Source organism: Talpa europaea (assembly GCF_964194135.1).
Source record: "Talpa europaea genome assembly, chromosome: 10".
Lineage (NCBI taxonomy): Eukaryota > Metazoa > Chordata > Mammalia > Eulipotyphla > Talpidae > Talpa > Talpa europaea.
The window spans coordinates 117,312,976-117,379,225 of NC_140077.1; the positions used below are offsets into that span (position 1 = coordinate 117,312,976).

Below are 66,250 nucleotides of genomic sequence, written 5' to 3' on the forward strand. Positions count from 1 at the left end.
TGACCCTTTCGGCTTATCCACTGCGACTGACTTGGGGTGTGCAAATCCCCCTGGAGGGGAGAACATGTCCTGCTCCATATCCACCAGCTCACTTCTCCGGTGACTCCACCTCTTCGTGGATCCCTAGGGTCCCCGGAGCGCCCTGAGTAGGTCAGTGCCAAGGCAGTCAACCACCCCTTCTCCCGCCATCTCAGAGCGCCTTCCATGGCCACGCCAGTATCACCAGAAGTTCTATAGGACGGTCCAGCGACCTCATCAAGACACCCAGCCACCGAGAGCCCAAAGGACGTCCTCCACCTGGCCAGGACGCCTCCCAATATGGATTGTCTAGGAAGAAGTGAAACATGCAGATTAAATTATCTTCTTCTAAATCACAGCCCCAAGGTATCTGATCCACTCTGGGTAGAATCCAGAATCATTCACGTCCAACGGCAAACTCCCGCTCTCGTGAATGAGACTTCACTCTCAGGTCCTATCGCTGAGCCTAGCTCCCTGCCTGCCCCCACCCAGGCACCCGCAGGGAGCGCTGTGCAGAGGGCCACGTGTGCTGACGCCGAGAGCCAGCAGGATGCCAGCGGCACCCCCTCCGGCTCCGAGGAGCATCTGATGTGGGAAAGAAGTGTTTTTCCCAAAAATGGAGAAATAGGACAGGATTGCAAGAAACAGTCTCTCTTATTTAAGAAATATTTATTGAGTTCAAATGTCTGGCTAGGTCTGCTGGGAGATTCCTAAGTGAGTCACAGCTCGACCAACTGCTCGGAACCGCCAGTGTGCAGGCCGCACACCCAGGGTGGCACCGCGGTGGCTGCTTCTGGGCCAGGGGCCCTTCCAGTGTACAGACTAGGCAGCGCCGCCTGCTGCCAAGGCCCAGCCAGCTCAGTGGCCCAGAACAGGGCCGGGGCTCTGCCCACACAGGCGGGGCCGGCCCGCGCTGCTGCGTGGGATGCCACGAACGCCGTCTCTCTCCCCTGACCCCAGCAGGAGCCAGAGCGCTGGCTGGGGCTGCTCACACCCCAAGACGTTCCTGCCAGAGCTTAGCTTCTGCACATAGCAGAGCCTGCGCCATCGGGTCAGAGGTCGCTGGGGAAGCGGCCGCGAGGAGCCCCGTGGAAGCCCCGGCCATCTGGCAGGGCGTTGAACCTCCAACAACTTCAGCCCGGACAGGGGCGGCGAACTCCTGGGTGACCGGGCCCACAGGACAGGGAGCATGGGAAGGGACAGGTCCTTAGAGCCGCTGCCTCCAGCCCACGTCTCTGGCAGACGGAACCCAACGCCTCAGGCGCCTGAGACACGGAACCCCTGGTGCCAGACCCTGCCATGTTGTGGGGGAGGGGGGCTGGTGGTCTCCATGAGGAGGGCAGGGAGAGTCTGCAGGTGAAATGTCACGGCCTCGCAGGTGCAGCGGATGCCCAAGCCGGCCTCGGGCCTCAGGGGGCCGGCGGGGAGAGGGTGGAGAGGAGGCAGAAACGCCGCTGCAGAGGCAGGAGAAGCAGAGGACCCAAGGGAGAGCTTCAGGAACGTAATGTCAGGAAGAGCAGAAGAGGCCGGGCTGGCGGTCACAGCAAGGGAGGCACAGAATTCAAGGAAGGAGAGCAGCGAGCCCAGAGTGTGGGGACTGCGTGGCCCTGGGGAGCAGCGTGCAGGTCTTGGAGGGGGATGGACTGAGTGGGCAGGGTCGGGGCATCCCTGGGGCGGAGGCTGGTGTCAGGCGGGCAAGGGAGTTGGCCGCGGGCGCGCTGCAAGGCAGAGAAGCTGCTCATGATGGTGGAGGCCCTGAGCGCCGATGCCTCGTGGCCCCAAATACCCGTACACCACTGGACACCGGGACTCGGCGGCCGCTGACGGGTCTGGGCAGCAGAGGTGACAGCAGCAGGCAGGCCCTGGGCGACCCTTGCAGACCAGCTCGGGGCTTGGAAGGGCAGTGAGCTGCTCACGGGACTCACGAAAGAGGAAGGGCTTCCGGCGCAGTGGCCGCGATGGAGGGGACACTCCGAAGCCTCTCACCTCCTAGACAGCCCAAGGCCGGTCCCCGGGTGTGATCAGGGGCCCCAGCCAGCGGTGTGCGCACGGGTGGAGGGAAGGCAGGTGGGCCTGGGTGTGCCGCTGGCCCTGACAGAAGGGGCAAGACGTCAGTGTCCAGCCTGCCAGGGCCCTGCCGGAGGCCTAAACACCAGCAGGCCCCAGGCCCCGCTTCTAGCTGTGTCCCTGGGAAGCGCCCGGCCAGCAAGCCACCTGCCGCCGTGCGCCCCCTTCCTGCCAGGCCCTCCAGGCTGGGCAGAGGCAGCTGGGTCCTTGCTGCCCCCCAGACCCCGCTCCTCGGAGAGCAGGTGTTTCATACCTCCGGAGAGCAAAACATGGCTGTGATTTTAGATCCACAGGATGCCGCTTTCTGACACTGAAAAGTGTGTTAATTACATTTCTAGTTCCCATAAATAAAGTTTTACTGGGAACTCAGCGCAGCTTATGCCCTGGGGCGTGTGGCTGCTCTCCCGGGAGGGGCGGGGGTCCCGACGCCCCCGGCTTCGCCCAGGCCCACGGTGGGGGTGCAGGGGGTGCAGAGCCTGCGGCCGGCGCCAGCCCCGCCCTCGCCCTCCCCGCACAGACGCGCGGCCCGCGCCGGGATCCCGCGCCTCTGCGCCCCGCGCCTCTGCGCCCCGCTCTGCGCACGCCGGGCTCCGACGCCACTTGGTCCTCGCCGTCCCCGGGGCGCCTCTTGTTCCCAGACGCGGCTCCCCCCTCCGCCCAGGCGGAGCCCCAGCTCCCCAGCGGCCGCGGCTCACCCGCCCCTGCGCCCCCGACACTGGCCACCCGCTGCGCCCCCGCAGCTCACCCGCCGCACCCGCCCGCGCGCCCCGCCACACCTGCGGCCGGGCCCGCCCCCGCGCGGAGGCCGGGGCTGGGGGCGCGGGCGGGGTCCCCGGGCCGGGGCTGGGGAGGCGCGGGCGGGGTCCCCGGGCCGGGGCGGGGGGGTCGCGAGCGGGGTCCCCGGGCCGGGCGGGGGGGCGCGGGCGGGGTCCCCGGGCCGGGGCGGGGGGGGCGCGGGTGGGGTCCCCGGGCCGGGGCGGGGGGGTCGCGAGCGGGGTCCCCGGGCCGGGCGAGGGGGCGCGGGCGGGGTCCCCGGGCCGGGGCGGGGGGGGGCGTGGGTGGGGTCTCCGGGCCGAGGGGGGGGGCGCGAGCGGGGTCCCCGGGCCGGGGCGGGGGGTGGGCAGTGGCGGGGCGCGAGGCCGGGTGGGGCGATGGACCCCGAAAGCCGCGCTGCACAGCGGACAGCGCCGCGGCCCCGCGTCGGCGACGCGCCCCGGAGCCTCACCCCGGGGGCAGCCCCTGCCCGGAGCGGTGCCGCCGCCGCGCCCCCGGAGCCGGCCCGCGCACGCGCACAGGGGCCGAGGAGCCGAGGGGCGGGGCGGGCGCCGGGGGCGGGGCCGGCGAGGAGGGCGCGTGGCGCGCGGGCCCGCGCACGCGCCGCGGCCGCGCCCCGCCCCGCGTCCCGGCGCCGGCGCAGCGTCGGCTCCCAGGCCCGCCCCGCCCGCGGAGCAGGGAAGTGTGGGCCGCGCGGGACGTCACCCGCGCGCGCCGCCCGGCCACGGCCGGCGGGGCGGGGCGGGGCGGGCGCGGACCACGCGACCTCGCCGGCCGCCAATCCCGAGCCGCCGGGCCCCGCCCCGCCGCGCGCCATTGGCCGAGCGGCCGGGGGGGCGGGCCGGCGGCGCGGCGGGGCGGCGGCAGCGATGGCGGCGGGCGACGGGGCCGACGAGCCCGGCGCCCCGGGGAGCGGCGGCGGCGGCGGGGGCCCGGGCGGCGGCGCGGGCGCGTGGGCGGCGCTGCCGGCGGCGGGGGAGATGCTGCTGCACGCGGCGCTGGCCGCGCTGCTGCTGCTGGGCGCGCTGCGCCTGTGGCGGCGCTGGGGGCGGCGCGGCCGGGGCGCGGGGCCGGGCGCGGCCGAGGACGGGCCGGCCGCCGCGCTGCCGCGCATGAAGAAGCGGGACTTCAGCCTGGAGCAGCTGCGCCAGTACGACGGCGCGCGCACCCCGCGCATCCTGCTCGCCGTCAATGGCAAGGTCTTCGACGTGACCAAAGGCAGCAAGTTCTACGGCCCGGGTGAGCGCGGGGGCGGGGGCCGCGGGGGCGGCCGGCGGGGCGGGGGCGGGGGCCGGGGGCGGGGCGGGCGCTCCGACGCGCGATAACGACTTATCGGGTGCGGGCCCGGGGGGCGGCCGGGCGGGCGGGCGGGCGGGCGCGCCCCTGCGGCTCGCGGGGCTGGGCTCCGGGCGCGGCCCGGGGGGCGGCGGGGCCGGCCGGGGCCTCCGTCCCCGCGCGCGCGGGCCACGCGGTCGGGCCGCGCCGTAGGCCGGTGCCGGCCCCGCCTGCAGGAGCCGCGGCCGGTTGAGCAACGGCGTGCGTGCGGGGCGAGGGCTCGTCGGGCCGGGCGCCCGAAGGTGCGGGCGAGGAGAACAACAAAGGGGAGACCTGGGCCGACCTGCTCCTTGAAAGAGGCCGTCAGGCCCTCCAGGCCGGGGCGGGCGGGTGCAGACGCGGCTGCTTCCCTTGGGGGTGTAATTGGCGTTTACTGACACTTGCAGATGCGCCCCTTGGATTCAGAGCCCTGCCCGGAGCCTGCTCAGAAGGCGCTGCGGCCTGTTGCCAGCTGAGTGGGGCGAGAACCCGGGGGTTGCGGCTTAGCCTGCCCGGGGTGTGTCCACGCGCGTGGGTGCCCCGTCGGGGCCTTTCCGGTCAGCCCAGCCAGCGCTTGCTTCGGGGTGTCTAAAGGTAGAGCCAGACTTGCCCCCCACAGCGCCGAGACGGCTGGTCCTCTGCTGACTCCCTGCACACGGGACAAGGGGTGGGACCGAAATACTGTATTTAAGCAGGTGGAACAGATGAAATCGTTTCTTTTTCTTAGTCTCGGGTTTATGTAGTATTTTGTGCCTCGTTAGAGTTTGTTTCCGGCTGACATTAAGACACGGGGTGCAGGTCTCGCCTTGCCCTGCGTGGGGTCCGCCTCTGGCCCCCTCTGAGCTGCTGCTGGGCGCAGGCAGCCCCCTCACACGTGCCTCCCTACGCTCTGAAAATAGCTGGGAGAGACAGTCTCAGGCAGCTTGGCAGCCTCCAGCGGCAAGTGTTCTGCAGCAGAAATTAAAAATTCAGATAAGAGAGGTGTCGTGTTGGCCGCCTGAGCGCGGCCCCCCAGGTCACCCCACGCCAGACTCCTGCCCACACAGCCAGGCCCGCATTCCGCCACATGGTCCCAGGTGCTCGCTGGTCAGAGGCCTGGTGGGGAGCTTGGGATGTTTTAAGGCTGAAAGGACCCCTGACGCCGGCCAGTCGTCAGGTGGGCCTGGCGGGGTTGAGATTTCACATTAACAGACCGCAGAGCACTTTCCCGCAGTCTCAAAGCCAAGGTTCTGGCTATGGAGCAACACACATTCAGTTGGGTTTTGATTTTTACTGTGAGTCTCAAATTGGGTGCTTTTGCAGGATAATTCAGAAGCAGTAACCCTTATCTGAGCTCTCGGCAGTTGGGAAGAACGAGCTGGCGGTTTCTGTGCCGCCAGTAGCTGCCCCATGCCAGGGTAAGGGGCATGATGCCAGAGCTTGTGAGCTTCGGTTTTTTCAGATTGAGATCCTTTTCTTTTCAGTCAGGCAGCATTAAAGTCCAGGTCCTTAAAAAGCAGCATATTGACTGCTTAGTGGGGTAAACACACGCCGGCAGATGGCCGGCACCAGCCACATGCGTCGCTGTCACGGTCGTGACAGTCCAGGTGCTCAGCCAGCAGGTGAGCAGAGTGGAGGAGCTAGGAGAGCAGGTTCCGCAGCACCCACTGAGCAGGCCGCCTGCCTTGGCGGGGCTGGCACGTCTCATTGGCTGGGCCTTCTGGCCCAGGTGTAGCTGAGCGCCCAGCCTCGCTGCTGTCTAGGAGAAGCTTGCGGGGATCCTGCTGGGGCATCGAGAGCGTCTAAGTCACACGCCCTTAGCTTTATGTCCTGCTGCCTGGTGTGGTGGCACCGGCCACAAAATGCCACTTTGACCTTAAATAAAGTGACATGAAGGGCGACTGATGTGGAGTGGCTCCCTGAGGGCCTGGCGCGGAGGTGGGGCTGAAAGTGGATTTAACGCCCCTGGAGGGCCCACCAGAAGCGGGTCTGTGCTGGCAGAGGCGAGGCATGACCGTGCCCTTGCTGGCCTTTCGGCCTGTTCCTGACATCTGGGCCTGTGCCCCCCGCCCCGGGGCCGTGCTTGCTTCGGCTCCCTGTGACTCCCCAGGAAGGAGAGTACGGAGCAGCGCCTGACTCCCCGGTGTTCAGGAGTGGGGAGAGTCACAAGCCTGCCAAGTGGCTTCCTCCTCCTGCAGCTCCATCTGCGGTCGGGCTTATTCCGAGTCCGCAGAATCGCAGGTGCGGCCTGCCCGGCCCGGTCTGGCCAGACCCACGCGCGCCCTCCTGCCCCGAGGTGGGGGCAGCTCCGCTTCCTGGCCAACTGTGACCCTGCTCACACACATCCTGGTTGTCTCTGCGAGACCCCCTGGGGCCCGTCCTGTGCGTCACAGGGCAGCTGGGCACTGTCGAGGCCAGCCCTGAGTGGCCTAAGAGCGGCAGCGGGCGTTTTTGGGTGAGAGTGAACCGCCTCTTGAGGATACTTTGCTGCCCGCCTACTGGCGGCTCCATGTCTGGCCCTTGGGGTGTCCAGCCCCACTGCCCGCCCTGGGGGCGCAGCTGCCCCTGCACGCTGTCCCTTCGCTTCCTCCTGCGGGTGACGACAGGGGTGCTATGGTTTCCCGCGTGGTGCCCCAGTGTCTGAGGACACCCCTCCACCCCCAAGCTGGGCCTGCCCCACCCCCCACCTTTCCTGGCGTCTCCTTCCTTACTGGATTTTAGCCGCTTGCTCCAGCTCCTCACCAGCTCTGGGGTGCAGATCCCGTCTGTGCCTGGCCCCCCGGGCATCTGCAGCTCTCGCTGAGTTTTGTTCCAGGTTGTTCCACAAGCCTCAGTGGTGGTGGTTGTGGGGTGTTCCCTGTCTGGCCTCTCGGAGATGAGGCTCGGTGCCCACCCGAAGCCCTTCGGGGTCTGGGGGTGCCGCCTCAGTGCAGGAGGGCAGGGGCTCACTCGGGGTTCGTGGCTTGCCCCTCGAGATGCTGTGCCTCCTGGCCCTCCTTGGTGCCTGGGCCTCGCCTCCCTTTGGGGTACCCTCTCCTGGGTGACCTTGGGGCCCATGGATTCCGCCCCTGCAATACCCGCCGTGTCCTCTCCTGGGGTGTGACAGGCGTGACATTGGTCTTCTAGATGGCGGGTGTTCTTTAGAAAGAGAATCAGCGTTTGCTGCAAATATTTTTCCTAGTGTTTTCCTTTTGCCTTTCTGGTGGTGTTTTCTAAACCAAGGGGAAGTTTTGGTGTTTTTTGTAGTCAAATGTATCTTTTTTTTTGAGGCTGAGTTTCCTATGGCTGGGAGACTTCGCACTTAAAGATGATTGTTTAATCTGTGGATTAATCCTCCCATGGTTGGGTTGCCTTTGGGATTTATCATGCTCTGAGCTGTGGAAGGGGGGCCAGCGTGGGCTTGGTTCTTACGGAAGCTGGTCGTCCGCAGCCGCCTGTAGAACGACCCGCTGCTGCTCAAGCCGGCACCGCTGTGCAGCTGCTGCAGCCACGCCCTCTCTGCCCGGCCGGTGCCGGTGCCCAGGTGGCCCAGGCCTGGGCTTTCTGTCCTCAGAGTCCCACGCCCCACCCCGCCGGAGGCCTGCAGGCTGGATCCAGGCGCGGGAAGCGCCCGCTCCCTCTAGGCGAGTCCAGCGTTCCAGACCTTACCTAGGGTGGCTCTGGCTGGAGTCCGGAAAGTGCTTTCCCCCTTTGCTCCGGGCTTCCGGGGTCCTGGGCGTGGACCCTTGCCCGGGTCACGGGTGGGGCCTCTGGCCGCAGCACCCCGGGGCATCAGTGCCGCCCCTCCCCGGGGCAGGACCCCGGCGTGGAGGTCACTTCCTCAGCCCGCTGCCGTCTTCTGGGCAGATGCACACCGGCCGCGGGGGTCTCGAAACTGCCAGCCACGGCCTCTTACCCGGCGGACCAGAGAGCCGCGTGCTGTGCTGTCAGCGCTCCCGCGCTGCCTGGTCTCTGGGAGTCATTTTTCACACCGGGGGAGTAACCAGCATCCTCACTGGGGTTTTCCCGTTCTCCTGAGCCCCGCCGGCGCCTCCCGAGCGTCCCGGCAGTCACAGCTCGGTCAGCTGCGTGGTTGAGGTGTTTGCTCTCCTCCTTCCTGGCGTCTCTGCGCGGGGGCCAGTCTGCAGGACGCCGCTTCCCATGCCCTCTGCCCGGTGCTGCTGCTTCGGCGCATGCCCCGGCGGGGGTTCGTCTTTGCTCTCCAAAGAGCCGCCCCGAGCTGTGTCAACCCCGAAGATCGCTGGCGCCGCCCGGTCCTGACGAGTGCGGCGTGGTTTTGGGCCGCCTGCTCTCTCGGAAGCAGATGAACCTCTGAAGTCCCGGCCTGCGCCGCGCAGTGGGAGCATGTGGGGAGCGTCGTTTCCCAGAGCAGGAGTGTCCGTGGCGTCGCGGGCCCATGGCTGCTGGGCGCGGCGAGGCCCTGAGCACAGCACCGTGAGCCTGCACCCGAACGCGCGCGGCTGGGGTCAGGGGCGGCCAGGCAGGGGCCGCGTCGTGGGGGAGGCGCCCCGGGTTCCGCCACACCCACACCCTCCCCGTGTCCGGGCCACTTGTCCAGCCCCGGCTCTGGTCCGCGGCGCTCTGGTCTTCGGGGGCTTCCTGGAGACGGGCTGGTGCCCCTGGGCCCGCGGGAGCTGGGGCTGGGTGGGAGACTCCCGCCGGCGGCAGTGGCGCCAGGTCGGTTCGGAGGGACGGCACACTCCTCGCCCCCCCGGGCAAGGCCACCGGGCAGCGCGGCCTCGGGAGCAGGTCGGCCTCCTGGCACCGGGAGGCTCGGGTGGCGTCGCGCACACCCTCACCCTGGCTCGGGAGCCTCTGGCCCAAGGGGGTCGCCGGCCGCCCCCTGCCGCCATCTCGGGGCCCCGACATGTCCCCGCAGGGGTCGAGCCTCGCCTCCCAGGCCAGGGCGGGGCGCGGTAGGCCGAGCGCCGTGTTCCACCTGCAGCGTCTCACTGGTCTTTTCCAGCTTGACTTAACAGGTCCCTAAAATGCCGGTGCCCGCGGGGGCCGCGGGCTGGTGCCTGCCTCCGCTGTCGGTGACTCACCGGGCCTGGCCGCGGGGAGGCCAGGGGACGTTCCAGAAAATTCTTTAGGGCCTCCCCGGTGGCGCAGCAGTTGAGCGCTGGGTTGCGAAGCTGCCCGCGACCTCTGCAGTGCAGGTTCGATCCCCAGTTGCTCCCCGGCCACCGGAGGAGGGTCCCACATGGCACGCAGACCTCTCCTTCTGCCTGCTCTGCTCCCCGCTCTGGCTCTGGTGAATTCTCTCACCCTCCCGCGCTTCTGACTGTGCCCAGTGCTTGTATGAATAAATAAATAAATCTTTAAAAAAAAAAAAAAGAAAGAAAATTCTTTAACGAGCTGGAGCTGTCAGTACCTTTGTGGTTGTCATAGCCTGATCGGGTTTATTTCCCCTTCTGTGGTGGGCTTGCTGCTGTCAGACGTCGGGAAGCAGGGCCGGGTCAGCACTGAGCTGCCCCTGGGCAGCCCTTTCTCCGGGAAGCCGCCGCGGTGTGCGCCTCCACGAGCCCTGTGGCCGCTGCCCCCCCCCTCGGGAAAATGAACATTTCTCTAGAATAACGAGCACCCGTATAGCGAACTCGAGGTTTTCTCTGTGGAGAGCAGCAATGTCGGATTTCCAGCTGCGACGCTGGCGGGGCCGGCTGCGGGAGCCGCCCTGCTGCCTGCACGACCCTGCGCGCCGGTTCCTGCGTCGGGAGGGCGGTCACGGCCCAGGCCGAGGAGGGACAGGGCGCCGGGCCCAGCTGCGCGCGGCAGGGAGGTGGCCGGGGCGGCAGGAGGGCGCAGCAGGGCTGCGGGTCGCCCCCTCCTGCTCAGGCCCGGCTCATGGCGCTTAGCGCTCGTCTTTCCGAGGGAGCTGCTGGGCCCCGCTGGCGAGGGTGCAGGCGCTTCCCCGACACAGAACGTCCCTCGTCCTAGACAAGCCCGGTGCACTCCGCTGGCTCCAGACCCGGCAGACGCCCTGCTGACCGGCGCGTCTGCTGCTCGGGGGAGATGCTGCGTCCTGCCCGGCGCCCCGCGGGCTCCCCGGTCACGGCTGCTCGCGATCCTTACACCGATGGTTGTGACTTTAAAGTGATTTTCCCTGAATTCCCGTGGCCTTGTATCGCCAGCTTTCAGATTTGGCAAAGAAATTTTTTGTTTGTAAGATTCTATATTTTGGAAACCTTGTTTACTACCCTGTATTCTTAAAAGAACATTTTTAACAGAGAAATTTACGTGATTAGACGAAAACAAATAACTCTAGAAAGGTTATTATGAAAATCATTTTTTAAACAATTAGACTTTCCCAGTTACATGAGGTTAAGATTTTCCCTTCTGCCCCCAGACACGTTGCCACTGCCGAGCGGGCCGTGTGCTTCCTGGCGCGGCCCGCAGCGCACACGTGCTCACACACGCGCATCCCCCTCACAATTCAAAGTGAATTACACCGTACGCTCCTCTGGGTGGCTTGTGCGTCGGTTACAGCACGGGCTGCCGTGTGTCTACACGTAGAGCTACCGATTCTTTCTGGTGGCGTGTGTGTTCTGCTGGCTCACGTGCTGTGCTCAGCCGGCTTCCTAGACCTAGTGTGACACGTCAGCCGCCTCATCCCGTTAGTGTGTTTTAAATGACCGAAGCGTCTTTCGTCACTTGCCCGGGTGGAGACTTTGCCGGCTGCAGGCGGGAGGGTCGGCAGCGGGAGTCTCTGCTGCTCAGAACCGTGATGAGCTCGCAGAAGCCGTTGACGGTGCTCGGCCCAGGGCTCGGGGCCGTCGGGCGCTGCTCCCTGGAAAGGCTCGTCTCGTGTCTCCTGTTCCTCACGGCCACGTCTGTCCCCCCGACCCACGAGAAGTGAGACCTTTCGTCTCTTTGCTGGCGTCTCGTGGTGTACACAGCCGTCGTGAGTCTGTGGCGGTTGCGTGAAGCGTCTCGGAAAGCGGGTCTCGTGTCTGTCAGACGCCTCCTTCAGCAGAGCCTCGGGGGGCTGCACGTGCCGGGCTCTGGCCTCCCACCCGCCGGGGCAGCATCGCGTCTCCCTGTGGACGGCAGGAGGAAGGACGTGTCGCGGGCGCGTCTCCACGGTGCACGCCCAGGGCTGCTGTGGGGGTCTGGCCAGCGGCCAGAGTGTCGGTTCCCCTCAAGAAGACTGGCCTCCAGACCCACCTGCTTCAGCGCCCCTTCTCCCAGCGCCTCCAGGGCTTCCTCTTTGGATACAGATTTGGGGGTAGCTAAAGAAACTGAAATTCTATGTTTAAATTTTCATTGAAAAGCCGTACTTTGGCCAATAGGCAGGTTTTGAAGAAACTCTTTGCCACGTCCCGCCTAGCGAGACTCGTTCTGGAATCAAGACGGCGCCGCGCCCAAGCTTGCCCTGCCTTTCCTCTGAGGCAGCCTGAGACACCCTTAGGAAAGCTAAATCATTTCTTCTCTCTCCCCAGCGGGGCCTTACGGGATATTTGCGGGCAGGGATGCGTCCCGAGGCCTGGCGACCTTCTGCCTGGACAAGGAGGCGCTGCGGGAGGAGTACGACGACCTCTCAGACCTGAACGCCGTGCAGATGGAGAGTGTCCGGGAGTGGGAGATGCAGTTTAAAGGTACATCCTCCGGGGACCTGGACGTGCCCGTGTCTGGCCAGGCCCGGCGCCCCCGCTGCTCGGAGAGCAGATGGCTGCGGGCCCGCATGGCGTGGTGGCCGGGAAGGGCTGGCGGAGGTTGGCTGGGGCCGCGCAGGACCATGGCCTTCCGCTGCCGGTGTGGTCATGTTCTTGGAGACCATTCGCCCCCAAACTCTCCCCCGTTGGAGCTGCTTGCACAAGACTGCACCGTGCCCGCGCCCTTCCCCTTCCCCCGCCTCCGCCCCGCGCGCGCCACCATTCTCCCTCCCTGGCCTTCTGTAGCACCCCGACCTTTCGTTTCCCCTCAGTTCTGTGCCAAATCCCGTCTCTTTATAGGGTTGAAATAACCGGACCGTCCCTACCAGCGCGGTTCTCAATCTGCTTCAGCCAAGTGTCAAAGTCAGGAGCTGCTGGGACTCACAGGTCACCGCTGTGTCCCAGGCCTGACCCGAGAGTCGGGCCGAGCAGCTCGGGGCGGACCAGGCCCGCCACCTGTTGAGCGCTCTCCCGGGGTGCCCGTGCTGTGCCCAGCGGAGTTGCGAGCCCCCTCTGTCTTTGTTCCCGCCTTGGGTGCTGCAGAGCCGGCCCAGGCGTGCAAAGAGGCAGACGCTTTCCTTGCATAGTGGAGCGGTGAGATGCACCGACCACTCCTGACTTTGTCTTGATGTCTTTCAGAAAAATACGACTACGTCGGCAGACTCCTAAAGCCGGGAGAAGAGCCGTCAGAATACACAGACGAAGAAGACACCAAGGATCACAATAAACAGGACTGAACTTTGTACACAACCAAAGTCAGGGGCCTTCAGAACTGCAGTTCTCACTTCCTCTTGCAGAACGTCCCGGGCCCGGCTCACCTGCACCAGAAGCGCCGCCGGCCGCCTCGCCGGACACCAGGCGCCCCGGGCCGTGCGCTGCTGTGCTCTGCCGGGCGCCCCACCCAGCACGGGCACGGGACTTCCCAGCAGCAGGAAAGTCACGAGGTTGCTTTTTCCTTTTCTCTCCCGTTTTTTTGTTTTTTGTTTTTTTAACCATAGACAACCAGATGTGCATTTGTTACACACGTGTGCAGCCCTCCTCACGGGACGGCGGGGCCGCCTCACCCGCAGCGCCTCGTGTCTCTCGTTGGCTTCGAGGAAGGCGGCGCCGTGGGGTCACAGCACTGGCGTCACTTAGGCCGCCCAGACAGCGGAGTGGATTCCAGGCTCTTCTTTTTGGGTTTTGTTAGCCTTTATTTCTTTAAAAACAAAAAACTTTGGAAATTAGGTGAAGGGATTTCCAAAGGATTTAAGCCCAGGCTAATTCTCCAGGGTAAGGCCAGCTGAAATAGTGTCCACCTGCCGCCCTCGACCAGACCCATGTTAATTGTGCCTTATTTCACTTACATAGACTTGGTTACTTTTAGGGACAGCCCCTGTGTGAGGTCAGAAGTCACTACAGCAGCGCTGAGACTGAAGCTGGGATGTGCTGTTGCCAGCAAGCCTTGAGTCGTTCTGTGTATAGGATGTCAGGAACCATCAGTGTTACCGCCGTGGATGCCACTGCACACGGTTTAGTTAGCATCGCCATGGCCAGCTGCGTCCCCGTGCTTTTCTCTTGTCAAAAACATCGAAAACCAAGTCGACTCTACCCCCCAACAGCTGCCTGATTGGAGGCGTCGGGCCCCTCGTGGTGAGGCGCTCGGCCGCGGTATGGGTGTTGTGTTGCGGACCTGAGCGCGCGAGGCCGGGGAGGCTCTGCGACTGTAAATACCAGTGCGTTTTAATAAAGCATGTGCAACCCCGCAGCCGCGCGTGGGACTCTGTGTGCGCGGGGGGCGAGGGCACGAGGCCGCGCCCGAGGAGAAGGAAGTGGGGTGGCCTGGCCCCAAGCCAAGGACAAGGCCCCTCTGCAGGCGGGTCTCGGGGCGCCAGCCCACGGGGCGGTGTCAGCTTGCAGGTGCCGCCTCCCTTGAGCCTGGCACCACCCTCGTGGCGGGTCGTGACTCCAGCAGGAGGGTCTGGGTTCTTGGGGACGGGGCGGCTGACACCAAGAGACCACGTCAACCGCCAGGAGAAGCCGTCCCGGGGGCCTTCGACCGACTGAGCCGCGCCGTGCACGCCGCGCCCCCTCACCCCCGCCAGCGGGGCGGCTGTGTGGGAACCACGGGCCTCAGCCAAGCCTTCCGGGAGCCCGGCAGTGGGATGGAGGCGACGGCAAAAGCCCTGTGTGTGACCCGTTGTCTGAACAGTTGGTGTGAATTCCTGCCTCTGAAGTAAATGGACACGTACGTGTGGTCGTCGGGGCCTGGGTGGGGAAGCCACGCGTGTTCACGCAACGAAGGTCTCGTATCTGTGAGAGCGTGAGCAGCGCTGTCTTCTGGGCTGGAAATAAACGGTGTTCCGCAGACACGCCTGGTGGTTCTCGCTCCTGGGTGGCGTGGGCAGCGTCAGCTGGGCCTGGCGGTGCTGGCCCTGGGCCGTGGTCCCAGAAGGGGCCCCCAGCGCCCCGGTTCCACCCGTGTGGGCTTGCTCTGGGACCGCTGCGTCTGGCGCCCTGTGTCTGGTTGGCATCACCCCTGCTTCCTCAGCATCCGAGTTAAAAATCAGGCCACTTCACATGAACCCTAACACGGAACGCAGAGGTGTCCAGTGCGATGTCCAGCGCGGTGTCCGCGTGACTGAGGAGACCGGCAGTGTCTGAGGAGGGCCGCTTGCCCGCAGTGACCCGGCGCACGGTCTGGGGCCGCCTGGGGTGGAGGTCACCTTGAGTGAGCATCCTGGGGGCCCACGGGTGGACACCACAAGCCGTGACCCTGGTCTGTGGCGAGAACCTCGAAATAAAGGCCCAGCCTCACCATTGGAGGTGAGCGTCCCCCGCTCCTGGGCTCGGCCGCACACAGGCCGCTCGCCATCTCACCGCGGCAGCTGCCTGCACCCCCGTACCCGTCACGTGGCTGGCCCTGGAGCTGGAGCTGGCCTCTGGCAACCAGCTCCTCAGCTTCCAGAGCTGAAAAGCGGGGCTGAAGACAGTCTCAGCTCCCAGGCTCCCCAGGCCAAGTGCGCCCCAGGTGGTGCCGGGACACCGCCCGCGGCGTCTGCCCCTCATCCTTGACGACCACACAGCCTCCCGCGCTGACCCAGGCTTTCTCGCTTGGCCGGTCACATGCTTTGGAAATCTTTCCGCAGCGTGGTCTGCCTCTCACTCCTGCAGGCCCAGCGGGGTGCGGGGCGGGGGCAGTCCCAGCCTCCCACGAGGGCCCCATCCTGGCCGCCTGGTACCCTTGGGGCGGGGGCACATGCCCATCTGCCTCTGGCTGCCGTCTCAGGAGAGGCTGCCTGCCCCGGAGCGCGGCGGCAGGGGTGTTCCAAGGAGGCTGCTGGACGGGGGCCTGGACGGTGAGGCTGGCGCTGCCTTGGCTTCCTTCTGAGGTCCCGTCGGGGCTCTGCTTGGAGCCCAGAAGGGACCAGGGCCCGCAGCCGGGCCGGGGAGAGGCAGGGAGGAGGGGAGAGCCCGGGTCCCACCACGCTGCCCGCAGGCTGCCCTTGGGGCCTCCCTGGTGCCTGGGCCCCGGCCAGACCAGGCGGTCCTCCGCACACGCCTGCTGGCCTGGTGAGGGAACCCATTAAATCTGGGCCTGTGGTCCGCGGGACAAAGCATCTTTCACATGGAGAAAGGCGGGAAGAGCGGGCCTTCCCCGACGCCGGACAGCGTGCGAGCCAGCGTCGGCGCAAGAAGACGCAGCCGGACAAGGTGGGGAAGGGAGCGGCGGCGCAGCGACGGTCTCTGTCTCTTCCTTCCCTCCCGGTTCCCGCCCCAGCGTGGGCACAGAAACCCACTCTCCTACCCAGGCGTCTCCCGCCCTCCAATAGCGTCTGCTCAGAAAGTTGGGGGGCGAGGCCGGGTGGGGGAGGGATGGATGGAGGATTCGTGCCTAGACCCACGTCTCCTCCCCTGGGGGTGTCCAAAGACCGTGCCTGTGTGGGCTCGTGCACCTCCTCCAGGCCAGTCCCCCCAGTCCCAACTAGTCAACCTGTGTCTCCAGGTACTGGGGTGAGGTCGCTGCACCCCACACACTGGCACACGTGGGGAGCCCTCGGCCAGCGGTCTTTGAGCTCCCTGCTTCCCAGTCACGTGTCTGAGCTGATGCAACCGTGTCCAGAGGTTATAGGAGAAAAGTTGCTGGCAAGTTCGAAGGGCCTGGGCCGTTTGCTTCTGGGGCAAAGGTTTTCACACGTCAGCGCGGGAGAGGACACGTGGCGGAGAGCCAGCGGGGCGCCAGGCGCATGGCCGGCAGGAGCTCGGACCCAGCAAGCCACACGCCTGTCTCGCGGGAGGGAGGCCGGTCCCCGGCGCAGGGGTTTCCAAGGCCTGGAGGCCAGAGGAACCGCGGGCGTCTTCACCCAGTGCCTCAAAGAAACGGCGGACACTGCAGACCCCAGGCGGGCAGCGGGCCTGTCCTCTTACGGGGGGCGCGGGCACCTCAAGCAGGTCCGTGCTGGCCCCTCAGCCTCACTCTCTGGCCAAGGGGGACGACGGGCCACCTCCCCAGAGGGCGGGGCACGACTGGCATCCAGGGGCACAGCTCCCGGCATGGCCCGGCCCACCCTGCCCCATCGGGGCAAGTCCTCATCCCCAGCCTCCTTCCATCCTGACCCGGGACCTAACGAGGACGTCACCCCGCACCCCTGTCTGGAGGTAACATGAGGGCAGCCTGGTCTTGCCGGAACGTGTGAGCCCTCACCCTCAAACGAAGGGGTAATTACCAGGGGCTTGCCCACATAGGTCTCCTCACCTTCTGCGGTGGAGCCGGCCCTGGCCAGGAAGGCAGGCACCTTTGGCTTCACCCGGGGCTGACGGGGCCAGAGGGTCTGGGGAGGCCAGCAGCCCTCGCCCGGGACACAGGTGGGCAGCGACCTGCGGTCACCCCAGGGCCCCAGGACGGCACACGCCTGCTGCCCCTTATCGCCGATGTCTGCAAGTCCAGCCCGGGGGTCACCTCAGCCCACGGGCGTTGGTCACCCCTGAGTGGGGGCCCGCGCCATGTTTCCTGGACGAGAGGCCCTGGGTGACGCTGTTTGGTGGAGTCTCAACACAGCCGCCGGCCCAGCAGAACCCACTGCAGAGATGGCCATGGCCCTTTCCACTCTGACCAGGGCCACACCCACGTCAGGCCAGCGAGGGACGCCACGCGAGAAGCCCCTTTCCGAGGAGGCAGGACGGGCGGCTCCTCTGCCTGGACCAGGGGCCTCCCAGCCCCTCCCCACCCCAGCACCGGCCTTGCTGAGGACCCAGTGGGCCGGGCCAAAAATTGGCGTCAGGCAGACCTGATGCATCTGACGGCGGCGGAGCACGCAGTCCAGCCCTGGGCCCGGCTACCGGGCCACCTGTGGGGCCACCAGCCCTGCTCTCCCGGCCTGGGCCGCGTCCCTCCCAAGTCTGCACGGCAGAAACCCTGCCGGTCCGTGCAGCAGAGCCTCCTGCCTCCCCCACAGGTGCAGGGACAGGTGAGCAGCAGGTGCAGGCTCCCCCCCCCGCCCCCCTCCCCTGCCCTGCCCATCCCGCCTCCGCTCCTCAGAGGAGCCTGCACCTGCGGGTCTGCAGCTCTGAGCTGGGCAGAGCTGAGTTCAAGCCCCACTCCTGGAGGGAGGGGCCCGGCTCCCTCTGACCGCGCCTGGAGGGAAAGCAAATGAGCGCCATCTGCACGGGCTGCTTCCAGGCCCCGCGCGCCACTAGGAGACACTCTGGAGGGGCTGGGGTGTTTGTCTTTAGAGCAAAACCAAAAAGGCTGAGGAGGAGCCCATGGTAATTCCCTCAGCTTTCTCGCCTGGTGAAGTTTAGGAACTTGAACAAAATGAAGCGCATCGACCCGGAGGAAAGGGATAAGAATTCGCCCCCCGCCAGCCCCTGCTCTCCTCCCAGGCTTGTTCTGTCCACACGGCCAACCGACCGAAGGCAGGACGCACGCCTCCCCGTCCTCACTCACCGGAGACCGGTGCAGGCACGCGGCCGGCCAAGGGGAGTCCCAGCCCTCGGCGGCTTTTCCAGGCTCGCCACGGCCTTCCTGCGCCGGCGGGCTGGGCGCCCGCGAGCCTCCCTCCCTGGGCTCTCTGGCCTCTCGTGCCCTCTCGTAGTCTCTCCACTGCTCCCGCCGCCCCTGACCCTGTGACGCCGCCCTTATAGACTCGCCTCCAGGCCCAGGTGCGCCCACTCACGCAGGCCCACACCGCACCTCAGGTGCCCACCGCTAGGCCCGCTGCCCCGCGCCCACGCCCCCAGCGCCTCCTGCTTTCAAGGCCTCAGGTGATGGCCATAGAGGCCGCGGCGCAGAAGCCTGAGCGTCTCCATTTCCCCTACGTGGCCACACCCTAAGGAGGACCCCACACTCCTTACCCGTGGCCTTACCCGTGGGGCCCCTCATGGCCACAGGATAGGGACTGGCCAGGGTCTCGCAGGTGGACATGCGGCTGTGTCTGATCTCTTGCTATTAAAGGCTGCTTTCCCGACCACGTGGTGGCCATCCGCCATGCCTGTGCAGGCCTGTGTTCGCAGTGGACAGCCCTGTGAGGGGCGGGGCCAGGCCCAGCGATACACCCTGGAAGCTTGAACGCCGTCGGGAAACGTTGGGCCCCAGAGCTTCTGGACCATTTGTGCGAAGTGTCGGCGGCGCTCTTCCGACCACGGCTCTCTCCCGGGCCCACTGCAAAGGCAGGAACTCGTGGCCGGGCTCACTGGGCAGGTGGCCAGTGAAGTAATAGGAAGGCCCGGGGGCCAGGTGTGTCCTGACCGCGTGCCGGGCGCCGGGCCAGCCTGCCAGCTCTGCTCCGGCCCGGCTGCTGCCCCGAGGCGCGCGCCGGGGTCAGCGGGCAGGGAAGCAACGAGCCGCACGCTGAATCCTGAGACGCGGACAGCCAGTGAGGGTGCGGGCTCGGGCGGCAGCCGGCCTCGCTGCTCTTTGGTGTCCCTTTGGGGCCACGTGCGTGGGGACGAGCCCGCGGGAGCGTCAGCGGGTGTGCAGCCTTGTCCGCGTTTCAGCGGTTGTTGAACACGCAAGTGTTACTAGTTAAGCGACACTCGCTTCCGACACAGGCAAGCCCAGACCCGCCGACTGCGCACCAGACCGGCTCCTGGTCACACGCGGCGAGAGTGAGGGTGGTGGTCAGGGCGCAGGTGCCCCGGGCGGGGGCTTTGCCTTCTTCCACGTGTGGTTCTTGGGACCGAAAGGGCCGGGATGTGCTCCCAGGCGGGGGCAGGTCCCCCTGCCCAGGGTGGGCGCCTTCCCTCGGCTGATGGGCAGGTCCACACCGGGGAGGCTGGCCGGGGTGCAGGGGAGAGGAGATGGGGGTCTAAGAGCCCACGCCTCCGCCGCGAAGTGGAGGCCTGGGCGGCCCCTGGGGGAGGCAGCCCTGCCGGGCCCTCGGCCTGCAGGACTTTCCTTGGCCCCAAGCTTGCAGGGGGCACCGGAATCACCGCCCTTGGCCGTCGGGTCAGAGCCAGAGCCCAGACCTGGCGGCTGCTGAGGCCCAGCCCAGTCCGGCCCGGCCCGCACAAGCCAATGGGGCGGGCAGGTGGGGCAGCCGGGCTGGTGTCTGCTCTTTTTTAAAAATGTACTTTGTCTCTTTTTTGTGCTTCTCCGGGCTTCCCGGTGCACTGTGTTTGGTACCACAAGCAGTGTTTGGTAAAAATAAGAATAACAATAACAGAGTTAAGGTTACCAATTAATTACACATCACAAAACTCTTGATACTGTAGTTTCCTATAAAATATATAATTTGGGGCCTCCCTGGTGGCACAAGGAGTTAGGACACAACCTCTGAAGCTGTCCGCAGCCTCTGCAGCGGCCATCCCCGGCCAGGGAGCTGACCCATATGATGCAGCAGACCCCTCCTGTCTCCCCGCTGCTCCCCTCAGCAGTGTACTTCGGTCAATCTGCCTGTTCCCCGCTCTGTCTCTGGCGGATCCTCTCACCCCCTTCCCTGCACCTCTGGCCTGCACCCCAGTTCTTGTATGTGTAAATAAATAAATCTTAAAAAATATATATATATATAGTTTGCCAATCAAATTTACACTTGCACACTCAGCTGAGCAGCTAGTGCTAGGGTAAATGCAGGGTTCAGGTGTACGTGTTCAGACAGAAAGGATGCTGAGAAAAAACTCTCGGACCATTGCAGGAGACCACACGATAATCAGCATGCGCGGAAATTTTTCACTGAAAAGCCAGAGCTACTCCATACCCGGTTCAGAAAACATTTAAAAGTGTTTTCCTAATCCAGTGGCGGTTTTGCTTTCCAGACTCTGTCAATAAATTTTCTGAATATGCAAATGTGAGTATTTCTTAAAGCGTCCAAATGACCCCCCGAATATTACATTATGAACTTGCCGATTATCACTTGTGCATGGGAAATAACCCAACAAAAACCTCTCTACCTATTAATAAATAATAATCCATTAACCAAAGAAGATCACATGCATTTCAGTGTGTCATTCTATAAGAACAAGACATCAAAAAGCAAATGCCAGCTAATCTGGTGTATTGAACCAGCTACTTCTGCCAGTTCATGTCCTAAATGAAAACGATTGGACTTTATAACCAAAACTTCATTCCAAATATAACGGGGCTCTGTGAGCAGAACCTGACTATTCCGGCTTTTCAACTGTATGCTGAGCACAAATAAAAATAATTTGGGGGCCTCCCCTGGTGGCGCAGCGGTTGAGCGCTGGGCTGCCCGCAGCCTCTGCAGCGCCGGTTCGTTCCACGGCCGCCAGCGAGGGTCCCCCCCAAAAATAATAATAATAAATTGGAATAAGGGCTTGATGTTTTAAATTCCCACAAAAACCGAAACGATCATTTGCGTCCACCGCACTAGAAGTGAGAAATCAACTTGCTCCAACTGCTGAAAGCGTGAGCAGGAAAACAGAACCGAAAGAAGAAAAAGGAAAAACTCTGCCTTTGCAATGAGCGGCGGCCTCCCTGCCGGGGACCCACCCGCCCGCAGGCCCGTGGTCGGTTGGCGGCCAGCGTCCCAGGAGGACGGGCACCCGCGGTGAGCACGGCCAGCAGCAGAGCCCGCACCGAGGGCGGAGACTGGGCCGCCGCGGCAGCTGCCTCGCTCGCCGGGGGAAGACCAGTGTCCCTGGGGCCGCTCCGGGGCGGGGAGCGGGCAGCGAGCCCAGGGCGGCCCAGCGCGGCTCCGGGCGGACAGGTAGCTGCGGCATCTGCCCGCACGGCGGCGGCACCGCAGGCGGCTCCGTGGGCCTCTCCAGAGCCCGCCGTCAGCAACGGCTTCGGGGGAGACGCGCCGAGACCAGACGCGTGACGAGAGGGTTTCTAGAAAAGCCACCAGAGCTGTCCTGTTTATGAAATTGGGAAAACATTTCTAGAAGTTATCTTGCTTGAAAAAATGCCAGCACTTGTCTTCCTCTCTCCTCTGTCTGATTTATCCTTTATCCCTTATCCCGAGGGCACGTCGGAGGCGCCTGCCCAGGCGCGCGCTGCTGGGGGCTGGGCTCCCCGGGCCCCGGCCTCGCTGGGCTCCTCCCGCGGTCACCGCTGGCTGAGCCCGAGGCAGCACCGGGCGGGCGGGCAGAGGGCCGCTGCGTTCCCGGGCGGGGCAGGGGAGGGCAAGGCAGGGGAGCTCAAGGCAGGTGAGGTCGAGGCAGGTGAGGGCCGGGCAGGGGCGGGTGGCATCGCAGAGGCATCTGACGGGGGTCGCTGGGGACGCTCCTCACCCGAAGTGGTTAAATGTCTTTTTCGTCCCAATCCCTCGCTTACAGGGGGCTGCGGGCACAAGAGACAGTGTGAGGACACACTCCCCCCCCCAAGAGCGAAGTGCAGGTTCCCAGGCAGGGGAGCAGGACTGTCCCCTGCCAGGCTGCCCCTCCGGTCGCCCCACCTGTGTGCTCAGCTCCCCCTGGGTATTAGGGCTGCAGAGGCATGACAGGGCACGGCAGGAGGCTGGGGTCCCCGCCCCCAGAACGCCTTTCTGAGCTTCCCCCTCTTCACTCCCCTCCGCCAGCTGCCGTGCCCCGAGCCGGCCCGCTCTCTTGAAGGGGGCACCAGACACCGGGAAGCCAGACACTCCGCGGCGGGAGCCCTGGATCTTGGGGGGCAGGGGGTGTGACCTTAAATACATTCAACAGAAAGGCCCTGGGACCCTTGGACGCTGCAGGCCCGCACCCCACCGTCCACCGCTGGCCTTCCCAGTCGTGAGGGCCGAGGCCGGAGCTGCTCCCCAGCAGACCGGGGCTTGGGTTTGGAGAGCAGGGACGAACATGACGTCCCCTCCGACCCCCGCTGCATCTGGAAGCCGAGGCCCGACTCTCAGCCTCTCGGCTGCGCCCTCGCAGGGCAGGGAGGGCAGGACAGGTCCATGGCCGGCTCAGCCCCTTGCCAGGGCCCCTCTGCCACGCGGTCCTGGGCATCAAGCCGCTGACCCGAGGCTGGGTGTCTGGGCAGAGCCGGCCACCTCCTGCTGCTTTTCTGTTAGGATCCCGTTCCCTGGCGCTGCCTCTCCCTGGAAATCTGACCGTCCAACCGGGTCTCCTGCCGCTGAAGACCACAGACGCCCTGCCCGCGCCACTCCAGGCCCCGGCTCCCGCTGCACGCGGTGTCGCCAGAGCTGCCGACTGAAGGCCGCAGAGAGGAAACAAACTCAGACAGGGGCTGAGAAAGGAGTGAGCGGTGGGGAGGTCGCTGGCCCTGCTGGGGACAGGGCTGGGGGTCTCTGCACTGCTCTGCGCTGCCTTTAGTCTGGTTTCAAACTGGAAAGTTGGGGCCTCCCTCGTGGCGCAAGGGGTTCAGCACCGCACTAGGAAGCTGTCGGCAGCCTCTGCAGCACGAGTTCCATCCCCAGCCAGGGAGCTGACCCACAGGGCGCGGCAGACCTCTCCTGTCTCCCCGCTGCCCCCCTCAGCAGTGGATTTCAGTCCTTCTGCCTGTTCTGCTCCCCGCTCTGTCTCTGGTGGGTCCTCTCCTCTGCCCCCCGCCCCCCACCCCGCATCTCTGGCCTGTGCTCCGGCTCTTGCACGCATAAATAAATAAATCTTTAAAAAAAAAAAAAAAAAACCTGGAAAGTGACATTTTCAAAATGGAAAGCTACAAAATAAAATTGGCACATTCCAAGTTAGTCACGGCGGCTGAGAGCGCCGCGGGGCGGGGCTGGGACTCACATGGCCGCGGAAGTCCTCCAGCCTCTGGAAGCCGCCCAGGTAGCGCTGCAGCTCGGGGTCCACGCCGTGCGCCCCAGACCGGGAGTACTTCAGGTAGGCCCAGAACTTCTCCAGCCCGTACAGCCGCCCTGGAAGACGCGGCACTTCCCAAACAGGTTCGCGGCCCCGCGGCCCTGCGTGTCCAGGGGACGCTCCTGGCCCTCGGCTGGGCAGGGTCGTGGGCACCGCAGCCGCTCAGCGCCCAGGCAGCCTCGGGGCTCGGGTCAGGGGCGCTGAGCTCGCGGAGCCCCTGCGACCCCGGGCGAGTGCCCTCCCGGCCGGCAAGGTCAGGTCACGCGGGCACCGGCCGCAGCTCCCGGACACGGCCGGAGCCCTTGGGTGCCGGCTCAGGGGCGCGGGAACCCCGCGGCCGCCACCGCCCCCCGCCCCAGCGCCGCAGCCCGGCTCGCTCCAAGCAGAGCAGGCCCGTCGCGGGGGGCTTTGTTTCTCTCTTACCAGATTCATAGTCCTTCTTGGTCTCTTCTTGGAAATCCTTGAAAATGTCTTGTCTGAATTTTTTTTCCAGCCCGTAGCTATAAAACCTGAACAGACACTCCAGGCCGTACCTGGGGGCAGAAGCGGAGCCGCCCGGTGCCATCGCGAGGACTCCGAGGTGCGAGCGGGCCGGGCCTGGCCCCTGCTGCGGGCTGGGGCGGGGGCTGGGGGGCTGCAGGGGGTGCGGGGCGGGGGCAGGAGCGCTGAGCGGACAAAGGCCTGGCCTGGCTCCCGCGCCCCGGCCCCCAGGAGGCAGGACGCCCGCTCCGCCGCGCCTGAGCGCTTGAAATCTCCCTCCAGACACGCGACCGCGCGAGGGACCGACCTGTAATTTTCTTTCGCGTCTTCGCAGGCGAGTTGTCTAAACTCCTGGTACATCTTCTTGTTGAAGTGGTCTCTGAGGAAGAAGGACCAGAACCGGAAGAGGGTGTTCATCTCCGGGGACTGGCCGACCCCGAGGCGTCTTCTCTCTGGAAAACGCGGACATCACAGGACGTGGGCGCAGGCCAGGCGCTCTCTAGAGCCGCGGACATTCCCGGCAGCCTAAGGCTGGAACCCCGTGACCCCTGGGGGCGGCCCCCCCAGGACGGCCCCTGGTGGGCGCGAGGCTGAGTGTCCGTGCTGGGTGGGGCGGGCTGGGGCGCTCCGCGGGGGCTCTGTGGGCTGGTGTCTCTGGGTGCCTCGCAGTCCAGGGGCCCCGAGGGGTCACCCCTCCCCTCGCAGACATTCCTTCCGGAGCCCTTAAAGCCACCTGCACTGTCCCTGGCAACCTACAGGCTAAGCCAGGAGTGAATAAACAGGCGCATGGGGGCAGGGCGAGGAGGGGACAGGAGGGGAGGGGAGGGGAGGGGGTGGAGGGGGAGCCCCTCGAGGGAAGCACCGTTGGAGGCCCCCCGCCCTGGGCTGGGCCTTACCGCTCAGGCACCTGCAGCGGTACTTGTGGTAGACCTGCTGGGTGAAGCCGTTCTCCTTGAGGAGCTCGTGGGAGGGGTGCTGGGGCCTGGGGAGTGGGTGCGGGGTGCGCCCAGCACCGCCCGGAGGAGGGGCGCCCTCGGTGGGGGAGGTGCTGCTGCTGCAGAGGAGGAAAGGTGGCAAGTTTGGTGGGGGGGGCCCCCTAGGCCCTGGGCTCCCCGAGTCGCTGCGCCCCTGGTGTCTGATGCTGCATCCCCCTCGCTTGGGTTGGGGGGGAGGCGCATCACCGGGAAAAACCACCAAGTCGTTTTATCTTTGATGACCAAAGACGTGCCGGGAGGAGACGTGAGCCTTACGACACACACATCCGCCAGACATCTCCCCGCGCCCTGCCGTCTGCGGGCGCACCGCCCAGGAGACGCTAACACTCAGGGAAAGGGGCTGCAAGTCCCTGAGAGCCTCGAGCGCGACAGGTGTGCGAGATGAGTGTGCAAGACAGGTGCAAGAACACACTCACTGCTCTGCCCCGGACGGCCTGGCCGGGCGCAGCGGCCACGTCTCCGGGTCTCCCCCATAGACCCCCTTCCTTCCCAGCCCGCGTGAAGCCTGGGGTGGGGGGGAGAGATCCTCTGAACACGTCTGCTCCACCGCAGCTCCCGGCGGCGCGGCGCCCACTGTACCTCACAGAGGGTGCCGGTGGCCCCCGGCCTCTGGCGTCCATGGCCCGACCCACATGACACTCTGGAGGGGGTGCTGTGCCGGGGCCTGCTCTCCTCTCTCCTGGGCACTGCAGAAGGGGCAGGCGGGCATCGCGGTGGCCGCTAGCAGCAGGCCCTCCCTGCCAGGGGCCTGGCCGCCGCGCCTGCCCTGCGCTGACACATTGTGAAATCACGCGAAGTCACAGAGCCCAGGTGTGCTGTGCACGGCACAGGCATCACAAGCAAGGCCTCCGCGGGCCTGACGCCTGGACGACAGCCCCAGCACCGCGTCCTGCTGCCGCACCGGACGCTGCCACCCACCCAGCCGGAGGAGGCCGGTTCTGGCCCGGAGGCCGTGGCCATGCCCCGCAGCGGCCCCGTTGGGGCCCACGGCCCGGCCCTCGCTCCCTGGGGCAGCGGCAGGAGCCAGCCATGGGACGTCAGGGCTCATCGCAGGCGCCTGCTGTCCTCCCCGCTGCGGCCACTGGCCTTCCGGGACACGTCTGGGGTTTGCTTGGGTGGTGTCACCTGCTGTGCTCCCCTCCACCCTGGAGCCCCAAACCGTGGCCAGCGCGCACTTCTGCTTCTGTGCCACCCCCACTCCACCGCGCCCACCTTCCGCCACAGCCCTGCTCACGCTGCTCACCCCACGCGGCTCCCCCGCGCCTGCCCTGGGGAGGAGCACCCCTGCCACACCTCAGCCAGAGCAGCTCCCGGTGAGCCCCACGACAGCCCTCCGGGTGGGCTCCCCACGATGGGGCGCTCCGGGTGAGCCCCAGGAGGCTGGTCCAGACCCGAGCGCCCACAGCCGTGCGCGCAGCCTCTGGGCTGGGGACACAGATGCCCGCGGTGACGACACCCCGGGATTGCCAGTCAGGCCCGTCGAGCCCGTTTCCCCAGCTCCTCGGCTGCACCTCAAGTTCAGTCACCCCCACGCCGGCTTGGGGCCCCGCCGTGTTTGACGGGTGAGTTACTTGAACTAGATCTTTGCTTTCAAATGTTCAGAACTTTCTCTATCACACATCAACTTACTCCGCTAGTGGCGTTCCCCGGCGGTCACTGCTTTGCCGCCTGCTGTGACCCACGGGGGTGAGAGACTGCACGAGGGCCGCGTCCTGCACGGCTGGTCTGAGCGAGCCCCTTGCCGTCGTGTGTGACGCTCCTTGTGTATTTGGGGGGTAAATAAAGCTGCTTCCTCTGACTGGTTTGCTCTGGAGATTTTTGCTCCGTGCATTTGAACACTGGATATGTAAAATCTTAAGGCGGGCTCTTCTGTGGATTTCCTCACTCTTTAGCGATTGCAAAGCTTTTTGTCTCCACGTCTACTTTTTAGGTCTATTCCGTCTGGATATACGCACAAGTTTTTGGGTTACATTTTTATATTTGGTGAATAGCTGGTTTTTCTTGTATCATCTTTATTTTTAATTTAGGTAAAAAAAATACCCGGTAAACTTCATCTTAACCATCTTGAAAGGTGAAGCTTTGCAATGTTGAGGGTATTTACATTATTGTGCAAAAGATACTGAACATGGCAAGGAATGTGGCAGGGGCGAGGGGGAGGGAGGGTGCGATTTTAACCTGCCCGTGTTTGCACTGATAACTCTGTTCCAAAAAGGACTCAAGTTCGGCAGCACTTCCAGAACCCGAGTCACCCAACAACACGGCGCTTTCAATGCCAGGAATAGACGCTCGGCAGTGGGACTTGCTGGCCGCAGCTGACCCCAGGCAGCACCGACCCCAGGAGGCAGCTGCAGGCCCACGGGAGAGAGCGTGGGGCAGCCGAGGGCCGCTTGGACACCCGGTCCCCGCACCCCGCGGACCTGAGGCCCAGGCGGGCATGGGCTCACCTCTTTGTCGCCTCCCTCCGGGCTCCTGTGTCCACGTGGCGGGGCAGCCGGCTGGGGGGCAGCAGGTCTCGGTGTCCTTTGGCTCAGGGGCTGCCCGTTCTTGGAGCATTTGGAGCAGGCTCTAAAAGTTTAAGTCAGTTGCACAGCCAGTCACGGCCTTCCTCACGAAGCACACTCCTTCTTTACTTTCTCACGACGGCTTGATGGCCCCCCTTCCTCGTTTCCCAAACCTGAAGTTGTAAGACGTTCTCGGGTGAAGCCCACAAAAAAAAACATCACAGGCGTCACCGACCCACAGGTTGACGGCCGACAAGGCCAGGACGCCCGCCGCCCCCGGGAGCCCAGTCTGCAGGTCAGCGCCTGCCTCTGGCCTGGCAGGACCCAGCCCCCACCCGCCACCCGGACTCCTGACCTCACCAGGCTGCACGCGCTGTCCGGGGCCGGCGCAGCCGACGGGGAGGCTATGCTGAGGGGGCCGCCCGCGCTGCCCTGGCTCTCGCCTGGGGGTCTCCGGACACCGCGGGGCCCCCAAGGCGAGCAGGACAGGAGCCCCTGAACACAGGCCCTGGGTGACGCGTCCGACAGACCCGCTTCTCTGCGCGCTTCAGCCCGCGGGCGCCGCGCTGCTCACAACCCAGGCCGCCTCCGTGACATTTTTCCAAAAGTCAAGAGGGTTTCAGTTACAGCCGGTGTGGGCCGCCTGGGGAAGTGCTCCGGAAACTACACCGTGGAGCTGGACAGGCGCTGTTCCCTCCGGCCCCGGCCCCGCGCGGCCCCGCCGAGGCGGCCCTCGAGCACCACCTCCTGTCCGCCCGGGGCAGGCGCAGCGTCCCCGCGGGTCAGGGCCCTGCACGTCCGGCGCCTGCAGGCGGCCCATGGCTTCTCCCGGGCAGGGAGGCCGCAGGGCCCAGCGCCTTGGCTCTCCGGGACGCAGTCTCCTGGGGGGGCTACACCTCACGGGGCCCGCCAGAGGCTCCCGGCACTGGGGCGTGCTAAATGGCCGCTCTTTGTTGGTGCGCCGGGATATAGCAAAACATCCCTGTTCCCTAAGTATTGACATGATTCCGCTCGCACAGCCTCCTGCGCCCGCTCACCCACCGCAGGGCGGGAAGCACAGGCGGGGCCGATGCCCCAGCTGCAGGGCCCGGCTCCCGGCGCCGCCGGCACCTACCCTGCTGAGCAAGGCAGGCAGCTCCCAGCAGCCGGTGGCGCAGCCGGGACTCAGCACCCGCCCTTTCAGCATGGAAATTGAATGTTTAGACACGAAGTTTATTCTATACAAGCCTCAGGCTGTATTCACACGAGAAATCAAATGCCTTTAAATCACTGAAAAATTGGGGTGAAAAAGAAAATCTAGGCTAGTCCTTGAATCTAAGATTTTTAAAGGGTGCTCGCCTTGGTGTTAAACCCGACGTAGGCTTTGTGAGAGTTCCCGTGTCTGCGTTCTCTTCCAGTGAAAAGACTTCGGACTAAACTTGAAGGTCTCCCATGTTCAAATGAGTTTGAATAGAACTTGGCTTCACACTAAACTTACAGAAAAAAACAAGTAGGTATGTTCTGAGGTTCTAATTTGTGAGACCATAAAGAGACCTATCTCCACTGCTTTTATTGATTGAAAATTGTCCTTTCTAGAGAGAAAAGCATCACACACACACACCACACACACATACCCCACAATTCTACTCTGTCCAGGTGACCTCTTTACCCTGAGCCACAGCTCTGGAAACTTGCAGGTGCTTTAGGAGCATGATATGGTCTGTGCGTGGCACATTTGAGAACTTTTCTGCAGACCAGGTGTCCCCAGGACGCCCGAGCTTCCCCTACGCAGCCCTGAGGAGCCATAACCAAGAAGCCACGATGGCCGGCACCTCCACGCCCTATTGGTGACACAGCCCCAGGCCCACAGGACTGGGAGGGCCTGTTGCCAAGACAAGCGTCCTGTCTCCTACACCCCCTCTCTCCTGCTGCCTCATGCCCTCCGCTCAGACATCAGCCCCACAGGGAGAGGGAAGCTGGGACGCCCTTAAGGAAAGCACCTCGGGTCATGTTTCAGAAAGGGAAGGTCGTCTAGTCTGAGTCCCACGTTCTCCACCCTGACTCGCACGTGCAGCTGCTCCCCGTCCTGCTCCCCTGTACTTCCTGGCACAGGCTGCCCCTCGGCGCAGGTGGCTGGGCTTGCTCACCAGAGGGCCGGACCACGGGTGTGCCTGGGGCGGCTGTGCAGGCAGTGCCCAGAGTGCCCCCTGGGGTGGCCTCTGACGAGGACATGTACTGGAAAGAACCTGAAACCTTGGATGATATTAGAAATACATGGTCTGTCTCAGATGCTGTGCTGTGCGTGTCAAAACACAAGAATGCACAAGACACTGTGATTTCGCTCTTGTAATTTTATTAATAATGCATAAAGGGCAACTGGACGCGCCGCCAACGTGGCTGGCCGCCTGAGCTCCCTGGGGCAGCGTGGCGTGCCTGGTGCCAGGTCTCAACTCTCAACCTAGACCCCAAGGTTGCATAATAAATTAATCTAACTTAAATAAACAGACTACATGTCCTTAAAAAACTGAAAAGTGTTGCTTCAACGTTTAAGGCGCCTGCCCGGCGTGGAGGCGAGGGCCGGGCCGGCCGGGGGCGGGCCTCTTCCACGGGTGTATCAAAAATACATCTTCAAGAGTGAAGGAAAAAATGCTCTTGTCCTGCCTAAGACGCCTTGTCCCGTGGTGTCCACATTAACCAGCCCCAGGGCCCCGGCGCTGCACTGTGGGGCTGAGGCCTGGTGTCCAGGGCCTGACCCTCGCGTGGGCAGTATTGCCCTGGACACAGCCCATGAGTCTGAAAGGGACAGACAGAATCTTGCGGCTTTTCCAGAACGATTAACACTCCCACGTGAAGAAGGGCCGCATCCCCGTGGCGGGCGGCTCTGGGGACGCACGGACGCTGTCTCGGCGGCACCTCGGTGGTCTCCGCGGCCTCCTCCGGGGAGCCGGGCGGATGCCCGGGCAGGGCAGGGCCGTCACGTCCCTCTGCGCGGCTCCGGCCGTCCCTCTGTGGTCATGACATGTCAGAGTCACTACTCCTCCGCTTGTCCCGTCCAAGAGCATCAGCAGATCATCACCCTGACTGAAGAGAGCGTAAGCACACGGGTTTCCCAAGAGGGAATGCCTCAAAAATGCTCCGGGAAAAAAATCTTAACATTGAAAGCAATTCTCAGAAACTCTAAGTACCACCGAGTTTTGACAAAGTCTTCCCGAGAGAGCCCTGGCTCCGGGGCAGGCGGGAGCCGCCTCTTCTCCAGCCAGGGAGGCCCCGGCTCGCGCTCGGCCCGCCGACTCTCTCCGCGGCAGGCGCCGGGGCCAGGTCGGGAGGAGGCCGGGCCGCCACAGCCCTTGCTCCGGCTCCGGCTCTGCGGGACGCCCGGCCGCTGGGCCGTCCTCCAGCCCCTCTCGGGCCTCGCCAGGGGCAGGCGTGGGGCGCGGCCGCGGGAGGGCGTTACCTGGGGCGCAGGCCTGGCCCGGGACGAACTCCGGGCAGTCGATCAGCTGCGAGAGGTCGGTCTGGGGCGCGCGCCGCGCAGGGGGGCCGGGGATGGGCCACTTTTCCGGGTCGATCTTTTTTCTCATCCTCTCGTCCACGATCTCCACCTCCGTGCTGTCTTTCAGCGCCTGGCCCGGGGTTCTAACTTAATGGCGGTCGTGGAAAAGCCCGGGGGAGGGTGCGCGGGCCCGGGGGGAGCGACCCCGAGCTGCAGCCCGGACGCGGGCCTTGGGCCGGCTCACCTCGGAGATGAGGCCCAGGTTGGTGGTGAGCGCCTGCACGCGGTGGAAGCCGGCGATCAGGGAGATGGGCAGGAAGCCCTGCGCGTCCATCTTGCGGCGCAGGAAGAAGTCCCGCTCCAGGTTCTCCACGCTGAAGTAGTACTCGCTGCCGGGAGACGGGCGTCAGGCCGCCGCCGCCCACCGCCGCGCGCCAGCCCTGGCCGGGCGGACCCCCTGCAGGGACGCGCCGCCGGAGCCGAGGACAGCGGCGCCCGCCGGGCGACAGGCCTCGCTCCCAGCGCAGTGCTGGGCGCCCTCCCGGGCCCTCGGCCGGGGACACACCCGCGAGGAGCCCCGCCCTTGGCCTCGGGGCCCTGCCGCGTCCCCCCAGGAAAGCAGGGAGAGGGCACGAGCCAACCGGCCAGCGCCTCCCTCGGGGAAACAGGCAAGAGGGACACCGGGGCCAGAAGAGTCGCACCCGGCCAGCTCCTCCGCGCCCCTCGCGCCGCGCCCTCGAGGCGCCCCTGCGCCCCGCGGACACCCCCGCCCCCGCTCACATCTGGCGCCGGATGTAGTCCTTGAGCAGCGCCTCGCCCACGGGGTACAGCTGCGCGCCCGAGCCGTCGTCGTAGTAGTAGGTCAGGCCGGGGGGCGGCTCGGCGGGGAAGGGCTGGCCGGCGCGCTCGCCGGGGAAGTCCGCGGGGCCTGCGGGCGGGAGGAGCCTGGGTGCCCGGCGCCCTGGGGTGGGGGGGCGGGGGGCGGGCGCCCCCGGGCCGGGCCGTGCGTACCTCGCGGGGCGCCTCGGCCCCGGCCTCTGCCCCGGCCCCGGCCGCGGCCTCGGAAGGAGCCCCGGACGGCGCCGCCCTCGCTCCGCACGCTGGACACTTCGTCCCGGTCGTCTCTCTTTTCCCGGTCGCGCCTCCAACCTTTCAAAAGCGAAGATCTCCTCACGCACCCGGCGCGCGACTGCGGACAACCCGCCCGCGCGCCCGCCCGCCCGCCAGGGGCGCCCCACCTCAGGCGCGCACGACCCCGCGGGCGCCCGGCCGAGGCGGGCGCCGGGGAGCAGGCGGGGCCCCGAGAGCGCGTTCCCGCCGCAGCCGGGAGGACACGGGCCCCCACGGCCCACGCGCAAGGACGCGGACACGCCCGGCCTGCACCCCCTTGCACCCCCACCGTGCGCGCGCGCGGGCCCCGCCCCGGAGACCAGCCCCGTGGGGCCCCCACCCCCGACACCCCATGAGCGTCTTCCCTGTCCATGCGGCCCGAGCCTCCTCGGGTGTCACCCCAGACCCGCCGCTTAGTCACGAACGCCACGAGACTCGGCCGTGGGGGTCCCCGCCTCAGCCCCGCCACCCGCTCGGCCCGGGCCCTGCTGGGCCAACGACGCCCCTGGGCCGCAGGCGCACCCGGGGCCGCGGCGGAGGGACTGGCGGGCCGGAGCCCCGCAGGGAGGGCGCCGCGCCAGGCCGTGCGGGGCCGAGCCGGCCGGGGGCTGCGGCGCGGGGGGCCGCGGGCCAGGCGCGTCCACGGGCCGAGCCCCGATGGCGATGCCCACCCGCGTGGCCCCGGGAGCCCCCAGGCGCGGGCGCGCGCCCGCGGGTGGACGCGGCCTCCGGGTGGGTCAGCGCCGGAAAGGGAGGCCTGGGCTGCGGGCAGATCCCACAGCGCTAACGTCGCGCCGCGGACGACTGAGGAAACGCAGCGCTTGCCTGGACTTCAGCTGGTGGGCGGCCCCTCAGGGGACCCGCGCTCGGTCGGGGCGCCCACGTCACTCCCCACCCCCGCAGGTGGCCCCCCGCACCCAGACAAAGTGCCTGGGGGAGGCGGGCAGCTGGCCGCACAGCTCTTCCCCTCACACCACACACATCCTCATACCACACACACCCCCTCACACCCCCTCACACACCACACCCCCTTACACCCCACACACCCCTCACACCTCAAACACCCCTACATCCCCTCACACCCCACACCACCACACACCCCTCACACCCCCACACACACCCCCACCCCCTCACACCCCCTCACACACCACACCCCCTTACACCCCACACACTCCCTCACACCTCAAACACCCCTACATCCCCTCACACCCCACACCACCACACACCCCTCACACCCCCACACACACCCCCACCCCCTCACACCCCCTCACACACCACACCCCCTTACACCCCACACACTCCCTCACACCTCAAACACCCCTACACCCCCTCACACCCCACACCACCACACACCCCTCACACCCCCACACACACCCCCACCCCCTCACACCCCCTCACACACCACACCCCCTTACACCCCACACACTCCCTCACACCTCAAACACCCCTACACCCCCTCACACCCTCCCACACCCCACACCACCACACCCCACACACCCCCTCACACCCCACAGCTCCTCACACCCCACACCCCCCCCACCTCCACACCCCCCTACACCCTCTCACACCCCACACAGCCCCTCACAACCCCACATACCCCCTCACACCCCTACACACCCCATGCCCTGCACATACCCCACATAGCCCTGGAGGAGGCAGCCCCAGAAAGGGGGAGTGAGGGAGGCCACCCCTAGGGGAGCTACAGGGACAACCCAGCAGGAACCCAGGGGACCCAGCGGGACCACGCGGAGCAACTGGAGCCGAGGACTTGTGGGGACCCCTGCTCTCGGCACAGACCGGTGGTCGGAGTGGAGGGGCAGCTTACTCCGTGGGTCCGCACGGCGGCTGCTGGCGGGGGGCCTGCTGGCGTCGGGCTGGCAGCGGGAGCTGGCGCGGGGGCCTGGCCGGTCCTGGCTGTCGGGGCGCACGTCATCCAGGTGCAGCGGGACCCAGCGGTGCTTGGTGGCTGCGGAGACAGATGGTCACTGAGCGCGTGGGCCCAGCCCGGCCAGGCAGGACACGCTCACCTGCCCCGAGGGGTGGCTGCCGAGGGCCCCGAATGGTTTTCCTCTTCAGACACAGCCTCATTTTGCTGGACAGAGACCGCTTCCGACACCAAAGGAAAAGGGGGGGGCCCTGCCATCCTCGGGTCAGTACCCAGGGAGACGTACCAGCCTGGGGCACTGGCCAGAAGGAGCGACATTCCCCAAGTCAGGACAGTCCTGTCTACCTGCGTCTCACAGAGCTTGCCAAAGTGACTACGCCCCCAAAGGGCCTGACTACGCCCCCAAAGGGCCTGACTACACCCCCCCAAAGGGTCTGACTAGGCCCTCAAAGGGCCTGACTACGCCCCCCCCAAAGGGCCTGAATACACCCCGAAAGGGTCTGACTTTCACAGACTGAAGCTGGGGCCTTGGGCCGACCCACAGCTGCTCTCAGGCCCCCAGGGGACACGCCAGCCTTCGCCCCGATACGCATGTGTAACGAAAACAAAAACGGAGTCGTAGGCGAAGGACAGCCAGCCTGCGGGGACGGCCAGCGCCCGAGGACATCGGGTCCCCTGCGGCTCCGCGGGGTGACGTGCGCGTGAAACGTGTTGCTCCTCGAACGTCGGCGCCGATGCCAGGCCTGGGTGGGCTTTTGGAGGCCCGGAGGTGCGAGGGAGCGCGGAGCCCGCGGGCAGCGGTGCTGGGTGCGGGGTGACGGGACTCCGTAAGGGTGGCCCTGTCGTCTCACGCGCCAGCTCCCTGGTCACGCCGTGTCCACTGTTTCCAGATGAAGCGAGGGGTGGGCACTGACCCCGCTTCCGCTGCGCGCTGGCCTGCGCCTCGTCCTCGCTGCCGTCCTCGCCGGCCTTGGCCCCCCGGCTCTCCTTGCTCTCACCGCTGCCTCTCTTCTCGGGCTTGTCTTCTCGCTCCTTCCGGCCCTGGGGCTTCCTGTGTCCTTGGCTGCCGACGCTCTGACTCTGCAAAGGGGTATCCGAGTGAAGTGGTTTGCACGGCCATTTCACCACCAGACCCGCTGAGCGGGGGTGATACACCCCACCCGGCCCGAATCCCCCAAAACAAACCACTACTGAAGTTGAAAAGTGGCTGTTCAAAAGACACGTTGAGGAGAGCTGGTCACAGACCGGGAGACGCCCGCAGGCAGCCGAGGACTCGCCGCGCGGGCAGAGTGTGGATGCTCCACACGTGGTGACACGGAAACAAACTCAATTTTTAAAAAATGGACTTGTCCCCAGCTGTAGGCAGCTGCCTAGGTTGCCTTGTACCTAGGCAAGTGTTACACTGCTGGGAGAACAGCAGCCTATAGCTGGTTGGCATTCTGGGCTTGGTTCATGCCAACTCCCTTGTTAACTGTACCAGGATGCCAGCATAGTTGAAAAAAAAAAAGTAAAAAATGGACTTGTAGTGGGGCCGCCCTGGCAGGGGTGAAGTCTCAGCACTGTGAAGCTGTCCACAGCTTCTGCAGCACGAGTCCATCCCCGGCCAGGGAGCTGACCCACATGGCGCGGCAGACCTCTCTTGTCTCCCCGCTGCTCCCCTCAGCAGTGCATTCCAGTGAATCCACCTGTTCTGCTCCCCACTCTGTCTCTGGTGAATCCTCTCACCTCCCACCTCTGACCTGCACCCCAGCTCTTGGATGCATAAATGAATAAACCTTTAAAAAAAAAGGGTTTGTAGTAAACACACATTGCGAAGGGTGGACCGACAGCACATGCATTTGAAAAGACACCTGATGTCATTAGTCAGAGAAGCATAAATTAAACTCGCAGTTACTGCACCCCACACCGCACATACCACACCCCACCAGGCCGCCACAGCCCGGAGAGCACAGGCCGGGGCAGGGAGGTGTGGACGGGACGCTGGTAGCTCCCTAATGGCCCAAAGGAGCAGCTGCCATGTGCTGCGCAGCCCGGGTGCCCGAGCAGGGAGGAGCACGGCCGCTGCAGCCTGAGCGCAGAGCCAGACACCCGGCCTGCTTTCCAACTGCCCACATCTGCAACCCACACCAGGGTGCCCAGGGCAGGGGGTGGGCAGCACTGCAGACGCAAGGTGGAGCCTCCCGGCAGCTGGGGGGTGCGCTGCGTGACCACTCACCCCAGGCTCCCGGCAGGCGCAAGTCGGCCCTAAGTGGCCTTGGGCTCACCTGACAGTAAACTGGATGCAGCGGCTGCCTGGACAATGGGGCAACCAGGTGGGGAGAACCCAGCTGGGGCGAGGAAACTTGGGGGAGTGGGCAGAGTCAAGTCTTGACTGTGGGTGTCTAGGTCAAAATATCTAATTGTGCGAACTGGGTAGTTTACTATGTCGTTTTTACATCAACTCAGCGGATAAGCAGATGCCACCTGCGGGCGCTCACTGCAGGCGCCACGCAGGCCACAGAGCCTGGCACAGTCCGTGGGCTGGGCCCAGAGCAACCCCACCCCCGGTCCCCGGCCCACCAGAGCCCCTCTGGCGCTTCCTCTGCCCCTTTGACAGCTAAGTCAAAACCCCACCCATGGGCGTGCATGTGTAACACAGGATACACCTGAGCCCACCGAGAGGGCGTGAATGAAAGGTACACATGGACCCTGAACATAAGCTGGGCCTCGGTCAGCAGCCACCCTCCCTGGCCGCCTCCCGCCCACCTGTGACCATGCAGATGCCTCCTTTCCCTTGTCCCTCCCTAAACGCCTGTCCTTTAGCGTGCAAAGGGAAAGAGAAGAAGTCAGCCACCTTGGCTGCAGGGGCCAGGCAGGGACCGGGCAGGGGCCGGGCAGGGGCACCCAGCCAACTGGCCTCCCACCAGCCGGGGCACTGTGACGGGCGAGGGCCGGCTCCCAGGGGTGGCTCAGCTATCTAGGGTCTGTCCTCACTAACACAGCTTGGAGGAGAATAAATGCTGCGTGTTGAAAGGGAACATTTTCCTTCCATGAAAAAAAGCCTTGAAACAACACTCACTCCAGTGCTTGCTAATTCCCCCGGCGTGGGCCAGCTCGCCATGTCGCTGAAGTCGCTGGCCTACGAAGCAATGAATGCGTGTTAGGTCTGCGAATCAGAAGTTTTAAATAGAAACAATATTTTCTAAAGGGAAAGCAATTTTTAAAAATACCTACATCTAATTACATGCAGGTATTTGCCAAATTAATGCAGTTTCTACTAACAGAACACCGACATGGGAATGATCTGGGCTGATGACCGAACTTCTAGGGTCTCTAACGACTCCGTGGGTAAGCACAGGGTCACGGGCACACATGAGGGCCTGGGCAAAGCTCGCGGTGTGACAGCTTAGGCTGAAGCCTACATCAATGGCATGGCTGGGGGAAAATACACGATCATCGAGGAGGAGATGGTAAAAATATGCGAAGACATGGGCCTCCCCGGTGGCGCAGCGGTTGAGCGCTGGGCTGCGAAGCTGCCCGCGGCCTCTGCAGCGCCGGTTCGATCCCCGGCTGCTCCCCGGCCACCGGAGGAGGGTCCCACATGGCGCACAGACCCCTCCTGCCGCCCGCTGCTCCCCTCAGCAGTGTACTTCGGTCCTTCTGCCTGCTCTGCTCCCCGCTCTGGCTCTGGTGAATTCTCTCACCCTCCCGCGCTTCTGACTGTACCCAGTGCTTGCATACATAAATGAATAAATAAATCTTTAAAAGAAAAAATATGTGAAGACATACCTTGTTGGATTTCTTTGTCTTGAGTTTTCCTGCTTTTATAATTTTGGGGGAACTGAGTTCTAAAAAAAACACAGAGAACAGTTTTTACAACCACTGCATCCAATGCCTTTAACAAAAGAGCGATCCCACGAGATTCACCAGTCCGGCATCTTCACTCCCAACAAAACCTGCACTCAGGGCCCCCAGTTCCTCACCAGAGAGCAGCTCCAGTCCAGCTGCGCTGCTCTCCAGAGGCCGCATCACCGTGTGGGAGAGCCACGCTCGGACAGGCACCGAGACACCAGCCCTTCCCCGAGCAGGGGTGTGAAGGAGCCAGGCGGCAGCCTGCTTCGGTGTGAGGGGGCGCTGCCTTGTGGGGGCCCCGGCCCGCACAGCTACACGCTCACCAGCGAGCGTCCAGAAAATGACCAGCGGGCCTCGAGCCACGTGTCCTTGAAAACAAACATGTCTGGCAGCCGGCCGTGCTAGTCTGCCCCTGAGCCAGGCCACGAGACGCCCCGGGGCCTGCGGGAGGCACGGACTGTCAGTGGCCCGAGTCCCCGCGGCCTGAGTGCCCGCGGGAAGGGGTGCCTGGAGGCCCAGGAGGACATGGGCAGGTCTCAGCCTCGGTGAGAAGACCAAGTGGGCATTGCCAGCCAAACATGACCGGGCGGCGGTCACGAAGCAGAGGGAACTCGGTGGGGGTCTGAGTCTGCAGAGACACCATGAGCAGCGAGGCCTGACCCCGAGAAGCAGGCCTGCGCGGCACCCCAAAGCAGGGCTGAGCAAGGCAACGCACTTGCCAAGGAGGAGGGGGCGGCACCCCCTGAGAAAAGGGAGATGCCACAGAGAAAAATACGGGCCAGTAGGACCCACAAAACTGGAGCAGGAATGACAGAGCCTGCCTGCCAGGAAGGCCCGCGGCCTGCCCGAGTGCCGCAAACACCAGGGTGTCACACCGCTGTGCAGCACCCGGGGCTTGCCCCCGACAAGGTGGACCATGCCCCAACAATGCCGAGTTGGGGGACCACCGCCTGCCGCCCTGAAACACAGCCTCTGGCACCGTGTGGCCCGGGAAGCTGAAAGGGGCAGACCCCACGGACAAGGGCCGCGTGGCTTCATCACAGACCAAGCAGACACTGACACCAGCGAAATGAAGGCGAAATCTATAGATAAAAACAGACCTAACTTCCGTCCCCAGTGACGCAAGTCAGTCAGTTACAGGCTAGGAAAAATAGTTGAACAGACAGAGCGAATAACCGGCTGATTCCAGTCGACATGGCCCCGCACCCTACCCAGACAGGGGTCACCCAGACAGGGGTCACAGCCTCCCACTGAAGGCGGGTTAAGAAGCTGGAGGGATGGGCCTCCCCGGTGGCGCAGCGGTTGAGCGCTGGGTTGCGAAGCTGCCCGCAGCCTCTGCGGCGCCGGTTCGATCCCCGGCTGCTCCCCGGCCACCAGAGGAGGGTCCCGCATGGCGCGCAGACCCCTCCTGCCGCCCGCTGCTCCCCTCAGCAGTGTCCTTCGGTCCTTCTGCCTGCTCTGCTCCCTGCTCTGGCTCTGGTGAATTCTCTCACCCTCCCGCGCTTCTGACTGTACCCAGTGCTTGTATAAACAAAAAACAAACAAACAAATAAAAAATAATAAAACATGCCTCTATTAAAAAAAAAAAAAGAAAGAAAGAAAGAAAGAAGCTGGAGGGAGAATGGGCCTGGGCTCCCTTGCGGCTAGACAAGGAGAGGCCTTGCATTTCAGTCAGTTCTTCTGGCCTCCAAAATTTTGGATTGTGGTCTCAGTTTCAGTCTCTCCTCCCGTTCCTCCTCGGGAAAGGCCCTGGGGGCTGACGTCTGGCCTCTGGCCTCTGCAGGCCGGCGCTGGCCGCAGTGGCGCCTGCTGGCGTGTGCCCTGTGCAGCACGGACAGCGGCCCGCGCCGGTCACGGTCCAGGGACGGGCTTCCGGGAACGGCTGCTTCCCGGCGAAACCCCTCATAGAGCGACCGACAGCGAAACACTTGCCACCCGCCCGGCTGGCAGAGAAGACGCGTGGCAGCCCAGACGGCCGCGCGCCTCCAGGCGGGAAGGGGGCGAAGCGACAGTCTCCGGGAAGTCTGGACCCAACAGGCGATGCCGGGCGGTGCTCTGGGAAGTCACGTGGGGCCAAGACGCGGCAAGACGGTGTCCCGATAAAGATGTTCCCGCAGCTCTGCTCACGCCACATTTAAACAGACGCCTGGACGCACGAGCGGGCGCGGCCTGGCACAGCCGCCCGGGGCACGGGGCCGGTGGGGGGGCCGCACGCAGGACTCAGGCCGGCAAGCGAAGGAGGGAGACGGTCGCGTTCCCATCCCTCCCTGACATGGCGGGAGGCGACCCTGCCCGCCATCAGCCGAGCCCGGGGGCGGGGAGAGGCTGGACGGGACGGAGGTGTATTCCAGCAGACGGGCCCTAAGAAGCGGCCAGGTCTGAGCCGCGGCCACCGGCGCCCCGCAGCTCTGAGAGCCACCACGGCCCCTCTGGGCATCTAGAAAAGGCAACTCTCCACGGGGAGAGATGGGGAGACCACCCACCGCTGCACTTGGAGCGCGGGGTCCCGAGATGGAGCCTGCCGGGGCGCACCTTCGCCCCCGCTCCACGCCAGGGAGAGAAATGCTGCCTGCGCGCCCGCCCTCCGGACAAGGCCCGGCCGCGGAAAGCACAGTTGCCCGGGAAGAAGGCGCCGTTGCTCACTTTCATTTCAAGGCCACAATTTTTAGCAAACTTTAAATGAAGGAAATGCACTGACAGTGTCTATAGTCACATGGCCCGCCGCGCGAGGGAGAGGGCGCGCCGGCGGGCGTGCGAGGAGCCCGCTTCACCCCGCACCCCAGAGCCGTCGTCTGTGCTGCGGGCCAGGAGGGTCAGGTGGGCCAAGGAACAGACGCCGAACTAGCAACCCCACCGCTCACATCTACCTGAGAAAGACGGGCGGGGGGCAGGAAGGTCGGAGGGCAGGAGGGGGGAGCAGGGGGGCAGGAGGGGGGAGAAGGGGGGCAGGAGGGGGGGGCGCACCAGGCAGGAGTAAACACCCACGACCGCCCAGGGCCGTGCAGCGGCAGCCTGTGGGCCACTTCGCAACGCATTTTAAAAGGACTTTCAACTAAAAGGGCTCAGGCGACACTGCACGTGAGCAGCATGAGCAGCAGAGGGCGGCGGGGACTGTGCCCGAAACTCTTGTCCTGGAAGCTCGTGTGTACGTCTGAGGGGCGCTGTGGTTTTTGGCGACCCTCCCAGCTCCTCTCTCGGGGGACACCCAGAGCTGGGCTTCTACAGGGAGAGCCCACTGAGCTCTCGTGTCTGTAACTCACTTAAACATGAAGGTGGCCATGTCGCCCGCTGGAGGTTTCTGGAGGGTCAGGGAACACCCAGGAGGCGGTGGCCCCGGCTTCCCAGCCACGGCAAAGCGGAGGTTAAGGTGGCTTCCTGAGGAAGGCGTAAATCAGCCCCAGGCTGTGCTTTTAGTAATGGTGCCAAAATAAATAAGGCTGGGCCATGGGGACATCCCCCTGGGCCCCTGCCTGAATTCAGACCGCAGCCCCCTGCGGGCAGCCCCTGCTGGGCAGAGCAGTCCTGGCGGCTCAGCCCGCAGCCCCGCGGGATTTCCGTCCCTAGTGAGCAGCGTCCGGCCAGGCTGGGGCTGGCGTCCCTGTACCTCCCAGGGCCAGGGGCCAGGGCGGGCAGGACCCAGGTGTGAGCCTGTCGCTCCAGGTAGCAGTGTCCACTTCCCCTCACGAGAGTTCTCGGTCTGCAGGAGGAATCCGGGGCCCCTGCGGGAAGGGAGCTCTGCGCCCCTCCTCTGAGCCTGTGCGGGCCCCCGGGGGCTCTGGCCTGGTGTGCTGCTCTGGGAGGAAGGAGGAAGCCGGGCCCAGGGCGAGGGGCGCAGGTGCTGGGAGCTGACGTGTGGACACACTCAATCCCGCCCCGTGAGCCTCAGAGCCTGGGCAGATTCCAAGGGGCGCTGGCCAGTCCTCAGCCCGGGGCCTTCCTGCGCCCTCATCTACGTTACCAGGTAAAGCGACTGCGGCAGATGCTGGGGGGCAGCTCCCCAGGGACAGAGGGAGCAGCCGCAGGGGTGTCAGGAAAACTGCGGTTCCCGGGAACCACCCCAGCCTCAGCACCGCGTCGTTGTACCCGGCCGGCAGGGAGGACGCCCGGCGACACCGGCTGCTCCACACGGTGTTTCCCATGAAAACGCTGAGTCTCACCGGGAAAGCCGTGAGGCCCCCACGCCCACAGGCTCGCTGCGAGCTGGCCTGGCGCGTCCCCTGGGGCGTCCGTCCCCTGGCTGTGTCCGTCCCCTGGCTGCGTCTGTCCCCTGGCTGCGTCCGTCCCCTGGCTGTGTCCGTCCCCTGGCTGTGTCCGTCCCCTGGCTGTGTCTGCGGCGGGGAGGCGACAGCCGTTCGCGAGACCCCCGGGGCTGCTTTAGGTTTGCTAAATTTACGGAGCTTTTCCTTTGCTGTGCAATGGCAGAAAACCAACACTCTCTGCAGCGGGGAGGGCGCGGGCAGATCCCGGCAGTTTTAGGCGTTTTCCTCCAAGTGTCAAAACCCTCAAGAATAGCGGGAGGAGCGCGCCGGGCTCCTCGGAGGAGAGGCCGAGGCCGGCCAGCAGACACGCGCCTCCGGCGGGGCCTCCCGCCCACCCCTCTCCGCGGGGGAAGCCGCGGGCGCGAGGCCGGCGCTCCCGTCAGGACAGCGTCGGGCGCGGGAAGCCCATGGACTCCCCGCGGCCTCGGCGGGCGACAGGAGGCTGGGGCGTCCCCGCCGCTTCCCTGAACTTGACCAGAAACTTGAAGGCGGCGGCTCCTCACCCGGGCGCCCCTCGTCGCGGGGCCCAGCGCCGCCGCCGTGCGCGCGGGGGGCGCGGGGCGGGCGCGTGGGGCGGGGGGCGCCGGCACCCACCTGCCTCCGGGGCGTCCGGCGCGGGCGGCGGCCCCGGCCCGGCGGCGGACGGGGCCCGGGGCGGCCCCCTGGTCCAGGGGTTCTCCTTGGGCGGCGGCGGCGGCGGCTCGGCGCCCCCCGCCGCGGGCTCGGGCCCCGGGGCGTCGGGGGGCGGCTCGCCGCGCGCCCGGGGCAGCGCCAGGGGCCGGACGGGCACGGCGGCCTGGGGCGCGCTGCGGCCCCGCACCGGCGCCGGCGACGGCTCCCCCCGCGCCCCCGCGCTCGAGGCGGCCGCCGCCGGGCCCCCCCGCTCGGCCGGCCGCGGCCCCGCGGCCGCCGGCGCCCCCCGCCCGGCCGGCGCCCCGTCCCGGGCGCGAGCGGCGCGGCCGCCCCCCCCGCCGCCGCCGCGGGGGCCCCGGGCCCAGGGAGCGCGGCCGCCCGTGTCTGCGCCGGGGCCGCGCCGCGCCCCGGCCCGGGCCAGCGCGCCCGACAGCCCGGCCGCCGCCAGCCCGCTCGCCGCCGCCGCCGCGCGTCGGCCCAACGCCCGCCGCCGCGAGCCTCACCTGGCGGCCGCCGCCCCCGCGGGAGCGCGCGCCGGGCCGGAGCCGCGCGGGCCGAGCCGGGCCCCGGCGGCCGCGGGCGGGACCCACGTCACGCTCGGCGCCCGCCCGCCCCGCCGCCCGCCCCGCCGGTGCGCCCGCCGCCCCCCCGCGCCGCCCCCCCGCGCCGCCCCCCCGCGCCGCCCGGCCAGCCGCGGGCCAGGGCCGGGGGCCGGGCGAGGGCGGGGCGGGGCGGGGCGAGGGCGGGGCCAGCCGCGGGCCAGGGCCGGGGGCCGGGCGAGGGCGGGGCGGGGCGGGGCGAGGGCGGGGCCAGCCGCGGGCCAGGGCCGGGGGCCGGGCGAGGGCGGGGCGGGGCGGGGCGAGGGCGAGGCCAGCCGCGGGCCAGGGCCGGGAGAGGGCGGGGCGGGGCGAGGGCCGGGAGAGGGCGGGGCCTGCGGAGGGGCGGGGCTTCCGGGCCGGGGTCCCGCGGGCGGGGCGGGGCTCCGGGGCTGGGGGCGGGGCGGCGCGCGGGGCGCACGTGGCCGGGCGGGGACGCGGGCCCGAGGGGGCGGCGCTCCCCGCGGCTCCGGGCGCAGGGCCAGAGCCCCGACCCCCGCCCCGCGGCGGGGCAGCCAGGTTGCGAGGCTGACCCCGGCGAGCGGACCGCCCCGGCCCCGCGCCCGGCGGACGGGGAGCGGCGTCCCGCGTCCCCGAGAGGCGCCCCGGGGACCCGGCCGCCGGGGCGCGCCCCTGGCCGGTGACTGCGCCGGGCCCTCGGGCGGGGCCCTGCGTGATCGGGGCGCGGCGCCGGCGACCGCGGGCGGACCCCGGCCCTCCCGGTGGCCCCGGCCCAGCCCCGCGGCCCCCAGTGCGCCCCGGTACCGACCTGCGCCTTGTGCCGCTCTGCGTCCGCGAAGAAGCCCCCGGCGCCGGGACGGCGCGGTCACCGGTCACCGGCGCGCGATCGGAGCCGCCGGAACCTTTGCCCCGCTGTGGGCGCCGCCCGCCCGGCCCGCCCGGCCCGCCCCGCCCGGCCCGGCCCGCCCCGCCCGCCCCGCCCGGCCCTCCCGGCCCTCCCGGCCCGCCCCTTCCCGCGCGCCCCGCCCGGCCCGCCCCGCCCGCCCCGCCCGCGCGCCCCGGAGCCGGCCCGCAGTGGACACTCGGCGCGCGGGGGAGCACCTGTCCCTGACCCGAGACGGCACCTGCTGGAGGGCCGCGCGCCCGAAGCAGACACGCGGGGGCCCCGAGCCGCGAGGGCGCCGGTCCCGGGCCGCGCGGGGGATGGCGTTTGTGTCCGAGCCCGGCCGCGGAGCCGCCCGCTCGGTGTCCGCGCACCAAGGGCAGTGGCGCCCCCAAGGTGCCACCTCGGCATAAGGGTTAATTCACCCCCTCGCCCGAGCAAAGTCCTCGCCCGGCCTCCCCAGGGCTTGGCAAGGCCTGTGCGCCCGGCCTTTGCTCCCCCTCCCCCGCCCCAATTCAGCAGGGCCTGTGAGCCCCAAGAGCCTGACTCTCCCACACGTGCGGAACTGGTCTTGCCCCTACTGACCACCTCACGGCACTCTGGTTATCAGGCCTCCCGAGGGACGCCACAGGGCCGTCAGGCCGGGCAGTTTGTTCGATGCTCCCAGGCTCCAGGCTGGTGTGGGGTCCCAGGGAGCCTTGACAGCGCTCAGTGCAAGCCAAGTGGACTTGAGTCTCTGGGGGGCTGTGAACTGCTTGGGGAGCCCCACTGTCTGCCGGCCCGAGGGCCAGTGGGTCTCATGCTGGGGTTCCCCCAACCCTCGGCTGGCGCTGACTACTGGTTCAGGACGGTGCTTCCCAGGCCGGCGTGCCCCTGGGCATCAGGGAGTGGCCTCCCACACTGGCCCTGGCCGCACGGCTGGGTGGTGTGAGTCTGGATTCCTACCCGGCTCCTGAAGGGGCAGAGTGAGGCCGACACTGCTGGAGGCAGACGCTGAGGCTGGCAGGGGCGCTGTCCGACTCCTGACCACAGCTTGGGCTGGACTCTGGACTCTTCACCCCCGAGGGCGAGCTTTCTGGGTTTAGGTCCAACACTTTTCCAGGAAGCAGCTTTCAAAGTCCTGTGGAGTCGCTGGTTCCCTGGGATTCTGCCAGGGAGGGCCTCCCCAGGACAGCCCCCGCCGCCCGCGCCCTCACTGGGCTGCTGCACCCACAGCGTCTGCGACCCTGGACGGCACAAGTCACCAACTTTTAGATGGACTTTTATTGTGAAGTACAAAAAATTTGGAAATTAAATTTCAGTTTCAGCGTTAACAATTCAACAATCCTGACCAGAGAAAGCACCACATTCAAATATTATACTCGTGAGAAACTACCTCAAATGCCCGCACAGCGACTACACCACCAGGAAATGGTGAAATTCAGAGGCTTCCCCAAACCACGACCCAGTCAGAAGCGCGGTTGAAGGGAGGCGAGCCCTGGAGGAGCGGCCGGGGAGGGGCTGTGGCTGTGGCTCCCGCAAACATCCTGAGGCCGCTGCCCTGTGTGCGGCCGTTGCGGGCTCGGGAGGGTCCCCGGCGGGGGGCCGAGCTGTGTGCGGTGCGGGCGCTCGGACAGCCGGGGCGTGACGCGGCGGCGAACCAACTTCACGGCGTCTGGTCGAGACGAAATTTGAAAAACACCTTCTTTCACATTCATTGGGGCAAAAGCAGGGACGTCTGCGAGTTCATTACAACCAAGAGGGGCTCGGCCCTTCGTGGTCGTCCCGCGGGGCGGGGGCTGCAGCGCGCGCCTCGGCGCCTTGAACTCCACCTGGAAGGTATTTCCCGACGGAGGCGCGGCCCTGGCACCTGAGCTCCACCGACACTCCAGGGCGACCTGTGAGCGGCTGCAGCTCCCGGGCCGCGACGTGGGGGCTGGCGGCCGACGCAGCTTCAGAAGCCAGGACTTCATCTGCAAGCCACGATTTCAGGAGTCGTTTTAAACCAGTTTCACCAAATGAAGCTGGTGCGACGTCTGAGGGACGCGGCCGCCTTCCAAAAGGCCGCGAAGGCACATTGTCACTCGGGACCCTGCCGGACTAAGAACCTCAGTGGCAAAGATTTCAAAGAAATGAAACTCGAACACACTCATCCAAGCCTTCACCCGCCACCCAAAGTATTTCCTACTTAAGTCAGCATTTTTTGCTCCCCCTTGAGAAGCCGCACCCCAAAGTGCAAACAAATCTCCCACGTGCCTCCCGTGCTAACGCGCGGCCGTTGTCACATCAAACCACGTGGGATCCAGCATGACTGAAAGTGCTGTTCGCAATTTCATCTGTGGCGCAGATTCTGAAACCGAAACCCCAAAGCTGTCCGTGCTCGGCCTGAAGCTGGGAGTCTGCACCCCAGGGCGGGCGCAGCGCCCAGCTGCACCTTTCTTGTGAACTGAAACCTCCAGAGGATGATGTGAAACACATCTGGCATTTTTTTCCTCCCCTAACATTTGGCAAAGCTGTAAAGTTTAGCCAAGGGCTGCGCGTCTAACCCGCCTTCCTGCCTGCACTGCAATCATCAGAAGCGCCTACTCGGGGCGCTATCAGGTGTTAGTGGAAGGCAGAGCTAACACTGATTCACATCTTATTTGCAAGGTAGAAAATTAAAGTGGAAAACAAAATTATATTTAAAAATTATTAACGAAAAAACTTTTTAAAAGAAAATTAAAAGGTAAAATGAAAAAAACACACCAAAGAGAGAGAAGGGAAACAACAGAAAGAATAACCCAAGATTACAAAATTCCCCTGGATCGGTGAAAAGAAGGAAACGTGCTCTGAAACCCAGGCAGTGGGAGAAATGCCAGCTGAGGACACGATATGGCCTCACGGGTCACACTCAGTTTGACTTAACAGTTCTATTAAAGAACCTATTGGATTCCTATGAATAAATTTATTTTAAATTAATAAATTATCCATAATTAACAATGTCTTCATAAATAGCACAACAGACTAGACATTGGATATGAGATTCCCACAAATGGTAACAAAATACTTCATTATTTCATCCAAATATTGGTTTAAAATTATCCAGATGGATTTAAAACCCCAGTGGGTGGCGGCGTGACCCGGACGCAGCTCCAGCCCTGCGGGGCGGCGGCTCCAGCGGGACGGGGCCCCTCGGCGGCGGGGTCCCCTGGGTCACTTGGCGTACTTCCGGAGGAAGCGGTCGAAGGCGTCGTAGATGGCGCGTCTGGGTGGAGGGAAAGCAGGGCAGTTAGAGACAGAGGCGCAGGCCGCTTCACGCCACCCCAAGCTACCTGCGGTTTGCCATCTGCAGGGCGTGGCTAGGAGAGTGGGGGGAGTTCTGTCGGGGGTCTGTCCCCCGAGCCCCCAAACCTGCCTCAAGGTGGCTGAAGGGGGTCCAGGGTGACGTCACACGTGACACGTATGAAGGACATAAAGTGACAGGAGGAGAAACTGGAGACGCAGCTTCTCGGGGGGGGGGTGACACAGGCTATGGCGGAGGCGCCTTCAGCCACTGAATTAAAAGCCAGCTTTAGGCCCCTTCAAGGCCGCGCGCTGTGGTGCGGATCGGACCCGGCACTGTAAAATATTGTTTCTAAATCTTCTGTGATTTCTTCTCGCTGTAAAAGACATTTTCATTGTACAATATTCAGATAATCTAAAAATGCAGAAAGAGGAAAACGTTGCGAGCTCGGCATTCTGAAGTACACGCTCGTCACCTTTTCATGTCCTTCCTCTGCATTTAGAACACACATTTATCTCTATTTTCACCCAGTCTGGATATAACCATGAGTCTGTCCGTTCTGTAGCCTCCAGTCTGCACCCTGAACAGACCCGGAGGCGGTCTCTGAAGCTCGTGGGGCAGCGAGGCCGGGGCCTGCGGTGCCCAGGACACCCGCGGGCATCGGTCACCATCAAATCTGATTACAAGTGAACAACGCAGCTCAGAGAGCTGGGAAAGACGGCACCAGCTGTAACAAGCAACGGAGCCGCGCCGGCTGCTAACACTCAGGCCCCGCTCTGCGGGCCGCGAGCGCGGCGGTGGGTGTGGGCGGAGGGGGGAGAGGCGGGCGGCGCCCACAGGAGAGCTGAGGCTCATGGGGACGGCAGGCCGGCGCCTCACCTGAAGAGGCCCTGCTTGAAGAGGTAGGCGCTGATGTGGCCGCCCTCCAGGTAGCGGATCTCGCAGCCGGGCCAGATTTCCTGCAGGCTGAGCACGCCCGTGCGGGGGATGTAGGCGTCTTCTTTGGCCTGAACGGCTATGATGAGGCTGGGATCAACGGGCACTGGGGAGAGGATTTAAAAATGCGACGCATAAACACATCTTTAGAAAAATAATAATAGCTAAGCTTTAAAAAAGTACAAGAAAAAAGGAAATAAAACTGCGATGCATACATGTTAAGAAAGCAGTAAGATTCTTACAGCTACTGTAGCTTGTAGCAGAAAATAAAATACATCATGCAATATGGGAAGTAAAATATTTGTCAGTGAAAACTTTACATGTTAAAAGGGCAGGTGCTCTGGGAGGAGAAAGACTCTGCAGTCACAGGCGGGCAGGGAGCTGCTCAAGCTGCAGCTTCCCGTCAGGTTACTACCCAGCCACATCCACCCTGGCATGATGCCCCTCAGTCAGTGAGATGAGCGCTAGAGAAAATACGAAATCCGGCATATTTTTAACAAACTAATAAGATGGTCTGAGATTTTCGTGGTTACGCTAGGACACATCCAAATAACCAACCCATCTTGGGAACCCCTCTGGGGCCAGGCGTGAACGCGCTTGAAAACCCGAGAGGGTCGTATCAAGGGGCCTGGAAACACCTCGCCAATGCCCTCACACGGCACAGCTGGCTACCTGCAGCCCCGCGCACCTGAGAAGTTGGCCACGTGCGTGCACTCGTCCATCACGCCCTTCATGAAGGCCAGGGGCCCCCCCTGCGGGCCGGGCAGCGGGCGGGGCTGTGGACTGGGGTCCCGGGGCAGGCTCTTGCCGGCGCCAGGCGCTGGGCCGAGGCGCTCCCCCTCGGGCACCCCCCGCCGCCAGAGCCCTCCTGCCGGGGCGCCCACAGAGGCCGCGGCAGGCTCGGGGCGCTCAGCAGGCTTCTGGGACTCAGCCTGATCCCTCCCATCCAAGCTGAAAGCGCTCGGGGCCAGGCTAAGGCCGGCGAGCTTGTCTGCACCGCCAGGGAGGCGCGTCACGGGCTCCTGTCCCACTTTGAAAGAATCTGCCTGAAACAGGAAAGTGAAAAGTCTCTAATGTGAAGCTGGATTTATTTGACAACCTTGTCGAGACAACACCAATGTCCACCGACACAGAGACGGGCCAACGGAATGTGCGAAGGGCAGGGCAGGCCAGGGCAGGCCAGGCCACACGAGGACGCTGCTGACCAGGTGGCTGCGACTCAGAGACAGCGGCAGAGCGCTGATCGCCAGGGCTGGGGGCCGGAGGGGGGTCCCCCGCAGCGGGCAGAGGCGGACGTCCAGGGGGACGGATGAGCTCTGCGGGTGGGGGTGCTCGGGGTGTTAGCAGTGTCTCGTCCCCCATGGTCTGTGCCCACCTTGGCGCCTCCACACGCTCGTGGGCTGTCCTGGCAGTGGAGAAAGGGGACACCGCCCCCCGGCCTCGGGGTAAACCGAAGAATTTAAAATTATTGAGGAAAAAGCATGGACTGAAATCACAGAAGCACGGCCTGGGCGTAAGCACCTGCAAACGCCACATGGTTTAAGCACACGGCTGAACAGCGAAAGCAGCATCAAAAGGGAGAAAGGAGCCACCGGTGACGGTGCGTGTGCCGAAGGCCTGGCCGGGAGCTGCTGGCCGCCGGGCATCACGAGCCGGAAGCGGCCACAAAGGCCACGGACGCGTGGGGCGCCCAGCCCTGCTCCTCCCCTCGGCGGCTCGGCTGCTGCCGGCCCTCACGGCCCCGCAGAAATCTCAATTATTTGTTTTATTTTTGTGAAAAACGCCACTGGGGTGGTGACAGGGATCACACTGAGTGATCGCTCGGGGTAAATGAGGAGCTTTAAAAGAAAAAGGCAACACGCCTGTTTCTTAAAGACCGCAATGCTTACAAAAAGCGAATCACGCCACATGGCACCTCCCGGCCCCCGACGGCACGCGAGCAGGGGCCACTCACCCCGCAGTACTCAAGCATGTGGGTGATCTCCTCCCCGTAAACCGCCTGCGTGTAGTACTGCTTCTCCAGCTCCCGCCAGTTGATGGACTTGCTGAGCACGCCCTGCAAGAGCAGGGAGGCCTGAGACCACCACACCAGGGAGCACTTGCTCCAGCACTGCCACTGTCACCACGGAGCGGGGGCAGGAGACCGAAGCTGCGGCGTCTGTCTTCAGCCGGCCGAGTGGCCCAGCCAGGCACGCCTGCCCCAGCGCAAAGCTGGGCCTGGGGACCGAGGCCGCAGGGCCCGCGCCAGCCAGGCAGGTTCTGCTCAGCACCCAGCATGCCCAGGGTGCGGCCGGGCGAGGCTCCAGAGCCATGCTGAGGCTGGCACGCGGCACACACGGCAGGGGCCCGCGCCACACCCCAAGGGCTCCGGCCAGTCGGCAGCCTGCCCGGGGCTGGGGCCTGCACCCTCCCTGCTGACTGTCCCAGCATCTGGGAGGAATCAGCACGGGCACAGCTCTAAGCTGAGCCTGTGACCCCCCCAGGCAGCCCTGGTTCGGGCCCGTCCACCACCTCCACCCCCGACAGCTCCCGGGAGCAGCACCCGCCATTACCGTGGTGAAGACGCCGGACGCTGTGGACCAAGACAGGCACGGGACCAGCGGCACGGGCTTGGGCCAGTTGGACACGGCCAGGGACGCCATCTGCGAGTGGGCACGCGGCGTCAGGCCTCTGCTGGGGATGGGGCGCGGCCCCCACGCGCTCATGCACCTGTCTAGCGAGTCTTAAATCCCCAGATCGCAGACTCAGCAACGACCCCCCTCAGAGAGCGAGAGCATTTAGGGACTTCGGGATGCCCTCCGGGCTCTGGGAGAGCCGCCCTCTGGGCCTCCTGAGCCGGCGAGACTGGAGGCTGTGTGGGGCCAGCGCCACAGACCTTGGTTCCACCCAAGGGAGAGAAGGACCCCGAGCTCAAGTGGGATCAGAACCGAGGTGGTGCAGGAGTGTGTGGGGGGCAGAAGTCACCCCTGGCTTGCGGACTCAGAGACAGCGTCGGGAAATGGCGGAGGCTTTTAGGGCTGGAAGAAGGGCCCGTGTGCAGGGGACAGTGTGGGCAGAGTGCCCAGAGGCCCGGCCGCTTCCGCTGTGGCAGAGACAGGGGGCGGGGCTCGAGGGAGGGGATGGGGCCCGGCATGGAGGCCCCTGTGTCCTGTGAATAAGATGAGGCCTGAGCAGAGGACGTGTCAGAGAAGGGGTCAGGAAGCCTGAGTGCTGGGCCCCGGGGCTGGCCAGATGGGCCTGAGACAGGGGCGCCGCAGAGGCCAGAGGCACCTGCGGGTGGGAGAGGCCTTTCCCTGGTCGCTGACTCCGGTGGGGTGAGGGGGGCGCGCGCAGAGCCGGGAGCTGGCAACAGCAGGCTCCGCCTGACCGTCGGGAGAGCGCGGAGAGCAGACTTAGAACGTTCACCCGGTTAAGGTGTGGGAAGGCTGCCGAGTAAAGGCTGGCCCCTGTTTTGGTACATCCCAGAGACAGAGGTCAGGGGGCAGGCACGGGCAGGACGTGGCAGCCGCAACGCATGTACGCACGCGACCTGGAAGCTGAGCTCCGTGACGGCGCGACACGCGCAGGCCTGGGCGCAGGCGACGGCTCGGCCACCGCAGGTCTGTGCTCTCCCAGGCCAGGGCCGGACAGGAACTCAGGCAGAGCCCCCACCAGAGTGCAGAGCACCCGTGTCCCCCGTCCGACAGCGGCCCGGCCACCCCCGCTGGACTCACGTGTCCACCCATGGAGATGCCGGTCATGCCCAGCGGCCCGTAGCCCTCCCGCTCCAGCCAGTGCAGCAGGGCTGCCGACTCCAGCACCAGGGCGCCGCCCATCACGAACAGGTCCGACACGTTCCTCAGGCTGGACCTTCTGGCTCAGAGATAAGCGAAAGTCACCCCAGGCCCCCAGCCCCTCCCTGCAGGCCCGGCCCCCCTGGCCTCCCAGCGCAGGCCCAGCCCTGAAGCTGCAGGCCAAGCCCTGAAGGCGACTTGGGAGGGGGGCTCCGGGAGTTTCACTGTCTCGCTGCTCTGGCCCAGGAAGGCTGTGCATTCAGTGACATTTTTATGTTAAAATATTTATGGGAAAATACTGTGTCTGCAGAGCCAACTTTTAGTGCAATGACCACTTTGCTACAAGGAAAATCAAATTTACAACAGCTCAGTACGAGAAATCGTCACAATAGCTCTCAAAGCATAAAATTCTTTTTAAAAGGAGCAGGCTCAGGTGCTGCTGAGTCTTGTTACGTCGCGTGTTCCCACAAGACACTGGGTGGGACACAAGGGAGCCCTGGGGACGCTGCGCCTCCCGGCTGAGGTGGCCGTGCTGGGCTCTGGCCCTGCTCCTGAGTTGTGGCCACAGCGGAGAGCAGGGCCAGCCCAAGGCCGCCGCGGGCACCTGACTGTCGCCTCCAGGCGCGGCTCCTGGGGGTGGGGCGGGCTGCCCCCGAGTTGCAGCCCCCCTCACGATGAGTCAGAGCGAGACATGTTCACGAATCGCTCGCTGGATGCTGCCTGGCGGGGTGGAAACGATTCACTCCAGCACGGTCATCTCATGCGCAGGCAGGAGGCCAGGAGCGCGGCCAGGGCAAGCGGAGGTAGGGCCGGGGGAGACGGAGGCTCGCCCTCCCCCCCCCAGGCTCTCAGCCAAACCACACTGCCCCCGCCCCGCACGGGCACGCCCGGGCCTGGACGCAACTGCCCTGTCCTCTCCCGCCCTCCTTCGCCCCCGGCTCAACCCCAGCTCCACGCCAGGTCGGGCTGTGGCTGCTTCTCAGGAGGCACCTGTCTCCTCAAACCGCTCAGCCATTTTTAATGAAAACAGGCTGAAGTGGGCTTTTAAAAATAGAAGTATTACTTAAACGGCAAGTCATTTCTTATTTATGATGCCTTACTAGAGAAAATCAAACAAATACATTCAAACATGGTTATAGCTCTTGGCTAAGTAACATTTGCTGGGGCCTCCCTGGTGGCGCAGGGGTCAAGTCCCAGCACTAGGAAGCTGTCTGCAGCCTCCGCTGCACGAGTTTAATCCCCGGCCAGGGAGCTACCCAGAGGGTGCAGCAGACCTCTCCTGTCTCCCGCTGCTCCCCTTAGCAGTGGATTTCAGGGGATCCACCTGTTATGCTCCCCACTCTGTCTCTGGTGAGTCCTCTCACCCCCCACACCTCTGGCCTGTACCCCAGCTCTTGTATGCAAAAATAAATAAATCTTTAAAAAATAAATAACACATGCTATTTTAAAAGCATAATTCTTGTAGTTCTGGGGAGGAAATCACCCCAGATTCCTTCTTTATAAATGAGGTTGCCCGCCAGAGGGTGGCGGCCTCAGCACCACTCCTGCACCTTCCTGGTGTCTGACGCCTCTGGACGGGGCAAAAGTGACCCCGAGTTCTAACTTCAAGACTTAGCTTCAGGGCGAGAAATGCTGACTGCTGAGCTGCGCCTGAACTTTGCTCAAGGTCTCTCAGGCTCATTCCAGAGGGACGGCGGGGCCGGCCAACACGCCCCATACCCGCCACGGCAGCGGTCACCCACGGAGGCCGCGCCTTCTCAGTCAAGGTGCTGGCGGGGGGCAGTGTGCCCGACATCACCCTTTCTCTAAGACCCTCGGCGCTCCGCCCCGCATCCAGTCACCTCCGGCACGCCCGCCGGCCCTCCGCTCTGCCCCTGCCTGCTTCGCTCTCCTCCCGGAGGGTCTGGCCATTGTCCGTCTCCCCAGAATGTGCCAGATGTGAGTCCGTGAACGTGAGGACGGGCTCCCGGGGTCTGCGGCAAGACACTGAAGGAGCCAAAGCCGGACACAACACAGGCCGTGGAAATGCAGGAACTGCCTGCAAAACCCCTCATTTGAAAGGGCGGGAAGGGCTTGTCCTCAGCTCGCCGGCGCTGTGCTCTGCCTGAACAAGGGCTGGGGCTGACTTCACGAAGCAAATGGACTTCAAAATGGAAAATGTTTCACTTCCTCAGTATCACCTTACAAGTGAGGTGCCTACTCAAAGGAGCCTATTCAAAGTTCTTGTCTCTTTCTCAGATATTAAAATGTAAACATCTTAAAAGAAAAATTTTAGTCAAATCTTAGTTTTTGTTTTTTAAAGATTTATTTATGCACACAAGAACCAGGGTACAGGCCAGAAGTGCGGGGGGGTGAGAGGACTTACCAGAGACAGAGCAGGGAGCAGAACAGGCAGACTGAAGAAATACACTGCCGAGGGGAGCAGCGGTCACGACAGGAGGGGTCTGCTGCGCCCTGTGGGTAGCTCCCTGGCTGGGATGGAACTCGTGCTGCAGAGGCTGCTGACAGCTTCGCAGTGCTGGGCGCAACCCCTTGCGCCCCCAGGGAGGCCCTAAATCTTAGTTTTATAACCGTTCCCCTCCAATGCCATTCGATATTGAACTTAGAAACGATGATCAAAAGACTGAGGGAAATGTGGCAGAACGAGAGCAACGACTCATACTCACACTTGGTCCTTGGGTTTCCTGCAGCCGTCTAGGAAAGTGGGTCAAAGAGAAAGTGTCAGTGAGGACAGATGCCCCGTCTGGCGTCGGGAGCAGGTGCTGACCTGAAGATGCCGGACACTGACAGTGAGGTGTCCTCCTCATCTCAGAGAGGTTGTGGAGAAGGCCCAGGTTCTGGGCTGTTTGCTACAGGCCTGCTGAGGTGCAGCTCACCCTCTTAACACTCCCGTCAGCGTTGCCAGCACCTTTACAGGGGTGCAGTCTTCAACTTAATGCTTAGTTTGTTTTCATTTATGTGCTAATTATAGAAAAATCTAGAAAACTCAGAAAAGAACTCCTTCCCAGATGGGGGCTCAGCGGCCGCTGAGCTCACAGGACGGCAGGACTCGCCTAGGGGGCTCTGCAGCCAAAGCGCCAGGCCCGCGGGGTCCCCCCACCCTGGGGCGTGGCTGGTGGGGCGCAGGGGCGTGGGCGGGAGGGGCCGCCGCCCCTCACGGTGATCCCCCCTTTCCCCTCAGGGAAAGGGAGCAGCCGCTGGGGTCGGGGCTCCGTCTGGGCGGGGTGGGGTGGGGGGCGGGCGGGCCTGCACGGCCTCTCAGGGGGTGCTCAGGTGCGGGCCGGGGCAGCTCACTCACAGCGGGCCTGGGTGGCCGGGGGTTCCTGGGGGGCCTGGGAGGTCTGGGGGCGCCTGGGGGGCCGGGGGCACCTGGGGGCCGGGTGGGAAGACTCTCGCTGCCTTCGAAGCGCAGCCACACACCGTCCCTGTCTGTGCCTCGTGGGGTGCCGCTGCCCACAAAGGATATAGTAGGGGTTCTCCAGCAGCAGCGACGCCATCCGCGCCTCCTTGATCATGGGCCGCGCCATGAGCGTCCGCCGCCTCCAGTAGTGCTGCGGGGAGAGGGCGGGTGAGGTGGGGGGGACCGCGGGGGGGGGGCGCAGAGGGGGGCCGCGGGGCAGGGGCACTCACGTGGTCGCCGGTGCCTGCCAGGTGGATGCACACCGGCCGGTGCCGCCCCTGCCACTCCTTGGGCACGATCAGCTGGAACCTGTTGGAGAAGACGCCGGGACACTCCGTTTGGAAGAACTCGGAGGCGAACTCCCCTTTCCTGAGCTCATGGCTCCCCACTCTCCAGGGCAGCACCCCGCAGCTGGCCCCGGGCCCCTCCAGCAGCTCCTCTCCACTGGCCACATCTGCCTGCAGCCACCCGACAGGTGCGCGGCTGCCACCCCGTGTTTCATGTTCTTGCCGCTGCGGCCCCAGAAGTATTTCTCTTTAAGTCAGTGCCCCCCACGCCCCCCAGCCGCCCCGCCAGCTGGGCTGTCCGGGTCTCTGCAGCGGCTGCCCTGGTGTGTCTGATGCCCACAGGGGAGCAGGGCTCCCTGCGGGAGACACCCCTGTCGCCGGCGGGCCCAGGGCCCGTCGGGCAGCTTCCACTTGGCCGCCTGCTAGGGGCCACGCGCCGCACCCCCATCTCGGGCATCACAAGAACCATCGCGGCGCCCAGCTCTCGCAGAGATGACCGTTTCCCTCAGATGAACACTCAGCAGTGAGCTGCGGGGTCACAGGGCGGCTCTCCGCAGGTCCTCAGCCGCCCCGCGACCCCCCACGGCCGCGCTCCCACCCGTCTGGCCGCCAGGGCCCGCCCCGCCTCCGCCAGCACTTGCTCCCGCGGCCTTTTGGCGGCAGCTCCCCGGCGGGTGCGGGCCCTCGCCGCCCGCTCATCCTCCCGCGCGCTGGTGACCTCGCCCTTGCGCGCTCTTCCCTGGCAAAATGTCCGTTGCGCTCTCCCGCCCAGCTTTCAACCCCAGCTTGTCCGTCCCACTGGCTGCCGACCCGCATGAGGCCCGGGTCCGCGGGGCGCCAAGCCCTTCCCGGGAGAGGCCTGCAGGCGTCCTTGCTGCTCCGCGGGCGCCTCCTGTGCCGCCAAGATTCTTAATTACATGAAGTCCCAGGTATTTTGTTTTTGCATTTGGGGTCAGATTCAAAACATCACGTCCAACACTGATGTCAAAAAGCTTGTCCATAGTTTTCTCCTAGGAGTTTAATGGTGTCAGGTCTTCTATTCCAGTCTTGACTCCATCTTGAGTGGTCTGTGTGTGAGAGACGGAGTCCAGTTTTCAGCACCAATTGTTTCAGAGATTACTGTTTCTCCACTGTACGTGCTTGGTTCCTTCTTTGTACATCATTTGGTCAGATGTGTGGGTTCATTTCCGGGCCCCCCACTCTGTTCTGTGATCTGTGTGCTTGTTTTTATGCTCAGACCATGCCACTTTGATGACTACAGCTTTGCACGGAAGTGCAACTGGGAAGTGGAGCGCCTTCAGTTTCCTTTTTCTTTCTCAAGGTTGGGTTGGCTGTTTGGGGTCATTTGTGATTCCATGCACATTTCAGGTGGCAGGAGGTACAGCGTTGTGAGGCGCCGGCACGCCCGGCCCACATGTCTCTGATGGCTGAGGCAATCTTGTTTCCAGCACTTGGACTAGTCAGATCTTCTATTTGGTCCTGATGCAGACTCAGCAGGCTGTGTGTTTCCAGAGATTTCTTTCCTCCAGGCGGGGAGATCGGGTGGTGTGTACGTGTTCGCAGAAGCCTTGCAGGAGCCTGTGCCTCTGGGTGTGGTGATGGCTCCTCTTCACGAGGCTTTCAGAGCTTTCTCTTTCTGCCCGGTGTGCCGCTCTACAGGCTGTCTCCGCGTCCTTTCACAAAGCAGGCTGTCAGTTTTACTGACTTTCTTATATAATCTTTTCGGTCGTGTTCATATTTTCATTCTTATCTTTATTTCCTGCCTTCTATTAACTTTGGACTTTGTTCTTTTCTTGGTTCCTTGAAGTGTAAAGTCTGGCTGTTTATTTGCCTTTTTTCTTTCTTCTAATGCAGGCGTTTTCCGCTGTGGATTATTTGGATTCACTATTATCACTTTGTTGGTTGCTTTTGGCCTGCTTGGCAGCTTCTTTGTTCCCCACTTTTCTTTTTATCTCTTCTTTGTGAGTGGATGGTTTGCTGCAGGGGTATGCTTAGACTTGCTTCTACCTCTGGTGCACCTGTTACAGGTTTTAGGTTTGTAAGGCCTATATAAAACATATTTGTAACAGTCTATTTCAAGCTGATGACTACATAAGTTAACACACATACGAGAGCTCTATGTTTTTACTCTCCTCCATCCATTTGAAAGGAATCATGTTAAGTAATTATTATAATTAATGCTAAGTAATTTGAAATAACGTCACATTTATTTTCAGTGATCATAAATAATTTAACTTTCTGAATAAAAATGCTTACCTTGCAATAACAGATTCGATTGGCATGATGTCCGGCACACAGTGGGCCATGGGGGAGACAAAGTGTCCATCCAGGATCTTACAGTCAGACTGCTCTTCAATCTGGAAGGAAAGAGAAGCCACATGTGCATGAGCACACGGGCTCGCCTGTGGATCCCGGCGCTTTGCTCTAACACGCTTGTGTTCAACGAGAAACTTCTCAGGGCGCTCCACACTTCCTCCCTCTTTGCTCACGCTGTGAGCGTGCTTTGCCACACACGCTTTCTAGAGATGTGACTCTTTCTCAGTTTTCCTTCTACTTCCTTTAATAAAGTGCAGCTGGGACTATAAACCTCATTAGTACAGTGATAAGCAGCAAATCGAAGCAAAATGCTAATAGAAAAATTCAGGAATATGAAAGTATACATAAGGACAATTTACAAATCAAAAAAACCCCAATTTGCCACAATCAAGGAAGGTTTGACCAGATACGTTAGTGGCTCATTTTCAGGCCACCCACTGATATAGTGAGTCACGTCAACACATTAAATAAAGGAAAATATGACACACATACCGCAAAGATAGCTGCTAACATTTAGCACCAAACTTTTCCCCTCTCAAATAAGTATTTCTTTAAAATACAAATCTTTATGAGGTCAGTGGTTCCCAAGTAATAAAGCACCACGTATTTTCATTACAATCAAGAAAAAAAATGTGCATATTGTCTACATCTAGTTTAAGCACAAATTCTAGCTTTTGTGTTACCATTATTTATTATGCAATCACATTTTTTGTAAACGACTTACAATGCTACTTTCTCATGAATTAATTTCCTTGTGTTTCTGCCAGTAACTTTCCATTCTTACCAGGTCTGCCCAGGTGTGCGGGAGCCCGGCCATCAGCGCGTGGCTGGGAAGCTGCCCAACAAAGCCCCCTCAGGTGCTATTCCTGTCGCTATGCGGCGAGTGACGGTGAACCCAACAGGCCTGAACCATCTGGAAAACGCCTGAACGTGAAGGTTCACAGCAGAGCTGCTTCTAACAGTCCAAAGTAAATTAACCCAAATGTCCACCACTGTATAAATGGGGGAACAAATTATGGTGGATTCACATGGCAGAATATTACTCAGCCATAAAGCAGCGCTACTGTCTCTACCCTGGATTAGATGGACAAGCTTTGAAAATGCAGTAAGTGAAGACACGAAATACTACATATTGTATGACTCCACGCATGTGAAATGTCTAGAATAGGTGAACCAGAGACAGCAGGTTAGTGACACCAGGGGGTGGCGGTAGGGGAAGCGGGGGTGTTGATAATGGATACACGGACTGCAGCGCGGTCTCCTACCCCTTCAGGCTGTAACACTTCCCGGATGCTGCGTAGGAGTATCTTGCGAATAACTTCTCAGGGCTGGCTCTCCAGTAGGTGAGCCCCTAGCTTACAATTCTTCTGAAATGCTGAGTAACTTACTTTAACCCTCTGTCCCTTCTGTGCCTACAAATTCAAAATGAGGCTCAAAAGGATCCAGCTCTGAATACTTCCCACCCTTAGGCGAGGTTCAAGCATAAGGTCCCAGACACCCCCGAATCCTTCCCACAAGCGTCCGGGTCGCACACACTCGTGTTGCCAAGTTCATCGTTCTTAGACTGCTCTTGCTACAGCTCTGTGTTAGACCAGAATTTCTATGCCTGACTTTCTGTCATTTGAATACCTTATCGATGTAGACTGGATAATCGCTTGAAACCAGATTCTGGCCACTTTCTCGATTTCCGATCATCTTCCTGAATTCAAAGAGCCTGTTGCCGGGAAGGAAGAAGAAAAGGAAAAATTGTATCTTTTATCCCACCCCTGGCATCCACTACACAGGAGCAATGAACAGTGATTAAAAATCAGCAAGGCGTGTACATCAGTCATACTAAATTTTAGTTTTAACCAATGGAAGAGAAGATCAGGCTGTTGTTCCCCCTCCCCCCCCCGTGGACACTTTGTCTCAGAAAATACATGAGATATAACATTGTTCAGAAAGTAACTAATATGTATAACCCTCAAAATTAAAGGTGTAAGTCCTAAATAGTCATTAAATCCAGATTTTTCCATGAGCTACATGCATATCCCAGATCTGTGGCCATTATCAGGTTACCCAGGGAAACTCATCCCCAGAAACCACTGCCCTCAGCTTGATAATTTTTTAAAGATTTATTTATTTATACAAGAACTGGGGTACAGGTCAAAGGCACGGGAAGGTGAGAGACTTCACCAGAGAGAGTGGGGAGCAGAACAGGCCGACTACCAAAGACATTGCCTAGAGGAGCAGTGGGCGAGGCAGGAGAGGTCTGCCGCGCCATGTGGGTTTCTCCCTGGCCGGCCGGGAATCGAACCCGCACTGCAGAGGCTGCGGCCAGCTTCACAGCGCTGTGCTCAACCTGCTGCGCCAGCGGGGAGGCCCTCAGCTTGATAATTGTTAATGCCAAGCTCCAGTTTGTTTCTGAGAGTTCTTTATTTTATTTTATTTATTTTTTTTTAATAGAGGCATGTTTTATTTATTTATTTAGTTTGTTTTGTTTTTATACATGCACTGGGTACAGTCAGAAGCGCGGGAGGGTGAGAGAATTCGCCAGAGCCAGAGCGGGGAGCAGAGCAGGCAGAAGGACCGAAGGACACTGCTGAGGGGAGCAGCGGGCGGCAGGAGAGGTCTGCGCGCCATGCGGGACCCTCCTCCGGGGGCCGGGGAGCAGCCGGGAATCGAACTGGCACCACAGAGGCCGCGGGCAGCTTCCCAACCCAGCGCTCAACTGCTGCGCCACCAGGGAGGCCCGAGTTCTTTATTTTAAAATCTGAATTCAACAGTTCAATAAATGATCACATGAGCTAAAATATGGCGGAAATAATTAAAAAGATAAGCAGTATTCATTTCAAATTTTTGCATAGTTTAATGTTCGATAATCATCTCACATTCAGAGAGGAAGAGTTTATAACTGAAACAGATTTTTAAGCATTTACTGAAGCGACAAATGCAGAACCACGCCTGGGGAACACTGACCTTTTGAGGTCCTCCGGCCGCCCCCATCCTCGGATGAAGAGCTTGGTGAGGAGGAGTCTCCGGTAGAGCACGTCCAGCTTGCTCACGCCCATGAGGGGCGACCCGCATCTGCGGGACAAGGTCTCCTTCAGTCTGGCCCGTGCCTCAGCGGTGTCCTGACACAGCACCTGCGGACAGACTTGACGTCCACACCTAGAAGCTTCCATCAGGCAAGGGAGCACGTCTGCGAGGGAGGCGGCGGCTCCGGGAGACACGGTAGGGGTCTTGGCCGGCGCTAGCCCCAAATACAAAGTCCTGTGTCCACCCTCGTCCCCGACACCCGAGGGGCAGCCTGGAATCCCACCATGAGCTCACCCCCCGAAATGAGCCGGACACAAGGAAGGCAATGACTGGGCCGAAGGGCAGTGCCGGAGGCGCCCCGGCAGGCCCCCAGCACGGAGCCCGGGCGCCATGGACACTTGCCGGGCAAGGGCTGCTACCAGGCTCCGTCCTGGACCCTGCGGCCGCGCTCCTGTCCGCATAGCGCTGGAGGAACAGATCAGGCTGAGGATTCACCAGAGATAGAGTGGGGAGCAGAATAGGCAGACGGCCCTGCCCAGGGCGCCAGGGCACAGCGAGGTTGTGCGGGCAGCTGCGGCCGCACAGGGGGCAGGCAGGGCAGGGCAGGGCAGGGCAGGGCAGGCACACAGCCTGACCACCTCGCCGCACCCGGCCCCATACGCTGGGCGGGCCCCTCGCAGCCCCCGGGAAGTTCTAAAGGGCTTATTTCAACCTTCTCTGTCGTCTAAAGGCCAGGGTGTCGCTGGCTGGCTCAGGACTTGCCCCTGAGGCACGGAACAGTAGCAACAGTAGCCTGTCCCAGAGCTTCAGGGTGCCCAGCCCTCCGGTCTCAGTGCTCCTGCCGCACAGTGGGCACAGCCGCCCTACACGGCCTGCGGCTCGCAGGGCCACGCCCGCCCCGGGAAGGCTGGTGGCCAGCGCAGGCCCAAGTGCCCCCACTGCCCGCGCGTCTCCCCAACCTCCGTGGACATGGCTCAGCCCCTCTGGTAAAAACCTGGCCCGCGTGAGGACGCTGGGGGACCCTGCTGTCCACCGTACTCTTGGCCCCCCTGCATACGACGCAGCGCCTCGTCACGGGACGGCATGGCACAGGTCGCAGCGTCCACCATGTGCCTACGGGCGCAAGTGCACACAGACCCGAGGGGCCTCTCCAAAGCCAGAGCCCAGCCCACTGCCGGCGCCCTCCCAGGTTCTCTCCCCTCTGCTCCGGGCTGTCCGCTGGACCAGTGTCAGATCTATGGGCCCATCTCGTTTTCTCTAGATGGAGGGGAAGCTGGCACACTTACCTTTATCATTATCATAATTCCTTGGTTTAGTCCGCTTATTTTTATTGATTATTTACTTTTCTTTCTTTTTCTTTTTTTTTACACAAGAGCTGGGGTACAGGCCACAAGTGTGGGGCGTGAGAGGATTCACCAGAGACAGAGCTGGGAACAGAACAGTCAGACGGACCGAAATACGCTGCTGAGGGGAGCAGCGGGGAGACAGGAGAGGTCCGCCATGCCATGTGGGTAGCTGCCTGGCCGGCCGGGATCAAACCCATGCTGCAGAGGCTGCGGGCAGCTTCAGAGCGCTGCGCTCAACTGCCTGCGCCACCAGGGAGGCTCTGATTCTTTAGTTTTAATTGTTCATATAATTTGTGTTGTGTCTGAGTGGGAGTTTGAGAGTGATGTCTTCAGTGCACCCCACACTGCGCGGGAGGGACGGCAGGCATGGCTTTGCTCTGGGCTCCCCAGCACCATTTTAGTTTTTTTTCATTTCTTTACACCTTTAAGTGTACGCCTAGCGCTAATCTTTGATTTATCAACTTTAGGCGATATCTGACACTGAAAGTTGAGAAAGCCTGTTATGTCCCTACACCCTCTTATTTTTTGATACTTGTAAGTTATGTCGATCTTATGTCGTCATAGTCATTCTTAGTCTAGTTGTATTCCATGATCAGTGCCAACCATTTTCTAGTAATTAATAAAATGGAAAATAAAATCAATGAGAAGTCAAAAGAATTCTTTGAGAACATGTAGGGTTAATGATGTCAAGCTTTTCTGCCATTAGGAGGGACGAGGGATCCCTGCGGTCCTGTACGCCTGCCTGGTGGTGGCACCTGGAGAGGGCGTGGGTGCGCGCAGGTGGGTTCACCTGGGCTTAGGCAGCAGCGGCGCGGAACAGAATGACCAAGGGAGCCCAGGTGAGAGCAGCACCAGCAGAAAAGCGGAGGCCGCGAGAACGCAGGAGCCCAGGAAGAGCGAAGATTCGCCAGGGGCTGGGGGACCTGCCAGCCTCCCGGCCCCCACCCCCTGCCTGCCTAGACCTGGTAAAATGGCATTAAAACCCTGAAAAGCCACCGAGGGCTCGAGGACTCCTCCTTTACCCGGCCACCCGGATCTCAGAGAAGCAGCTCCGTGCCTGCTGCGGCGACAGATCACAGACACACCCGAGCTGGGCCTGAGGTAAGAGACAGGACTATTTTAGGGCTACAGACCAATGTCACCTCAATAGAATAAGAACTATTTTACAGTCACTAGCCTTACTGGCTAAACATGAAAAAAAAAAAGCCCAGCCCAGAGACGTAAATAAAACCAACAAAATCCCCAGCACTGAGGAGCGGCGATGGAGAGAGCATGCGTCGCGGGACACAGCCAGCCACGCCACCCGCACGACGGCACTGCGCAAGCTCCCCTCCGGGAGCACCCCGCTGCGGCGAGAACAGGCACCCCCGGGGACCACGGCCCTCCCGGCACAGCACAGGCCCCCCGATGTCCAGACAAAGCGAGGAAAAAAGTGTGAAGATGACGGGGGTGGGGGGTGGGGGGGTGGGGGGGTGGAGAGAAGGCACCTCACCCTGGGCACTGGAGGCGTCACCGGCGTTGGAACCAAGGGCCGCCAGGGCCGGGCCCGGTGTCCATTGGGGGAAACGGAAGGAGAGGCCGGCGCTCACTCCAAGTGCCCACGCAGAATCCCACGTCTTCCTCAGAGCCACAGACTGGCCGACACGCCACACCTGCGGCCGCCTTAATAGCGAGTGGCCGCTGGGCGGGTGGACGAGGCCGCCGCGGTGCTGGCGGGCCCTCCAGGTGCTTGCACACGGCTGCACTCTCGTGCGCCGTAACTGTCCCGGCACTTCTAAGTCTAAGCCCTGCACCGCAAAGGTTTCCTGAGTCACCTGAAGGCCCTGTCACAGGCCCTGAGAGCCAGCACTGCCTCTCCAGAGCCAGACCCCCTGGCCTGGCTCCCGCCCGTGAGCGGCCAAGACAAGCACACGCCTGCTGCCTCGCCTCGCGCCTGGAGCCTGGGGCTGGGGTGCTCTTAAATCCCATTGTAGTCCCCAAACTCGGTTTTTGGGGACACTGTAGGCACGTGGGTCTTCCACGTAGGGCGAGTGGCTACCCAGTGCCAGAGTGTGCAGACAATACGAGACTGGGCCAAAAATAACTCCAGTTCACCAAGGGTGCCGTGACATGGAGCCACACCGCACCCCGAGGCCCAGCGTGCTGGCACCAGCGAGCGTCTCAGCTCCAGGCCCGCTTTCCAGTATGGATTAGACGAGCAGGCACAGCTGCCGCCCAGCGCGCCCGGCCAGCGGGCGAGGGCACGGCAGGGCCGCACAGAAATAGAAGCTCCAGCGCAGAGCCGGGGGTGAGTCTTTCCTAGAAGGGAGCCGCGCGGGGCGGAGCCCGGGCCACGCGCCACCAGCACCCGCTGCCCTGCGGGAGAGGCGGGTGCTCCCGAGCTGTCACCAGGCGCGGGATTTCTGGACCTTCATCCTCAGAGAGTCGCGGGCGTGTCAGGGGCGGCTGGAAACGCACGCGAGTCCGAAGCCGCTGCGCGCAGACCTGGGTTATCTTACAAGTTCGTTTTTCCATCACTTCTTTCCAGCGCGAGCTCAGGCAGCAGGGCCTCAGCCCGCACCGAGGCCACCGAGGCCACCGCCGCCTCCGTGCCCCCCACCGGCCGGGCGGCTCCCAGCCCGGGCGCTGCAGGCCGAGGAGCAGCAGCCACGCGGGAGCCAACGGGCCCGCGCCCGCCCCTCTCCCCAGGCCGACACGCCCTCTCCGCGGGCTTCTTGTCAGGTTTTTGAAAAACACTCAAAAAAATTTAAAGGGCTGAGCGCGAGCCTGGAGCCGACCCGGCCCTGCGTCCCCGGGACGGACCCGGCGGCCACGGACGGCGACTCTGCGCTTCCCGGAGAACCGGCCGCCCGCGGGCGCCTCCACGCCGCGAGGACAGACGCTGCGGCCGCGCTTGGGGGGGCGAGCGCTGTCCCCCGCTCGCCGCAGCCGGCCAGCTGCTCTCGGGGCCGCCCCCCCAGCTGCCCGACCCCCCGGGGTGCTGGGGCCACGGCCGAGCGGGAACGGGCCAGCGGGAACGGGCCGAGCGGGAACGGCCGAGCGGGAACGGGCCGAGCGGGAACGGCCGAGCGGGAACGGGCCGAGCGGGAACGGGCCAGCGGGAACGGCCGAGCGGGAACGGGCCGAGCGGGAACGGCCGAGCGGGAACGGGCCGAACGGGAACGGCCGAGCGGGAACGGGCCGAGCGGGAACGGCCGAGCGGGAACGGGCCGAACGGGAACGGGCCAGCGGGAACGGGCCAGCGGGAACGGGCCGCGACACCTGCGCAGCGCGGCGGTCACGGGCGGACGCGCAAGGTCACGAAACCCGACCCGGGGCGCGCGGGGCTGACCGGGGCGGCCCCGAGAACCGAACCCGCGCCCCGCGCGCCCGCGCGCCCGCCCGCCCGCGCCCCCCGCGGACAGCCCGGCCGGGCCCCAGCACCACCCGCGGGCCGGCCCGGCGCGGGGCTCCGGCCCCAACAGGCCCCTCCCGCGCGGGCGCAGCCCCCGGCCCGGTGAGCCGCGCGGGCCCAAGAGGGCGCCGGGGAGGGGCCCGGGGCGGCCCGGCCCGCCGCCCGCACCCCCCACCGCGGCGCGGCGCTGCCCCGGGCCCGCGAGGCCCGCGCCCCGGCCCGGATCCCGCACGTAGGCGGCGCGGCCCGCCCCGCACCCCGCCCCGCGCCCCCCCGCGCCCCGCCCGCCCGCTGCTCGCTCACCCGCCGCCGGCGGCCCCTGGCCCTGCGGCCCCCCCAGCGCCGCCGCTCCGGGACGCCGGGGCTCCGGGACTCGCCCCCGCCGGACCCGCCGCGCTCGCCGCTTCCCGGGAGCGCCGCCGCGAGGCCAGACCCGAGGCGGGCGGGCGGCCGTTGGACCCGCCCCGGGCCCGCCCCAGACCCGCCCCGGGCCCGCCCCTGACCGCGGGCGCCGGAGCCCGACGCAGCGCCGCGCTGGAGCCCCGCCCCGGCCCCGCCCCGGCCCCGCCCCCAGAGCGGACGCCCCGCCCCGCCCAGCAGCCCCGCCCGCGGGCGGCGTCGGCGCGCAGGCGCACGGGCGGGCCGGCCGACGGCCCGGGCCCGGGGGCGGGGGCGCGCAGGTCTCGCGAGACTTGGCCGCCCGCCGCGAGCCGGCGCCATGGCGAGCCCGGCCGACGCCGGCGAGCAGGAGCCGCTGCTGGGCGGCCGCGGCCCCGGAAGCAGGTGAGCGGGGCTGGGCGGGCCGCGGGGGCCGCCGGCTGCTGGGCCCGCCCCCCGCGCAGGCCCGGGGCGGGGCGGGGCCGGCCCGCCAGAGCGACCCCGGCTGCCCCGGCCCGGCCCCTCCGCGGCCCGGCGCCCCCCGGGGCCCAGGGGGTCCCCCCCGCGGCG

At 64.0% G+C, this 66,250-nt stretch overlaps 3 protein-coding genes across 3 annotated transcripts; 1 reads left to right on the forward strand and 2 right to left on the reverse strand.

Moving 5' to 3' along the window:
* Nucleotides 1-3,728: 3,728 nt before the first annotated feature.
* On the forward strand, nucleotides 3,729-12,829 carry PGRMC2 (progesterone receptor membrane component 2; the record flags this gene model as incomplete). The annotated part of the gene is made up of 3 exons (XM_084245607.1): nucleotides 3,729-4,098; nucleotides 11,592-11,747; nucleotides 12,444-12,829. 3 exons carry the CDS (start codon nucleotides 3,729-3,731, stop codon nucleotides 12,539-12,541), a joined length of 624 nt encoding a protein of 207 aa, XP_084101733.1. The 3' UTR covers nucleotides 12,542-12,829.
* A 5,946-nt stretch (nucleotides 12,830-18,775) lies between these two features.
* Nucleotides 18,776-45,879, reverse strand: LARP1B (La ribonucleoprotein 1B; the record flags this gene model as incomplete). Its single annotated transcript, XM_084245608.1, has 19 exons — nucleotides 18,776-19,057; nucleotides 20,731-21,027; nucleotides 21,418-21,522; nucleotides 22,914-23,041; nucleotides 23,409-23,518; nucleotides 23,773-23,917; nucleotides 24,362-24,519; nucleotides 25,252-25,465; nucleotides 30,395-30,563; nucleotides 30,678-30,822; nucleotides 31,214-31,361; nucleotides 31,445-31,582; nucleotides 33,369-33,509; nucleotides 34,343-34,508; nucleotides 36,487-36,546; nucleotides 37,197-37,255; nucleotides 42,113-42,649; nucleotides 45,403-45,543; nucleotides 45,840-45,879. The coding sequence occupies 19 exons, from the start codon at nucleotides 45,877-45,879 to the stop codon at nucleotides 18,776-18,778; spliced, it is 3,183 nt and encodes a 1,060-aa protein (XP_084101734.1).
* Nucleotides 45,880-46,762: 883 nt separating this feature from the next.
* Nucleotides 46,763-60,594, reverse strand: ABHD18 (abhydrolase domain containing 18; the record flags this gene model as incomplete). Its single annotated transcript, XM_084245609.1, has 12 exons — nucleotides 46,763-46,814; nucleotides 47,712-47,874; nucleotides 48,457-48,814; nucleotides 49,723-49,824; nucleotides 50,321-50,410; nucleotides 51,482-51,620; nucleotides 54,208-54,235; nucleotides 54,999-55,092; nucleotides 55,172-55,250; nucleotides 57,485-57,585; nucleotides 59,174-59,258; nucleotides 60,503-60,594. The coding sequence occupies 12 exons, from the start codon at nucleotides 60,592-60,594 to the stop codon at nucleotides 46,763-46,765; spliced, it is 1,383 nt and encodes a 460-aa protein (XP_084101735.1).
* Nucleotides 60,595-66,250: the final 5,656 nt, after the last annotated feature.